The sequence below is a fragment of the Myzus persicae genome, unplaced genomic scaffold (genome assembly GCF_001856785.1).
Source record: "Myzus persicae strain clone G006 unplaced genomic scaffold, MPER_G0061.0, whole genome shotgun sequence".
Taxonomy (NCBI): Eukaryota; Metazoa; Arthropoda; class Insecta; order Hemiptera; family Aphididae; genus Myzus; species Myzus persicae.
The window spans coordinates 309,729-376,046 of record NW_019102192.1 but is presented as its reverse complement, the minus strand read 5'-3'; the positions used below and the strand labels follow the sequence as shown (position 1 = coordinate 376,046).

Here is a 66,318-nt window from a genome sequence, read left to right as displayed (position 1 = left end):
AAAGTAATTCATTATTTAATAAATGTTTAGCAATAAAAATCAGTTAAGTTAAAAATGTTATGTTATTGAAAATTATATTTAAAAAAACTGGTATGTGGAGGTCGCTCTGCTGTACATTAGGTAACAAGTGGATCACTGTAATGGATGGCGTTAAGTTTGATTTTAACGATGAAAAATCATTGTATACGAAAAACGATTCTGAGCGAAGACGGTCTGTCAGTCTATAATATAACTCAATAATTTACTATATTCGATGATATTATTGTGATTAAAGTAATTTATTTTACCAGTAAGTATTAATACTACGCAGTAGATTAAATTCATTAAAAAAAAAGTACATTTGAAAAGTCATTGTGGGTATAAAATATAATACTATATTTTAAAAATTTCAAGTACCCACGAATAATATTTTTGATTTACAACAAAATAACATCAATCATTACTCTTGGTAATTTAATCTTTAATTTAGTTCTTTTTTGGTAATTTTTTTTACATCGAAAAACCAAAATCGATTTGGTCGAAACCGGGTTTCTGTAAAAACTCAGTTTTTTTTATTAATTTTTTGTTTGTTTTTCCTTCCGCTTTTGAAAACTATTGAGAATTTTTTTTATTTGGACCCCTCAAAGTACCGATGTCCGATACTATTCACATTTCTAACAGAAAAGATGCCATTGAAGAAAATCGAAGCACTTTTACTCTCCCAAAATAACGTGAAGACAGGAACAAAAAACTTAAAAAAATAAATTGTAAAATCAATACATTCATCGCTCCGCTCGAAATCTTAAAAAAGTTTAAGAGTTAAAATTGAAATAACTTGATTTTTTTAACTCGTACACACCTAGGTTTGAATAACTACAAAATTTTAGGATATTTGAACGCCTGTGTATATATATTACATAATATTATATAAGGATACATATGCTAGTATAAAAGTATATTATTCATAATCACTCGTACAGGGTAGTGAGTTTACCATTCTGTGAACATTTTTCTTTTTTAGATACAACCATAATATTATGTAATATTAATATATAATAGAATAATGAGTTATATATAACACTAAATTAATAGTGTCCTACAACTGCTAACTTTAAATTTAAAAAAAATTACAAGTTCTAAATTAAAATTGTGTCTTATGAGTAATCACTTTTAACGGGTAATTCTAAATTAAACCATATAATGTATGTCTATTTCAAGTACTTAAAAATAGGTTATAATTATTAAATTACCCTACGATCAGGGAGCAGAAAAACGGCGACGACGAGCGGCGTTTGTATATTATTTGATCTCTTGTATTTTATGCATTTACTTTCAGAAATAAAATATGTGCCTACATAGGGGTAACATATTTTTCATGAAATTAAATTTTTATTTGAAGTATAAAAAGTAAATTTAACCACCAAAAAAATATGAAACCATAATTAATTACCTTAAACATCGACGCTTTCGGCTTCGGCGGAATCCCTGATTATTGTGTGTGCACTGCGGAATAAATCAGATACCTATGACTGGACTTAAGTTTTGCTTTGCTAACTGAAATTTTAGATCGATTACGTCTTGCAACTACTTTGACAATCGCCACGGATTGCATTATAATTTATACTACGTCAATATAATAAAACCATAGATAGATATTATATTACAAATTTTTATATCAAAGAGGTCCATGTTTGAGATTTGATCATTAAGATAATGAAATGAGATATAACAATAACCAAAATAGTTTATAATTTTAAAATTTAAATTACAACAATATGTAAAGTACCTATTATTTTAATTTTTAATTTAATAATTGAGGTAGATGGTGTTTAAATGTTCGAGCATTTTTTACCATGAGTTAGTAAAAAAAAATCTTATTGTAAATAAATGTGATCACTACTTTTTAGATTTAACATAAAGGTATTCAGTGCCTAATACATCACATTTAACGTATATCGAATAACCAACTTTAATTTGTAAAATTCCAAGTTAAATCTTTTCTCTGAATACTTTCGAGCACGAAAATAATAATTAATATTTTATGTATTCATTTTGAGTGCATTGGTTAGGTATATTTTAAGCTATTCGAGAATATTTAAATTTTAAAATTTCCTTATTTAATTTCCGATGGATATTCAATAATCAGCAGAGTGACTTTCCCAGCTTTTTAAAATAATTAGATTTTTGATGTACGACGGCGTCGCTTTAATTCGTGGTTCGACCACAAGCAGATGACATAGTAATATAATATTTCTAAACATTTATATAAACTAAAAATAAAAATTGTTGAATTTTGCGGGACATAAAAACTCCCGTGTTCTGTACTACTGTAATATGATTACTGACTATTATGTACAACACTATTTATATCTATTTAATTTTATAAATATGTTATTATTCTGATACCTCAATACCTGGATATGCCGTCGTCGTTTGTGATAGGTACCGTATTTTTTTGTGTTCGCGCTCGGGAACAAAAAATATGCTCCTACTTTACCCGGGTACCAAATCAAATTTTAATTTTGAGACTAAAAAGTAAAATATTTAAGCCCCAAAAGGATAAGTAATCAAACTTACGTACACAGGGGGTAATATATAGCTGCAAGGCGCCATATCTTGAGTTCTGACGCCATATCGAGTTTAATAACTTCTTTCTTCATCTAAATCCAAATTGAAAAATCGAGATTTTTTAAAAAAATTACTTGAGTAGAATGAAATAATGTGAGTAAATGTTTATTGCTGCCTTACACATTTGTCTTTTGTTCAATGAAATTATTAGAATATTGCGAATCGTCTCCGGTGAGTGACGACGATCGGCTTTTGCCATAGATGATAGGTATTATAATATAGTATGTTGTCATCAATTTCGAGTTTTTGACTTCTTTGGATTACACGATACATTTTTTATTTCAAATTCCGAAACAGAATATTAATGGGAGTGTTTTAATCTATACAATGAAGAACACGGCACTCTAAGTATAGGCCATTTAGATTTTTAGATATACTACTGTCGAGAGTTAATTTTTACGTCCGGCATCCAACAATATTGTTTTTAGTCTTAACGGTTTAACTATAAAACTCTAGAAGTGTCGAGACTTGAAAAAAATTCAAAATTAGGCTTTGAAATTTACAGAAGTAATAAAAAAATGGATACTTTAATCGTGCCTATAATATTCTCTCTGGGCTCGGCATTAATATGTTATTATACAATATTATTCTATAATAGTGTGCAGTCACCGATGTATTTGCTACATAATTGTGTGGTTATATTATAGTACTACACTATAGTGTAATAAATAATATAATATGTATACAGCCGTGAGCCGTGTAGGTACCTAACTAAGGCTCTTACATAAAGGTAAGTGACGGGGGAAAAAAAATGTATCGCTTCCCTCATACCTACTTATTGTTTTAATTTTAAAAACTTACCCTGGAAATTAAGTACTACAAGTATAGTTTATACTTTGCAGAGGTCGCTGTTGATTTTTTTATAAAATAGATAGTATTTAAAAAAAAAATCATGAACATTTTAGGTTTGTTAGTTAGGTACACATGAATTTACTAGACCAATTTGAATTAGTTAGTGCTAAAAAAGTTTTTAAATTAAGTACCTAAATAATAAGTCACATGTGACATGTCACATCGTACCACTGATATAGTAACACATGATCCAAGTGATATGCATTTCCAACAACATTAAGATGTAACAATTAATGCTAAATACGGTTTAATGCTTTTAAATTTTAATTATATGTTCAACAACAATTATTCATAATATTTTTGTCTTAAAGGCAGTTTCCAAAACGTTCATAAATTAATTTCAGTTGTAAATTTTTTCAAACTTATAAGTCATATAACAGTTAAAAATTGCATTTACTTGTTAAAATCTGTATATATTTTATGTTTAATGTAGTAGGTACATTAGTTACACAATATAAACACATAAATAATGGATAAATTATTAAAAAAATGTGATTTTATATCTGTATTAAAAAAAAATTATATAGCTGAAATTGAAAATAGAATTATATATATTTTTTAGTTAAGGTTTCTAGTATTATATTGATGTATGAACTGAAGAATACAATGTTGAGTAGTCAAGATAGGACATGTTTACTTTGATGAACTCATTCAGTGAATCTTTTGGTCATAAGAATCATAAGTCAACTTGTTCATTTGTTTGTGATCCCCTAAAATTTAATTTTGTGGAATCATTAATCAAATTTTCGATGAGTTGTTTCTTATCATAATTATACAAAATTGAATCAAATCACTTAATTCTAGTTCAAACATTAATATAAGTCTTAAGTTAGTAAACTAGGTTTGAATACAAAATAATTATTTATAAGAATGGAAATATCCTTTATCCAAGTAGTCACTATTTCCATTTTTTCGTTTTAATAGATGAAATTTCAATTTAAATAGTGTAAAAAAAATTATTAATTCTATTATTTTAAATACATAATATATTCATATACACTACACATTTTATAGGATAAAAAAAAATATTTTTTTTTGGAAAAAAGTGGGTTGGCCCGGGTCTACCCGCTGGCTACGCCACCAAGTCCTTCGTAAGTAAGATGTTGTACACAAATTACTAAATAGATGTACGTATATCCAAACGTCACAAGTCACAACAGTGTTAAATATGTTTTTATGCACATGTGCAACAAATTTTTCAGCAGATCTCTTCTTACAGCATATGAGAAAGTAAAATCATATGTTCATTAAACAATAATGGAGTCGGATAAATTAAACGAGACATAAATATTACATGAGTTACTTGGTAGTACAAATTATGATGATATAACCGATGATTTCACATCAAAAAAAAGTGTTTGTGGCAAAATATGTTAATAGAATAATACATTACATACTGTACCTATATAGATGTTATATATAATTATAAGTCGTATTATTACCTATATATTTTAATATTTTGTATTGTAAGTTGGATATCTAAAATTTTCATTCATAAATTATTAAAACTTCAAGTTTACAATGAATAATTACATTTTTTTCTGAAGAGGGCGCATATTTGAGTGCCTTGAGCGGCAGCTGCATTAAATCTGGCCTTGTATATTGTGGTAACGGGTTACAAGTTAAAATATTCTAGAACTGTGGTTGGTTGAAGACATTGTACCATGTGGTTGTACAGCGTTTATCCATATTTTTTATTCTTACTATATACCTTACTTATACGGTTATACCGCTTGTACTACCTTATACTTTAATCCTGGATTGTGTGTCCACTTTATATGATTACATTTTACGGTGAGCTGTGAGGACTCTTTTACTGAAACAATAGTTTCCAGATTTTAAATATTTTATCAGTAGGAGTAATTGATAACCATTAAATCATTAAGCCGTCTTTCCAATGTAACACGTTAAAAAGTTGAATGTTTTTCAATTTTACGGTAAGCGGTAACCATAACATGGTATATTATAATTAAAAGTAACACACTGGTGGAGCGGCAGTACACCATGTATAACATCGGTTTAGAAAAAGAAAACTAATTTCCTTATGTCAGCCGAAAATGACCTAAATGTACAAATTTAAAAGTAGTTTTGTTCAATCTAGTATATTATTATATTGGTACAGATTTGACCAAATGCGTAAAATTTGTAATTATTATTCGAAAACAGCATTCGTTTAATAAACGTTTTAAATTACTAACGACACATATCAATCAACATTTAACAAATGCAATAAGAGTTTATAAACATTAAAACTCAATATAGTCAACGTACAACATAAATAATTCATAAGTTGAAAAATCGTCATAATGGACAAAATATTCAGTTCATAATACTCAGTAATCTTTGTTGTCATCGACCTCTTCGACAACTTCTTCATCGTCAAATTCAACTTCTTCGGCTGTCGCTTCCTGCGGACAAAAATATAAAAATAATGATGAATATTTAATGAAAATTGACGTTTTTTATATAGGGGAAAACATGACAATCCTATTGTGATTTCCATACTTTATCTGTACAGTTTTCAGTGTTTACCGATAATACTATTATACATTATGATAATAGGTTAATATTATACATTATATTTATAATTACTACGGAATATTAAAATGGACATTATGCTAATATTATTTATCACAATATGTCGTAAATAGAACTAATAATAAAATGAAAAAAGTACGGACAGACCGGTATAAGTCAAGTCATGTTTTGTATTAAAAAGTCCCTACACCAATCTTAAGGTATCATACACGATCAATTTAATTGTGTCAATAAGTATTCATCAAGAAATAACAAAATAGTTTTGAAATATTCACTAAAAAATAGTAAAATTAAGAAATATGCTCTTAAAACTACATAATTACTAGCCTTCTTAGCAAAATAAATCTAATAGCAAAAGAACATACGAATGTGACAACTTCCGACCCCTACATTTTCATTCTTATCTTTAAATTTGATAATAAGCTATAAGTCACTATTAAATTGAAACTAAAAAGATAAAATGTATTCTTCTGTATGCAAGTTTACTATATGTACGAGGGGGGAAACAAATACGAATGTACTATTTAGTGTCCTCATTAACTATAATAATATACTAATTTGACGATTCATGGTACCTGGTATTGTTGGTATTCGGATACTAAATCATTCATATTGGATTCGGCTTCGGTGAATTCCATTTCATCCATACCTTCGCCCGTATACCAATGCAAGAATGCCTTACGGCGGAACATGGCAGTGAACTGTTCGGAGATGCGTTTGAATATTTCTTGGATGGCGGTAGTATTACCGATGAACGTTGCCGACATCTTGAGGCCTCGAGGTGGTATATCGCATACGGCGACTTTAACGTTGCTAGGTATCCATTCCACGAAATATCTTAACAAATTCATCATTTGTGGTTATTAATACTTAAGTAATCAATACATCATTGCATAAAACCAAGTTACCAGTAATTATAAAGTTATTGGCAAACGTTAGTTTTTTAATTATACATACCCTGAGTTCTTATTCTGAATGTTCAACATTTGTTCATCAACTTCTTTCATGGACATAATTCCTCTGAAAATGGCGGCCACTGTCAGGTAACGCCCATGTCTAGGATCGCAAGCTGTCATCATGTTCTTGGCGTCAAACATCTTTTGCACAAAAATAAACGGTAAGACACATATTTTGACATTTAACATAAGCACTTTACGATGTAAAAATTACACACTTGTTGGGTGAGTTCAGGAACTGAAAGCGCTCTGTAAGACTGACTACCCCTAGCTGTAAGTGGAGCGAATCCTGGCATGAAGAAATGCAACCTTGGGAATGGGACCATGTTGACGGCTAACTTCCTCAAGTCAGCGTTTAACTGACCGGGAAACCGAAGACACGTCGTAACTCCAGACATAGTTACCTAAAACACGATAATGTCCACTGTAACATTTTTATTCAGTGGATGGTGAACATCGACAACATTAAAATATATTTAGTATAAAGACGACTCACCGAGACCAAATGGTTGAGATCACCGTACGTCGGGGACGTCAATTTCAACGTCCTAAAACAAATATCGTACAATGCTTCGTTGTCGATACAAAACGTTTCATCCGTGTTTTCCACCAACTGGTGAACAGACAGTGTGGCGTTATAGGGCTCTACCACGGTATCTGATACCTTCGGAGATGGAACTACACTGAACGTGTTCATTATGCGGTCAGGATATTCCTCTCGGATTTTCGATATCAACAGAGTACCCATACCGGATCCTGTTCCACCTCCCAAAGAGTGAGCCAGCTGGAATCCTTGCAGACAATCGCAGTTTTCGGCCTCACGACGTACTACGTCCATGACAGAGTCCACCAATTCAGCACCCTCCGTGTAATGACCTTTAGCCCAGTTGTTACCTAAAAAGTAAACATTTTTGGATGTTAATATAACTATATTATCATTTTTCGGTATTTTCTAGATTTACAGTACCTGCTCCGCTCTGTCCGAAAACATAATTATCGGGTCTGAAAAGCTGCCCGAACGGTCCGGAACGGACAGAGTCCATGGTGCCAGGTTCCAAATCGACTAGAATTGCTCTAGGTACATATTTTCCATCTGAAAACACAATATTGGTAATAATCAAATTATTCGACTAGGATTAAAAATCTACTTACGGGTGCCGGCTTCGTTGAAGTAAACATTGATTCTCTCCAATTGTAAATCGTTGTCACCATGATACGCACCACATGGATCGATACCATGTTCATCCGAAATGATCTCCCAAAACTATAAAATACATTTTTCATATATTTAAAATTAAGTTACAACAATGTAGCATCATAACTCATAAATATTACAATAAGACACACGAACACTATAAATTATAAACCTTAATGTGATATGATCAGGGTTATTTTAAAAATTATTACATAACATAAGGTTTACTTAAGACTCAAACTGAAGTTCCAGTTTCAGTAACTGAACGTAGTGATTTTAACTGCATAACACATTTATATTTTACTCGTATATTATGATGTGTAAGATGAATGATTAATTTAACCTGAGGCGATTACAAAACTAATTAAATCATTAAGTATTAATAATACATAATATAATTATTATAATCAGTTTTCCAGTTGCGATCAATACAATAGGATAGTAAGCAATATACCCTGCGCCTTCTGTATGTATTTAGAGGAGTAACTTAAGATCTCGATAGTTTTAGCTAACAAGTCTCTAAGTACCAAATTGATTAAGGTAAGACAAATCACGGCATCTTATACACAATCGATTGTTGTTGTGTTTTCATTCATTTTCAATCACAATAACTTAAACTATAATATATAAACAGTATAGTTAAACCACTTGACATACAAATCGTGAAGTGCTGTCAATGGGCGGCTTCTTTAACAAGATAATAATGGCATACAACACTTATATATTATTCACATATTGGAAGTGTTGTATTAACTATTAAGCATTACTATTTTAATTTCAAATTAATAAAGATCGAATTCCAAAGACTATTTGTACAAAGAATATTTATCTTGTAATTTTTTAGATTTTTTTGAAAATAAATTAGATTACCTATTTGTTTCAAAAAAAATATAAAATTAGTAAGTACTTGTGAACACGGTAAATGGATAATTTCCATACATTTTCAGCGTTGTAGGAGTAGTAGAAAATGTACCACGCATATATTTTTTTATGTGGTCATTTTCTCCTCATATTAAAAACATTTTTTTTTAAATTTTATGTTTAATGTCTAGTTTTTTCCTTGATCGAATAAATTTCCAAATAATGCCATAAATATAATAAATTATAGATATATATTTGTTATTACTGTCTAATTGAAACAATAAAAAGTACTTATAAAATAATAAGTTATAATAATCACAATATTTTATAAAAAACCACTGTAATTATAGTATACTAGCATTTAACAAAATGTATAATATATATTTGACTAAGTAAAAAGTATATTCAGAGTGATCTATTTAATGCAAAACACTCAATATTTTAGAAAATACTAACGTTTTTGAAAATATTTTTTTTACGTTTTACTTACATAATTTTAAATCGTTAAAAGAAAATGTATTTTTTTTAAATTTGTTTACTCTTTTGAACGACAACATAAACATTTTAAATTTAATATTTCAATTCTTGAGCAAAATACTATTCAGAGTATTTCGATCTATAAAAATCAAATTTCATTCAAGTAGTTCATTAGTTATAATTTATAAGTATTTAAAGTTTAGATGAGTAGTGATTCAATTTTGAGGGGTACCCCTGGTTCCACTACACTTGGCTAATCTTAACTTTAAATACTTATATCTCATTAACCACTCATCTAAAATTCAATTTTATTATATCGGAGTATTCGGAGTATGTACTACAAAAAATATTCTGCTTCACTGATTTAGAATAAGGGATTAAAAATGCATGTTGTCATTAAAAAAGTACACATCGTGTTTAAAACACAAGTATAACAATAAAATAATATTGTTTTCTAACGACTTAAAATTGTGTGAGAAAAATATTTTTAAAAACGTTAATACTTTTAAATAATAAACGAAATAATGAGTGTCTTCGTTAAATGAATAGGTACATAAAATATAAAAAAACGAAAATATTAATACTTTATTGATTTTTTAACATTCGTTTACGTACAACTACATCACTATTATTTTACTCATTAGTCATTAATAAAGTACTATTTATTATTTAAACATACGTACATCGATAATGAACATTTTAATGGCAGTAATTATTCCATTTCGTCAAAATATTAAAACGTCATTTGGTATGTTGAATAATATGTTAGGTAGATGACATTTCAAAACTTTGAATAGTTAATTAGGTAATAAATAATAATCGTCATGAAGGTTATTTTTAATTATGAATTAGGCTTTCATTATAGTTAACCTGCAGATTTTAGTTGAGTAAATAAAGCATTTAAGAGTAGTAAATCCAAGTAGTGAGGTACGGGCAACATAAAAACAGCCCATTCCAACCAGAAAAATTATCATATGTAATTTGAAAAAATTATACGTAGCCCAAAACTTAATATATAGAGCATTAGATTCAACCCAACCCGTATCTAAATAAGATTATATAAGATACAAACAAACCAGACCCATCATATTATATTTAAGGAAATCCGAACGGACATAACATTTTGTAAACATTTTACCGACTCGTTCCCACATGAGACATATTCTAAACAACCCGACATAAATGTAGCTGGCAAAATCCAGTCAGAAATGATAACATATAATATTAGTATGTACCTATTACCTAACGGATATAAACTGACCTGACACGTGGCCTGAATATTATGGAAAATAATATAACCGAAGAGTAAGTAATATCTGCGTTTTTCGTTTACGTCAAGTAATAAGTGTAATGAAATTCACAATACCGTCCAGTTGTTGCCTCCTAGACCTAATTTGTTTAACTTAATTGTTATTTTGTAGTATAAAAGAATTGATAGTCTATAATCTATACTACAAAATTTGAATATCGTTCCAATACAGAAAATGAAATATACTGAAATCGAATATATTTATTACAACACATTTCAATTTGTTTTATAATTTGTTTATCTTCGACATAAGTAAATACACCGGGACCTCAGATGAAACTAATGAAATTGATAAAAAAAAAATTAAAAAAATCCAAATGTGAGGTCTAGAAATATTTTTCATTTTCTTTTTTTGTAGTATGTAATTTAATCAATGATTTTACTTCAAAATCGATGGATTGATCATCTATGTGTTATAAATGATGATAATCGATAATGATTATACGAGTGAGTAATTATAGTGATAATGATTATGATTTTGTAAAACTGTCGTGTTTATTGAATGTTTGTCTTATACTCAATCGTTAATTAAGTTGTATACAGTTTTAAATTATTGATTATTTATTTTTATTTACACACACAAGCGTAGGTACCAGATTCTTTTTCAAACGCACTGAGCCAACCCAACTAATCAACGATAAATTATCTCCTCCGACCTGCGCCCTATCAGATTTTTGTTTAAAAACGCGCCGATTTTTGTGTTAACGTGTTTCACATGTATATATTTATGTATATTAGTCTATTGCCAAATTTGACATGATTTTGAGAAATATACCTATTACCTATCTTCCAGGTACCTAATAATAAAATATTGTGCCTGAAGGAAAAAAAGTAGCCCCCTCCCCCCATTTTATACTTCAAATGCCACACCTGCCTCATGTCTGATGCTAAATTGGTACATTACTATGATAAAAGTATTAACTAACATAATAGTCAATATCAATGTTTGAAATAGTTGTACATATTTTGATTAAGACATATTATTTCCTGTTACAAATAATAAATAATATGATATAAATAATTATCACACAATAACAGTTAATTCATTTATAATAATTATCAATGAATTAAATTGTGATTCATCATTTACACAGTAGGAGTTTTTTATAATATAGTACATATTAATATGAACTGAAAATATGTATAAATATTTATACTTAATAAAAATACTAGATATAACAATATATTATACATAGGATCAAAAGTTTGAGATTTTAATTTAATCCGTGAGCTTAATACAGGGTCATTGATTAATAATATATAATAATATTAAAATAAAACCGATAACATAAATATACAAAATATAGTACAAAGGATAACCTCTTAACCTAGTTTATGTTATAATATGAAACCGATGTAGTAAAAGTCGTTATTTTATTGAGATTTTCAAAAATATAATATATATATATATATATGCATATGTGCTATTCGGTCTAGTGAACGTAAATTCGATTCATAGTAGCTGCCTTTTTTATATATATAGAATACGACCAAATAAAAACAAAAAATCTTCTCTAAGATTTGAAGTAGGCACCGGTTGCATAATTAAATTATTTTACGAACCCTAACGCAATCGAGTAAATAAGGTTATATTGTCGAAATAACTTCCAATGACGCAACAATCGATAACCGTGGTTGCTTAAAATATATGGGTATAGTTATGTGGGAATATGAAGTCCTACAAAAATTGGACTAGTTTGTCTTTGTATTAAATAGTGTTTAAAACGCCCATCATTGGTGTTGATACACTTTGCATGTTGATGCACGCACATACGTTTTTGTGTACACGTGTTAAAACAACCGATAAGCCTATTAAATATTGTCTGTAGGTAAATATTAAAACAACAATTTTGTGACGATGACTATTAAAAACGTACCTAAGGTACCTAAATAATAATATACTTGTTCTACCTATATCATAGTCCATAGACACACGATGTGACGGTTGCGTAACCATTTATTTATAATGATTTTCATATTGTCCAAACGCCTCGTTCAACAAGAGGCATATTGTAATATTTTTTTGCTGCAGATGTTTTGTGACAGAGGGAATTGAAGAAACTAATAATCTCGGTCAGTATTCCGATGCACCGAGGTGAGTTTTCGAGTTTATCGATCTCGTTCCCACTGTGGCTGGGAGCCAGGACTGCACTTACGGGACGCCGTGAAATGGCAAACGGCTATGCCGGAAATAACAAATGATAATTAAGTGTCGTCGGGTATATATGACCAAAATCAGTATGTCGTGCAAGACGATATATGCGGTGGTGCCTGGACGTCTCTAAAAATATACTAGGGAGCTTTTGGAACGGTACCAACGCGCAATGTATTAGAATAGTTATAACTCATAATGTTAAGTTTATAGAAAAAACACTAACACGTCGGGCAGAGGAGACTAGGCGGGAAAGATGGATGAAAAGACTCGTAGTCACGTACTCACGTGTACACGATGGGGTACTGTAGTACTTGTACATTTTACAGTAAAGTTATTACACAGTAAAAACTGAAATTGAATTCGGCTTTGCAAAGATAGTTTACAATCACATTGTTAGGTAGGTACCTACATGGAGGATAATGAACCTAAAGACAACACGATTGTTATTTGGTTAGCGCCTGATAAAAGTTATAACATTATAGTTACCAAATACCAATTACATAGTATAATTAAATTATGCTTGTTGTTTTTTTTTTTTTTTTGACAGCTGCGGGTGCCGACGCAAGCCAAACGCAAAAACACTATGAATATAATAGCGGCGACAAAGTATACACAAAACACAGTATTACACGATCGAATTAAATATTCGTTATTAAAGGCATTCTTGATCCAATAGGATTGAAAAAATAGCATCAAATATAGCCTTGTTGATTAGATAATTCATTTTCGGTTAAACACATTAATTTTTACAAATAACCACAGCTTCAATTAATTTCAGTAGGTGCCTACGTACATATTACATATTATTATCTTATAAATACACATTTTTTTAAGTTCACGAGCAACACTATCCCCAAATGAGCCAAGTTGTCTAATGAATATCCGTGTAGAAAACAAAATGTGTATCAACGTGTTTCAATCTACATCGATTACAACGACAATTGTGTGACTACGTCGTATTACTAGTATTCGTTGTATTTCGTTTGCACTCGATGAAAACATTGTTTTTCCGGAATTTTCGCGAACCCAGGACAACTACGGAATAATCTAACGATGAAAAAGAAAACCTCGTGGCTAGTTCCGACTGTTCCGAGACACACGGCCGCCGCGTCGCCACGCATCGTATTTTGTAATATTATAATAATATTGTAACACAACTAGTTTTGAAAGACCGCCAAAACGACACGCGGCGAACAATAATATTATATTATTTTGTCTCGGCTCGCTCGGAGTGCACGTCGTATACACCGAAACACGTGTGGCAATATTCCGAGAAGGCGGAAAAAAAACCCGAAATATATAATAATTAACGGGAAACCAGCAAATGCGGCGGCGCTCGAGCGAACAGTGTACGTGACGCGTATCTCAAAGTAGGTACAGCGCGCACGAGCAAAGCTGTATCATATATTATTACTATAACGGGCGTTACCGATGGCGGAAAACTCGAAATACCGACGCCGTTTTCCCACAAGGAACTCTACGTGTGATTTTCATAAACGTCATTGATATAATATACCCGCTCCTTAATATCGTCCGACGATTATTTAATTAAATAATTTAAATATTACATTCGAATCGAAGACATCGTTACAATAATATTAACAATACAGGTTGGTTGTGTGTTTACTTTGGCTCCGATCTGATTTCCGCACTGACCGGCCTGTAAATTCAAAATCTCCCTCATGACGATGCGTCTCGATAATCGGTGGCGGTTGTAATTGAAACGTGATTTGTCGCCGTCGATGTCGTCCGCCCACGGTGTTCGCTTACGGTTAGCAGTTTGCACACTGCGCCACTGCAACCGCCCGGCGCCCGACACCGAGCCGGGACAACGGCCCGGCCCGCGACCCCCCGCTCACCGACGGTGTAGAGCATGCACGCCGCCACAGATTACAGACGAGTTGAACCACAGGCATGGCTGGGGCGGTCAAGGGGGTGGTTGGAGGGGGAAAATCACCACACGCACGCATTGAGACGACGGAGACGCACAGACACTCGCGCACGAGGACCACCGCGTACCTCCCCCAGTCACCCCACCAGACGATCGGGATGTCGGGATTTTAATTTTTTTTTTCACACATTCCCGACGTCGTAACGTATTTTTCGTACCTAGCCGTATGAATTTTCGGGGGGAGCAGGGGAGAGAGATTTGTAAAAAAATATCACACTATGAGTGCTATTTATATTGGTACCTCCTCTGCCTATCGGTAGGTACTATATTATTTTATTCAACTTTCATCTCTTCAAGTATAATATTGCAGCATCCAGCAGCCCAACGACAGGCCGACGAGCCATCCTGCTTCGACGACGTCCGAATATATTATTATCACTAAACCGTTAATTATAATAATATATAAGACACAAGTAATAATACATACATTATACATGGCCATATGGGTAATACCACAGACATAATATAGTCTGTGGTGATATTGTGATAGGTACCTATATTGTACAATGATATATTTTTGTGTGTTTGCACTTTGCATATCGCAATAACTATATTAATTATTATATCGTACCTGAGCTTGCGTCAGTTGTTGACGTGCAGAATTTTATGAGAATAAAAGGATGACGCATCCCGGTCCGGGAGTCCCTCCCCTATTCAGTTCAAACTAGTTTTATCCGTTGATCACTCCGTTACTCTGTCTTCACTTTTTTATAGCCTATAGGTTATTATATTACTGTATACTACAATGGCGTAGTTTAAGATGGTCGTTTAGATACATTGCAGCCTCTGAGCCTCCTATATAGCTGTAGAAGCTGACTTATTCGATTATATATCAAAAACGCTGAAATCAATTTTGTACGACAGTAACTTGCTTTCATGATTAAATCTCCACCAGTCACCACCATAATGTTATTGAAACTGTGATATTAAATACTAATGTATGTATTAAATCTATGATACATCATACATTTATGATATGCTTATATTAAATATATTACATTATTGCAAAAGCAAGGATTTTTATGAATTAAAAATGTAGGAGTCACAATATACATTAAAAACCATGAAAATATACCATACATTTTGCAAAAAAATATTTAAAAATTGCTGATAACTAATAGGTAAATAGGTAATAACAAAAAATTAATCTTAAGCAATTAAATCATTTTTTTGATAATAATTATTATAGTTTATTAGATATAAAAATGAATTTAACAACTTATAATTTAGTAGGTACCTACTTAATAATAAGCAATTTTTTTTTGTGAATTTGCTTAGCAAGATTATGGACTATAGACAATTCACTTTCTGTTAAAAACGATGCAAATATTGAAATATACTACATTATTACAATTCATATTGGATTACTTTACTGAAAATCGATAAGTTCATAGTCAACAAGAATTTTCTTCTTTACGAAATATTATTTACAAAGGTACAAACTCAATTAAATTTTGAAAACTGTATATTATAATTTAATTCTACCTGAATAGTTCAATAAACAACAAATATAATTTTTTCGAAATATGCAATAATCATCATAAATATCGGGCATGTCAGAAACCTACGGGTGCTTATAATTAGAAATTCTGCCGAATAGGCGTCCGAACTAGGCTTTCGGGCCTACTCCCAGACATAGCGCCATACGAAAAAAAAACATAAATATTCTTAAATACGTGTGGAAAAAAATTTTTGCATTAGTTTAAAACTATTACGATAAAGATTAGTTGGGTAACCTTACGTGACAAAATATAAAAATATTAAAAAAAAACTTTAAACAATATACAAATACATATAATTGCATAAAAATCCACGTTTGGTTCGTTTTATATGTTAATTAAAGGGTGTCCGGAAATCGATTCACAATTAACCTTTTTTCAAAAATGAATTCTGTAACTGTGGGCGTTATTCATTAGAATTACGACAACATCTACCACTATATTGACTATTGGAATTACTCATCGTTTTATAAAGATATTCAGGTGGAAGGGTGCGTTTATGTCATCTACTTTACTATAAATTATTACCTACCTATATGTATTTATAAATGTTATAATTTAGTTTAACGAAATTATAAAAATAAAACAAATAAAAAATGCATTTTGAAATTTGTTCAATAAATACAATGTTATGCGTTCAAATGTAAGAGTTCTAAGCTGTCTTAGTTTAAAGAAGTTATTGAGAATTAGTGTTAAAATTAATCTAAAATCTAAAATGGGTAAATATTGTGAGATGAATACGTTCATGCCTTCAGTTCATTATTAAAGGTTTCATAAATACGTAAATTAACAAATAGCTTCGAGGGTATTCGAAAACAAAAAAACTTTATAATTTACTTAGCATATAAAGTATAGATAATATATATTTAGACATTTAGTATACATATATATATATATATATATTAACCTAACCTAACCGAACAATTTTCAATTTATGATTTATAATACCGTTGATTTTTATACACCGCCATTTTTTAACAACACCTCTTTTAAGACAATCCTTATGAAGTGGGAAGGACTTTGTGTTGTTATGGTGTTAAACGAGGGGGGCGTTTGGAAATTGACGTATTTTAGTATTTTCACAACGGGAGCTGTTGCGAGACAAATGGGATATAGGATATAGCCCATAAATCAAGTACGATTTGCGGCCTGGGTTTTATTATTAATGGGACGTATGTATTGCGACCCGCGGGCTTATAACAGGGACGAACGTTTTGCGGCCACATAATAATTACTACTTCATTATAGCCTATAAGGGTTACTCAGGAGAGACCACGTGGAAGTTGACTGAGTCGTCTTCCAAAATGATTTTAATTTTATGATGAATGAGTTTGTCGTATTTTTTTAATTTTAGATTATTGGTTAGGAAAAATCTTAAAACATAATGGCTTAAAGAAATTAAACGTATTACCTATTTCTTTTAGCTTAAGTTTTGTCTAATAAAGTAATAAACGCTTTCTTTTGACCTATTTTCTTCGTTTTGTGTAATAGGTAAGTCTCAGATTGACCCCCCAAATAACACATCACCAAAGTTATAGATGGAGGCGTTAGGCTAGTTTTTAGGGCTAGCTTAGAACGACATATTTAGTTTTGAGTGAAAACTTTCATAAATATTTACTTTTAGTGGGACGGTTTTCGGGTTGTAGCTAGTAGTAAATTGAGCTCAAATATTAGGGGGAATATAGACCCCGGTGAATCATTAGGGCCATAGCCACATCACATCTATGTATAGGTGCTCTACTATCACCCACTGTTCCACTAGCTTTAAATAAATATAAATAATATATTATATATAATCTTATAAACTAGGTATCTACTTGTACAAAATTATACTTTTATAAATCGATATCATATAATAGATTGATAATTTTTGTTTAGGAATGTGAAAATACTGAAATTAATAATTTACCTAACTTGTCAAATTAGTAAAAATCTTATAAAATAATAATAAAAAGAAGAATAGTGTAAAATGTAATTTTTCCCAAAAATATTGTTTTGAAACGGTTTAAAATTATAGCTGCAGTTACTGTCGTTACGGACGAAAACTGGCCAATAAAATGTCGCCCCGTCACAGTTCTCATCCTACTGTAGATGGCTCAAGGACTTCTCCGATTATCCATGGGTGACGCGCTCACGTTACAAACATGGTATTATACCTACATTTATATTATAGCTAGCTCCTACCTATTCAGTTTTCATTAAACACACAAAATTAATTGGTATATAGTTGTTTGGTATCGATGTGATAAACTGAAATGTGAACAAAGTAAATTAGGTACTTCACAAAGATAAATTTTGTTACTTTATGTATATAAGTACATATTATTTTATGTTTAAACGGTTTTTATAATTCTAAATAAAAAAATAAAATATTATAAACATTATAATTAATAAATAAGAAACGGTTTGGACTATCAGAATAAACTAAACTGTTCTCAAATTCAAATATTTAAATATACTTAACCATAATTCTATATAGTATATACATAGGTATAAGTATTTAAGTAAATCTGGTAACTCATAGTGTTGGTATAGAAACAGGTGTAAAGTTTTACACATTATTCAAACCAAGCTGTAAACCACTAGAACAAAAAACTGGAAATTTTTTTGACTTGAAATAAGTTTAAACTTTCAATCAGTATCTTTGCATGAACAATTTATTAATTTAATGGCCCCATACAACTGATTGGACCATCATCTCACTATTGATTTGTTAAATGTTTAGTGATTGTTCATGCAATCCGGCATGAGTATTACAAAAATATACAACTTCTCATACATTTATGACAAATGGGCTGTAATGGCACTAATGTTTTTATGTAGACTGTAAAATAAGTATAATTTTTTTTTAATTGAAATAAGCCTCGGCAACTATGGCCATTGGCAACTAAGAGTTTAAATTGTTTACATGATATATGTTACATATTTAATATTATTAATAAGGTTGGATTTAAAAATAAATGTTATAATGTGTTTTATGTTGTCTGGGTTGGGGGCTTCCGATAGAATGTTTAATAAGTATAATTATTTGATGTACTAACATGTAAGCTTTATTTAATATGTTGATATACTAAAAAACTAAATTACAACATTTTGAATAAAATTAACAACAGTGTTGTAATAAATAAATCAGTACAAAATAAAATATTAAGTACATGGTTTAACTTCGATAAAACAAATAATTTTGATATTAGATGTAAAAAACAATTCAGTTTTTGTACTGTATTTTTTCTTTGTTAAAATTTAGAAGAAAATAGATAGCCATTTGATAAAACCTATGTCTTGTAGCCATTGAAATAAAGGTTATTTGAAACAACATTTAAAAAATAAGTAATGACAAATATTTAATATATATATAAAAAGTTTTTAATTAATCAACCAAAATGCCAAAATAAAAAAAAATGTAATTTTATATTAATTATTTTCCTTTTTTTTTACACTTGCGGTCTTTTACAACTTCTGTTTTTAGAACTGCATGGTTTGCATCTTTTAAATGTTGATGTAATTTGTTTTTTGATGAAAATACTGATGAACATATACCACACGCATGATTAGACTTTTTGATTTTGGGGGCTTCAACTATTTTTTGTTTTTTTTTATTTTTTGTTGACTTTTCTGTTGTTGGTTCTCCTTGAGGTTGAGTCTCCTTTGGTGCTACTTCAGTCTCCACTTCTGGCACTGAATAGTTATCAATGTCATCAGGGATAGGATTATGATCATCATCGTTAGTCTTTTTAGCACTTATCAATACAACATTGTCTTTATGCTTATTAGATGTCTGATGATTGTGTAAAGCTTTTTCGGTTTTAAAACACTGATCACATGTCAAACAGTAGAATACATTAATTTCATCTAAGGTCTGTGAATGTTTCTTTTTCTTTTTATTTGGTTTTCTTTTTATAGTTGTTGTTTCTTCTTCACTACTTAAATCAGCTTCTAATACATCATCTGTATCAATATCATTTTGAACATTTAATGGATTGATATTCTTTATTTTATTTTTACTAAATTCTTTTGCTTCAGTTTCACTACTTAAACTATTGCAAGACTCCTCATTGCTACTAGAACTATCATATTCTGCTTCATCTACAACACTTTCTTCATCAGAATGGCTTTGACTATTGTCATTAGAAGAACTATTATTACTAACAGGTTCTTCGTTATTAAGCAGTTTTTCGTCATTCAACATCTCGACTTTAATAAGGTCAATATTTTCTTTATGCTTTTTAGATTTTTCGTGGTTTTGAAATGCTTTTTCTGTTTTAAATACTTTGTTGCAAGCCACACAGTATAAGCAGTTAGCCATTTCATCATCTGAATCAAATTCATCACTGCTACCATATTCAGCAATAAGGCTTTCTTCAATTACCTTTAATTCCTCTTCTACATTAGAAAACTTTGACCAATCAGATTCTTTATAATTTGCCATTTCTTTTTGCTTATCTTTTATTCTTTTTCGTCTAGCTTCTTCCATTCGCTTACTGTTTTCTGCCGATTTTAATTTAAGAGTCTCAGCATAAGCTTTTAATCGTTTATCACGTTTACGTACAAACTCTATCAATGCTTGTATTTTATCATTACGATCTTTTTTAGCTTTATCACGAATCTTCTTATTTTCTTTTTCCATTAATTTGACTACACGTCTGTTAGGGGCTTGTCGTATGTCATATTCATCTAACCATCCAAATGGTTTATGTGTGTTGAAACCACACCAAAAATTGTAGAATGGTCGCACAATATCAGCGTAGTCACTGTCTGATCGGCCAAATGTTGGAATATCATCAGGATCAACTTCAAAATAAACACTTTCTTCGACCAATAATGTATTGAATACCTCACGGTACACAGAATAAAATCCTTTATCGTCATCACCAAAGCCTTTGTAACAAGATGGTGAAAAATACTTAAAAAGATTAAGTTCACTAACAGGTGTATCACCACTATTAATAATATACTCCCGGTGGTTGTCATACCACTGGCGTTCACGTGGATCACCTAGTACCTCATATGCTTGCTGAATTAATTGAAACTGTTCTTTAGCTTCTTCAACACAGTCTGGATTTTTGTCAGGATGCCACCTCAAAGCTAATTTCTTATAAGATTTTTTCAAATCATCAGTAGAGACATCACGAGACACTTCCAACACTTCATAGAAACACTTCATTGTGTCTTCACTCAAAATATGCCTATAAATAATTATACATAACAATATAAGTGATTAGAGGTCATTTGAAAAATAATAATCATAAGTTTTACATAAGCAAATTTTTAACAATTTACATTTGTAAAAATTTACATTTTCAAATATATAAACATTAATATTTACCTGATATTATATTTTTTGACAATTTAATAGTGTTCTGATTGATCTGTTTTGTGTTCTTAATGAAACGATACATTACATTTTTAGAATGAACATTTAAACTATTGAACAACAAGTCAACAATCCGAGATCGACACCGACTACCGAGTCACCGACTACCGAGATCCGGAGATCCCAAGCACCCAAAGTTTATAGATAATAGATAATATTATCATTTATTATCTATGAATAAACATTGCCGAGAATCTACCAATTACCATCAGTTACCAAAACGAGTTGTGGGCATGCATCCGAAAAGTGGTAATTACAAGTGTTATCACTACACCGATCCGTGCAAAGATAATAAATCTGTATTCCTGTGTGGTTATTTAGTTTTCTATGGATTGAAAACGGAAAAGTGAAGTGAATAGTTATACTTTAATAATCTTGCGACGTACGAATTTAGTCGCTAACTTGCAGTTTATATTAATAGTATATTTTTTCTTTTTTACGTTTAAAGTTTACGCAATAATTCAATATGAGATTAACGGAAGCGCTCTGGTCCAAGCTACCTAGGGGTCATATTTTCAAAGGGTACGTACAATTTTTCTATGAAATTATGTATTTATGTTAATCAATTTCAAATCATATTAAGATATGTCGATGTACAATATTACAATGGATAACTCAATAGTCAATTGTTTAAAATACATAGAAAACATAATATTATGCTACTAATTTTCATGTCTGTGCTAACTTTTGCCATGAATGATAATTTCAAACATTAATTTAAATAAACAATTTACAATAATATGAAAGCTAGAATTTGCTAGTTAAAAACAATTTACCTACTTTATTAATATCAGTATTTAATTATTTATACATTATATTATAATCTGAATGACCAATGAATTTTCAATCTTAACTAATGGGTTCATCTATTGATCACCTGAAATATTCTTCTCAAACACTGTTAACTGTTATTACTTCGCTATGTCTACTTTTATAATTTTAATTAGGTTAATGAAAAAATAATTTTTTTATCAAGGATTGCATTTAATTAGTGATACATTTTATCTACCTACTAAAAAATAAGATTGGCACTTTTAATATGTGTCTGAAAAAATATATTTATTTTAAATACTTACTTTTATCATTGAAGTTAAAAGATTACCTATATTAATTATGAGTTATAACTGTAAGGCTTAGGTTCTATACCATTTGTATTGTATCTATTGTACTAATGTTTATTTTTAAAGTGAAGATGTGCATGTATTAACGTTCCTTATTAAACATTAATAAACGATGGCAGCAGAGGAGTAGTAGTGTTCACACAGATCCTCCTCTGCTGTCGGTTCAAACGAAAAAAAAAAAAAAAGGTTCTATACCATTTGATAATCATTATGAAATACAGATAGTTGAGTAGGATACATCTTACATTTGTATTAGTTATCAAGGATTCCAAGATTTCCTTCAAATTTATTTTATGTTTTTTGTAAACCATAGTTCACGAGGACACTACCCATGCGTTTGGGTCTGTCTTACAAACTTACGACATAGCAAATTTTCATTCTCTAGTTTCACTAGTGTATTGTTAGTTTTGATATTGAAGTGAATAAAGTTGACCTATTATCAAATTATAAGAGAAAAACATTATCTTTGTTTAAGCAACACCGGTTTTTTTTTTGATATTTTAATTTTTAAGTAAGAAATGGGTATGTGAAATAAAGCAAATTAGAAATAGGTTCATCTTGCTTGAAAATTAAATTATGTATAAAAGCCTAGACTTAAGCATAGGTAATGTTCTTACCTAGAAGTTTGATATTGGTCAATTCACTATACTATCAAGACTAGCAGCACACGTCACACTATTTCAACTAGAAAACTAATGAATTTGGTATATCGTACATGTGTAAGACAGAAACAACAAATACATAGGTTGTAACCTCTTAATTAAAATAAGTAAAGGAAAAAAATAGATGATTTTGAATAGTATTTTTTCTGAAGATAAGTTAATTTTAAGATTATTTATTTATTTATTTTATTTTAAACAACCTTAATCAAACATTTAATGTACCTAATAAGTAATAAATAATATATTAAATAGGTACACATTCTTTTTCATTTTATTTTAAGATTTATTAAGTAAAATAAATAAATAACATTTATTATTAAAGTTGATATGCAGTAATTTTTAATGCTATTTAGTCCAAGCCCTGATAAATAAGTAATAAATAATAATCCTTTTTATTTATTTATTTGGGTTGATCAATCCGGATTTGATGCAAATATGAGCACCTACAAAAAAACAAAAATATCCCTTGACTTGCTATGAAACACCAGCACAAATAAGTCACCGTCCAATATTTATTGGATTTTTACTTTTTGGATTTGTAGCGTCCTAACTTGTACTGTCCAGATTTTTACATTACAGGTTTATACGCACTCACACTAGAAGTTCTCAAAAATTAATATTAAAAAAAAATGTTAAATTATGTATGCGGGTTTTAATTAATTAAGTTATAAAGTTAAAATTAATCAGTATTATGTTCATGTGTTATACCTTATTTACTTTTTTTTATTACAGTAAACATCGTCTGGTCAAACCAGTTACTGGATTAGATATACATAAAAAACTTAGAGATTTTCAACGAGAAGAACAAAACATGTTTTACCTCAGGCATTCATATTTGACCAGGGTAAATGCATTGAAATAGATATAAGCACACTTTTCTATCAATGATAAGTTTTCTATTTTTCATCTTTATAGCAATTTATATGATACTACAATATATAAGTATTTATATTGTTTGGGTCAACTGTTCTTTCAAACTTATCATAAAGGTAGTTCAGAATTTAAATCTGTTTGCAATTATAGGAAGAGTCATTTGGTCATTCGAAAGAACAAGGTCGCTTTGAAAAATGGATGAGGAAATGGAAAGTGTTACAAGCAGAAAAATTTGGAAAACACAAGCCAATTGAAAATCACTTAAGTCATCTTAGGTCATCTGATGGATGGGAAAGTTACTAAGAGCTTCAACAGCAAATAATATGTAACAATTAGATTCTTAATAACATAGGTTGTTTGTTTACTTTAACGTCTGTGAATGTATGAAGGATAATAAAATGTAAAATAAATTAATGTGATAATAAACATTTAAATACATAATATGTGACATGTTAAGTTACTAGTTAACAAAATATTGAAAAAAAATTAAGATTATAATTTTGATTCAAAGCACGGTTAATCATAGCCTGGTGCACATAACTGTATCTTCTTCCTCAGTCAACCATTTATTGTCAATTGCTTGATCTTTGTTCAATGTCCTACCACTTCCCAATAATTCAGCAAATTGTGCAGCGATTGGATCACTTCCAACCGTTGCTACTGCCACTACTTCATTTCCTTTGCAATAATATACAACAGCTTTGAAGTTTTCAAGATCACCATTAATTAGAACATCAGTGTAACCTCGGTTGTATCCTTTAAAAATATAAAATAATATAATGTAATAATATTTTACTTCATGTATTAATAAAAATCATCATAATTCTAAGAGAAAAAAAACATACCGGCAAATCTTATGCTAGTTCCAAATAATGCTGTCCAGAAGAAGGGCACAGATTTAATAGGAGTTTTTTTGCCAAGCATTTGTAAGGCAGCAACTTTTCCATGGTAAGTAGCCAACTGCCAATGACCTAAGGACGATTTAGCGTTGGAAGGGTAGACAGGAGCATTGGCAACATCTCCACCAGCAAAGATTCCTTTCACATTAGTTTCCAAATTCTATAAATTGAAAAATATTTTTGTTATGTTATCATAAAATCACTGTCTGGTAACAAAAAAAAATCACACCTTGTCAACTTCAATTGTACCATTAGAAGAGTTAATCACAACGTTAGAACCAGCCAAAAATTCAACATTAGTCTTTGATCCAGTGGCCATGATGCAAACATCTGCCTTTAACTTTTGACCATCAGACAATTCTATTTCAGAGAGTCGATTATTGTAACCAATGTAATTTTTTACACTTGTTTTCATGTGAAACACAACGCCTTTGGATTCAAATAATTCTTGCACTCGTTCGCCTATTTCTTTTCCTAAACTTTCTTTGAAAGGTACATCACTACGGCCAATCACGTGCACAGATTTTACTTTAGAAAAGGTTGCTGCAGCTAATTCCATACCTAACATTTTTTTAATAGTGTTCATTATCATTCACTAAGTGTTAAACATTTTAATTGAAGTTACCAATAAATGATGATCCAACAACGACCAAATGACAATCAGATGACAAACTTTGATGGATTTTATGTGCGTCCTCTATTGTGCGCAATGTAAATACATTGTCATACTTGGAAACTTCTGGTGTAGAACGAGGCCTAAACACATGTAATTATTAAAAACATAAATACTATTATTTTTAGTTTAATAGGTATTTACGTCATTCCACTAGCGATAAACATAGCATCAAATGTTAATTGTTCATTGTTTGATAAATATACAATTTTTGTACTTGTGTCAATTGATTCTACACTAGTCTTAGTTAGAATTTCAATGTCTCCAGACTGAAAAATAGAAAGATTATAAAGCTGTTAAAATATTGCTTACGCAATAAAATGCACAAATAAAATTTTATTGTACTTAGAAAAACTTGGTTAATGTATGGACATTTTAGGACAATACATAGTGACAAATACTTAACTAAAAAAAAAAAGTAAGTGCGTAGTATTGGACTAAAAAAATGTTATTTCATACAAACTATAAAATGTAATAAACCACTTATAAAATTTAATATAATTAACTTACTTCATAAAACTGTTGAGAACGTAACAATATACTATTGACTTCAGAACTCAAGGCTTTGCTCAGTTTTGTTCGGTCGTATGGCAAATAATTGTCTTTAGTGATCAATATCAATCGACCATCATATCCTTCTTGTCTTAATTTTTCTACACATTCTGTACCAGCGGGTCCTAGAGGAATAGTTCAATATTAAATTTCAATTTTAGTTGTTGATAAAATAACTAAATTACCACTTCCAATGATAATGAATGTACGTTTGTTTTCTGGATTACGTTTAGTTAATGGTTTCACAAATTTTGCATTTTCAAGTGCACACTTCTTGGCGGATACTTTTACATTGCCATTGGTTACAGAAACCTTAAAACTCGGAATACTATCTAAGCCAGGGAAATCCTCAATGTCACCTATTTATTAAAAAAAAATAAAGGTTTTAAATGGTCTTTAAATGAACATCATGTTTAATAAGTATTAGTTTTACCAGTTTTCAAGTTGAAACAAGCACCATGCCAAGGACATCTTACTATACCATTTCCTAGAGCCCCTTTAACCAAAGGGGCACCATAATGTGAACATTTCGATCCGACAGCGAAAAATTCATTATTTTGTTTTACAACTAAGACTTTGTTGCCATTGTTTCCAATCTCAAATTCTTGCATTCTATTATTTTTTAATTATAAATATTGATGTAATTTTAAACGTTATGAACAAATATTAAAATTATTGATTTACCCATTATCAGGAATGTCATTTTCATTACACACAATTTGTTCGATGACATCATCATTAGGACCTGTAAATACATAAAATATTTATCAATACATAAAACAAATGATGAGTAAATTTACTATACATAAATAAATATTTTTTTAAAGCATTAGAAAAATGTGCATTTTAATGAAATTAAAAAAAAAAAATACCAAAAAGCAAATGAAAAAAATACAATAAATTTAAACAAACACACACCCGACATTGTTCTGCAAAACACACGCGATTGAGAACGTATACTACTTCTAAATACTAGTCTTCGAATAAATAACATTCAATCCCTGTATGATATACCGGATTAATAGCCTGAAAGCATGCAAACAAAAAAAAAAATGAATCAACTTTTTTTTGTTTATAATTGTGAATGACGAATTGAAAATGATAGAAAATCACTTTAAATAGTTTAATGATAAGTTATTGATGATTTGATAGCATTTTCCTAATCAAATGGTGAATGTTAATATTATTAGTGTCCACAAATAAATATGATGTATGTATATGTATTGTATGTACTTACAAACTATAATAAGTACTTAATTAAATTGAATGTTATTTATGTGAGTATGATTACCCACGGTGAAATGATTTTTATGATAACTTATAATTTCAATGAATTGTAAGTGGTGTCAACCATAGATTTTAATGACATTCACACCAATAGGCACATGAAATAATTATTTTATCATGCAAACATTTTAAGTTTTATTTGATATATTATATAGTAAAGAATATCTTAGAACTAACATTTAAAACTTTAGTCTAAATTGAAAAATAGATAAAATTACCAATTTATACGATAGTAAAATCTATAAAATCTACCTAGATAATATTTTAACAACCTATTAATTATTGTTGTATTTGTATTAAAAAAATAATCGATAAACTCACTCTGCTATATGGTAGGATTTGAGTGTACCTCGTAGTTGAGGTCACTATAACGAAAGTGTTAAATATGAATTTAATGATATATCGAAGAAGATGGGTATATCTGGATATATTTCTGAGGGTAATTTATATTAGTTATATTATTATTATTTATTTATTTGTGAATTTGGCAGGTATAACCAATTTTTCTCAATCACAGCATGTAACCTAAAGTCAATATAGGCATACAGTAAAATTATGTATAACTATGATGTATGTAAAACTGGTAGGGTCAGACTGTGGAACAGCAAGGCATATAGATACTAACTATGTCTCGGACTAGTTTTAACACTAGGCTCTGCGTCCAGACATGATAGGTTAAATATATCTTTACCTAATTGATTTGTCGGTATTTACAACAAATTCAGTGAGTAACACCATTTAATTTTTAGGTTTAACTCCATTTCATCATTAAACAAACTTCATTTTACTCATATATCATATTTAAGACATAAACCTAAATGTGGTCAGGACAAATGAGGAACAAACTAGGACAAATTGTATGAGGGGGGGCTAAAATTTTATCAGTAGAACAGACCCAAATAATTGATATTTTAAATTAAAAAAAGGTTAAAACTGGGGTTGCTACAGACACAACGTTTAGCCCCCCCTAATTATATTTAGGTATCAGGACCAAGAAAAAATATCAGTTTTATTCAGATATTTAGGTAAATTAATAGGTAATTAATGTAAAAACCCCATTTAGTATCAATTAGTACTGTTCCAAACTTCCACAAGTTATATAAAAAATTATAAAAACATGTAAAACCTGGTGTGCACAAATCAATGATCAAAAATCATAATATATAGTATATAATATTTAGTAGGTTTTTGTAACTAATTGCATTATTTGTAGTTTTATCTGCTTTAAAATATAAATAAACTTATTGATAATCGTGTTCATTAAGCCATCATTAAAATCATCTAAATATCTTATTAAATACAGGAACATAAAAATAAAACTATTTTGACATTTGATATTTGAAAATTCTATGTTTATTGCTATTTAATGTCATTACAAACAAGTTAAGTACATTTGAAGTGTTTAGTGAATGCATAATTACAATAATGAAGTTAGATAGGCCAGAACAAATAAAAATGTGGGCTTTTTCAATGTTTGAAAAATAATTAAATACCTATTAGGTATATTCTAATAATTTTAATTTTATATAATGCATAGGAAATACAATGGTTTATATTTCAAATCTTTAAATGGCAATGAAAAAAGCAATATTTGTAGGTTACGAATAGGGATAGCCTATGATAAAATATGTACATACTTATTACTATTTCAACTTTAAATATTAAACAATTATAAATAATTACAGTAGTGTTAATGGGTATATTCAAATATCAGTAGTTATTATTTTTTTATTGAACTACTAGAACAAGTAGGTATAGGTGTATCATTAAATTACTGTAGTAAACTATTACATGCAGATAATATGAAAAAAAGTCAAAGTTCACGATTATTTCTTACACAATATAATTGTATAATTAGGTAGGTAATTGATAATATTTAAAAAATCTTATGATAAACAATTACATAAATATTTTGTAAAAAAAATGCCATATAGATACCTACTCACATAACTCAAACGCATGTTGAATATATTAGGTAAATATAATTTTTACATTTATAGACAACTGCAGTTTGACCTATGTTTTAACAACAAAAGGTATTATTAATTAATTCTACACATTCTAAACTAATATTATGCTCACAATTCCAAGGCTTGATAATTTTAATACGCATGTATAAATGTATGAAATATACTTATTACATGATGTTATTGATATTATATAGACTACAAAAAAAAAAATTTTTTTAGACTAATTTGTTATCTTTTAAATTTTTTAGAATTATATATGAGGTTAGATGTATCCAAAAGAGTTTATTTTTTAATGAGTATTATTATTTCCATACTGAATTCATAATTGGTATTTTTAAATTTTATTATTTACAAACAGGTTTACAATTTTTTGTCTATTTTATACCACTTTGTTTTAATGTTAATAGTTTCATTAGATAATACCTATTAAAAAAAGGTTTGTGAAATTAAAAATCATAACTTTTCAATGTTTGGTATGCAGAATAATATACAGGTTGCAGGTGATGTTTCAGGTAGCAATGTAGCACCAATGTTAATATTGTGAGAAAAATAGTTTGAGTTACCATTAGATGGTTAGGTCTGCATAATTATATGAATAGAACACATAAAGAGATCAATGACTGGCAGTCAGTTATGTGTACTACAACTGTAGATAAGTACTTAAAGTATAACCCTACTTAAAAGCTTTGGAAAGCCTGGGAAAGCTCAAGCTCAACCGGGGAGATGAAAACAAACAGGGTGGAAAACGGTGACGGTGAAGTCTTAAATTATAGGTATTTTATTATCGGCCACAAGTATTTTTAAAAAAAAAACGAAAACTCACCTTCAGTGCTCTTGGACGCTATCGAGCCCATTTGATAGCTCGGAATCGACTGCTGGCGGCGGCGGCGATGTGGAAAACGTTCGGCGGTGGTGGGAAAGTACTATTACTACCCACAGCGATATCGTTTCGATCTGTATATTATTATTATGTATCGCCGTTCACTTTGGGCATAACTACTGCGTACTTATGCCTATAAAGATCTATGGCGTGTGTGGTACGGGTAATAATTATAACGAAACAGGTCGCGTGGAGAGATTTCGTTTTCGTCGTCGCCGAGTGCCGACGGGTGAATGTATGAGAACTGAGTATACCGTCACCGTGACCGTGCGCGCGCGTCTGTGGTCACGAGAAATACAATAATATTATTATGAAAGAAAATAACCAATAATAATAATAATAATAATAATTATAATAATGATAATTACGATCAGGTGGGGCGCAAAGCGCATGCACACGCACACTAGAGAGAGAACTGATAGACCGCTGACCGACACCTCACTAGCTGTCGTGTCCAGCGGAATTATTATAATATTATGATTTATGACGGAACGTCCACGCCGAGACTCCAAGAGACCTTGAAACTCGATCGGTAGGCGAACCAATGCCTCTAATGTCGTCGATTATTATAATATTTAAAAATTATTACGACAGTCAATTACCTATCTATAATAAAAATATAGGTATAAAGTATGTAATCTGACAGTACAATAATGTTGATTTATTATTCACGCAATAGCGCCAGCTGTACAGGGTTTTCGTCCTACCGTTTGTTTTGTTATCGACACGCTTTAACCCCAACGGAATGATATCAGTAAACAAAACGAAGATAACAACAATACAATTCGTTCAAGGGACAAGCACAATTTATATTGACGGACAATTTTAGACTTTAGTTCCAACCACGTTATCTATAATATACTATCTATAATCGTGGTTCCAACAGATTTCAATCCGCCCTGATTATAGCATTGTTCTATGATTATAATGTACAACAAATTGTAATCAGTTTAATATAATGTATGCTCTATGACTCGACCGTCAACCATAGATTATCTAATAACACGGAAATACGGAATAGATGAAATTATTAAATTATTTCATCTATTCAGTATTCTGTATTTCTGTGGTAATCAATAATCATTGAGAGGCCACTGTATGGGCACACAATATGCACAATTCATAGAGCTACAAGTCAAATTATAATATTTATTATCATAATTCGTGACTTGAAGTCACTATACAAGTCACAAGTGTAGCTAACTCATATATATGGAACTAAAATAAAATATGCGAATCGCGATTATGGTTGTCTATGTTTTAAGTTCCCGGACGTGTTTCTGTTTTCCGTTCGGGGATTAATGATTTGATATCGTTACCGTCAACGCATTCATTAGAATAACAATAATAATAACACCTACTGACTACATTTTGTGTTCCTAATAAAATACAACATGTACCGCAAAAGTATTACCAATAAGAATTGGTATTACCTTATAAGTTATAACTGGGGTTGTGAATTTAATGCACTAAAGAACCTTAAAAAATGTCAAAAAAGGCAATAAAATATGCACTTAGAATACAATATAAAATGTCAAAAATTATAGTATAAAATTAATTAAAAAAGGTTTTTAATTTGATATTAATATTAGGTGCAGGATATTACACATTAGTACATTACATCCACAAAAAAGTGTTTATTTAATTAAAAAAAAAAAAATAATAATGTTGATTGAATTTGAATTTTCTATACTTAATGCTATTCACCCGACACATTTTTTAAAAACTTTAGAAATAAATAACTTAGAAATAAGTAATAAATTATGTAGTTATCTAGCAATTGCCTTATTTTATCGACATATATTCAGCCTGTGTACAAAACAATTTTTTTTTTTAAACATTTTTTCCGTCAGTTGACGGAATTTAATTAAAAATACTGGAAAATGAACTAGAGAAGGAAAATATGACCTAAAACAATAAAAAATGTAAAAAAATGCAAAATTAAAGTTGCATAAATGGATTTGTAGTTATACATTCAAATTATATGTGTATAATATATATATTCAAATTATGTACTTACAAAGCTCCATTTCCCAATCACCAAAAAAAATGCAATCACAGATTCTGTCCTACAAATTCACAGCCCTAGTTATAACACTTTAACAGTTAACAGTCACTACAACAATGTCGAATTAAAGCTAAAATCTACCCACTGTAATAATATTGTTTGATAAACGATTTTACAATTTATAAGTACTAATACTTAGTTCTCAGAATTGAAGATCACTCACAACTAAATCTTAAAAATCTTTCGGCTTCTCAAAGCGTTCATTAGGCTTGCTTGTCGATCAAATACTCATATACGTATAGCTAGGGCGTAGGGGAATGCTTAACACATTTAGTACCTAGTTGTTCAAATAAGCAATCTATTTTTTTCTAAAATTAATTCCTAAAAAAGTAGGGTTTAAAACCGATTTTTAAAACCATTAAAAATCTAAATCAATACCTATCAAAACCTTAACAATTCCAAACTAGTTTTCATAATTGAAATCAAAATCAGAAAGCTGGACAAGTGGGTACCTATATCTTAAATAATAAATCATGTTGTCGTGTATGTCATTGTAATGGATGTGTTAATGTGTTATATTTGAATTCAAAGATAAACCATTAAAAATTATACTTTAAATTATACATTATACTTGTGTAAATATTAAATATTCAAATATAATAATTTTAAAATAAATAATAAATATTGAAAATATCTCATGGCTATAAATAGCGTAACTTTTTAGTAAGCTATTTTTTTTTTTGTTAAAGGTAAGAAAATTTGAGGGGGATTTTCTATTAAATTTTTTTATGTTAGCTATGAAAAGAGAAACTTTTATACATTTCTAACTGAAAAATAATTTTTAAAATTAAAAAAATGCTCATGTCTATAAATAGCTCAAAAAAGTCAAAATAGTTTTAACAATTTAATCATGTATTGAAAATGGTCATTTTAACATATTTTGGTGAACATGAACATTTCTAGTGTTTAACCTTTTTTATTTTCACTAAATCGATTAATGGAAATTCGTTAATCTACCGATGAAAATCCAATATGATAATATCGTAAATATTTTAAATTCAAACACTCATAAAAAATTAATGTAACTTTCCAGTAAAGTTTTTTTTGACTAAGGCAGAAAAATGGGTGGGGAATCTTCTATTACAATTTTTAATGTTAACTGTGAAAAGAAAAAAAACATAAATATTAGCTGTAAATTAGTAAGCACAGGTTAGATCGTAAAGCTCCCTCCCCCTTATTTGTGCTTATTGAGGTTTTTTAAGAGTTTTTTTTATCATGAAGTCTTGTGTCTATAGATAATTGATATTACACAAGACTAAATAAATTAGGCATTTGATATTATCTATAAACTTTGTCTATTGTTCTGTGAGTGCTGTAAACCGAGGTAGATTGATACATTTGATACTAATAAATCTAATACAAACCAAGATGGATCAACTTTACAATAAACCCAGGATTTAAGATACCATAGTTGAATAGTTCATACTATATGCAGTATACACCTTGTCAGTTGCCACTTGCCATGAATCATGATAATAAAGAGCTGAAGATATAATTTACAAATCGTGGACCACGAACCAAAGATGTATCGCCTTATCACTCATCAGTCATCTGTGAACATTGAACACTGTGCACGTGAGCCAACTTATCTATGGTCGTATCTTATCTATTATCTAATATCTATGTGACTTCGGTAATAAGGCACTAAAGTTTAAAACATAACTCCTTTTCAAGGTGGCCTTAAAACGTTTAAAGCCACTGAATAGATGAATGAAATAGATTTAATTTATTTTGTAAAATGTGTGGTGACGTGCAGTACTGCAGTAGTTTTATTACTCTAAGTGAAGTAGTCATATTTTATATTGTAGTACCTATTTATAATATAATATTTCTTTTTAACTATTTATCTCAGTATTTTGTATGTAACATATGTACCGAACATGCATAATAAATCATGATTGTTTCAATAATATTTTTTGAGAGTGAATTATGACGTTCAAGAAATGTGAAGCCACACCACTGCTGCTGCTGGTGAAATGAATTTGTCGTCGGCTGATGACGACTTGGATTTGAACATTTTTGACCCATACACACAAGCTGCGTTGATCAGAGGTAAAAATGTTAAATTATGTTATTTTTGAGTAGAAAATGACTAATCATTGTCAGAAGTCCCCCAAAATATTCTAAAATTCAATTGTTTGTACAATGTTTCATTTAATTTATGTATATGTATTTAAACTGAATGAATGGTGATGACTGATAATGAAGTGTTTGTATGTTTTCACATTATAGACCTATACATTTAGTATACAAATATATTTTTTGATATGGACTTTTCCCCTCATATTTTGACTTAACCTAATCTTCATTTATATAATTAGGTATATTATTTTGTTTTGGCTATATTCAAAATAAGAGTACACTAGTTTGTGCATGTACTAAAGTTTTGAATGTTGCCAGACCCTTGTACCTCCAAATTTTGAATTATGGTACATGGTTACTTCCGATTGTACATTGTTATTAATCCTGATGGTTGCTTGCCCAAACTCTACCAATTTTCAACAGCCAACTGGTGTAGTCTCATCTTGAATAGAGTTTGATGTTATTACCTAACATAGTTCATATTATATTATATATATAAATATAATATAAAATTAAACTCTGAAGTTATTGTATATTTTTTTGTTGGTAACTCATCGTTTTCTATGAATTTAGATTTCAACTATTTTTTGCTTTTTAAACAAAAATTAAACAGTACATTTCTACCAATTAGCAAATAACTTTTAAACATAAAAACCACTCTTAAAGGTAAAGGTGTAAAATATTTTCATTGTATTTTTTACTTGATACAGGATTATCCAACATAATTCATGGATGATACTATTCATAAATTAGTTATGGGTGTTAGAAATTAATTTTTTATGTTTTCTACATTGAGGTAACAATTGATAATGGCCATGAATTATCGTTAGGTATATTCACTTTTCAGTTTCCAAGATGCTTTGGAAAGAGGGTTTATAATACAATGCTACAAATAAAATGAATACTTACTTTTTTATGGTTTGATAACATTTGAAGAAAAAACATTTTATAAATAAACAATGTTGTCATTACCATAATATAAGAACCGTCAAAACTATCATGCTTTAAGAATAATATTATGGTACAAAAAAATTGTTTTTTCTGACTACATAAAAATACATAATAGTTTAATGTATAACTTAACCAAGATAAATATGTCCATTAAAGCTATTAACTGATAGTATAATAATGTACTTTAGCAATAGGTTCCAACAATATTTTATGCCAAGCTTAAATTATTGACATAAGTGAATAATTAAATTGATTAATTGTAAAAATAAAGACATAGAAAAATAAAATTATAAAATATTATCACAACAATAATATGTGAGTGTGATTGCTTACAAATAATTACTAGTTTGCATTGTTTAGGAGGTTTTTTATCATCCACAAATATTTTAAAGTATACCGAGGCAGAATTTAGAAAAAAAGCAAATTTGACAGTAGTAGCCACTCGCCGCGTGTTTATTGTAGCAGCCAATATAAGTGCTTCAAATGTCAAGTAAAATTAATTTCTAATAAAGTTTTAAAGCACGTGTATAAATAGTGATTAATACTGTTATAGGTGTCATCAAGAACCAAACAACCAAGTACTTACTACAGGTTGCAAACAGATCGATACACTTTTGGGGGGAGGCCTATTCAAATATGGTATTACAGAGATCTCAGGCGAAAGCGGCTGTGGGAAAACACAATTTTGCCTGCAGATCGCACTCACTGTCCAACTTCCATTACCACTTAAAGGAGCAAAATCTGGTTAGTAATAATGAATTGTTTTGTATAATAGATTTGAAACTTGACCTTTGTTTAAATTAAGGAGCTGCATACATTTGTACTGAAGATCGATTTCCCTCTAGTCGAATACAACAGATGATCTCTAATGTTCGTTTTAAATATCAATGTGACAGCAAAATTGATATGAAGGAATTATGTGAAACAGATTATGGAGACAATATTCTGATTAGTCACATAGCAACTGTGGTAAATTATTGTGTTTTGATTAAAAGATTTTTTCCAACTCCTCTCATGAATTTTAGGAAGATTTAAAAAAATGTATCCATGAAATGCTTCCAAAAGCACTGTTACACAGACCTATAAAACTTATTATCATTGATAGTATAACAGCAGTATTCCGTGGAGAGTATACACTAAGTGAAGTACCTCGTAGATCCAGGGATCTCAGAGATATAGCAGTTTTCTTACATAAGCTATCTGTTGAACATGGACTATGGATCATATGTGTTAATCAAGTAATAAAAATATGAAAGTTAAACTCAAATTTAACATACTATAAATTTCATTCTTATGTTTTCATATACAGGTAACATCATCAATATCAGATATTGGCGGAAATAAATTAGTTCCATCTTTGGGGCTTTCGTGGGCGAATTTAGTGACTACTAGACTTATGATGTCCAAGACACATTCTTCTAAATACATTGAGGTTATGTTCAGCCCACACACAGCTCCAAGAAGTGTTCCTTTCAGAGTTACTGAACAAGGGATTGAATGACTAAACTGAAATGCATTGTTTATTCAACAAAAGTAATTTGTATTTTGAATTATTTTTTTATCATCAGTCATGACGTGTTTTTTCATGATATATATCCACTTTACAAAATATATTTTTATAAAAATAATATGTTTTTTTATTTTAAAAAAAAATTTCACTTTAATATTTAATTAATAATATAAACAATGTTTAAATAAAACTTGATTACCATAATGGTTTACAATCTTATGTAATTAAGTATATAGTTTTTAAATTTAGTGTTAACTTATTTTTTAGAAAAATGTGAATTGAAAAAATTCACTATGAAGTACTGTATTGCTATTCAATTATAAGGGATGCAGACGCATAGCTTACTGACGAATCACCCAGATTGTAGCATTTGCTGGACTGAGCATACTTTAAAAATTTGAGTGACAATTTTTGAGTCCGTAAATGGTTAGCAGCCTATTAAAAAAATTGTAATATAGGCACTGATATTGTTACAGAAAAAAAATGTATTCTAATTTACCTGCAATAGAACGCTGATAGGGTGTCTGCCACATATAGTGTTAGAGAATGTTTTTAAGTACTCAACAAACGCAGCTGGTTTTAGTGTTTCTATAGTATCCATGCCCTTGAAAAAAATGACGTACATAATTATTAAAAAGTTATAATATCATAGCTGCAATTTATGATACTGTATTTTAATTTGAATTAATTTCCATTCAATAAAACATGTAAGTTAATTAAATTATAATCTTTAAATAATGTTCTACCTTATGATCTAGAGTTGTAATTGATTGATGAATTTCACCCCAAGATTTTTCATAAAATGTATAACGAAATCTTTGTCCCCAATGACAAAAATCTGAAGATATAATAAAAAGATTTTTTGGATCGGCTAAATATTGAGCGAATATATGTCCATAGAGAGATTCTTTTTCAGTACTCAACGAACCAACCATTACTGGCACAATAGTGAATTTATCTTTGTAGCTAAAATATAAAAAGAAATTGTACATAAATTATAGTAACTAGAAATGTAAATTTTTCTTAATGATAATTACTCTTGCATCACTTTGGCAATATATGGCAATTGCATTTCTATGCTATGTTCGTCTTCATCTACTTTCATACTCATTCGTTCGAAATGTCCTGTAGACTCGAGCTCTTCATACACTATATATAAATTGAAAACAATGACCTAATTTCACTTCAGCATTATAAATTCTTACCCTCATTGTCTATTTGTAAATCATAAAACGGTGTTCTATACTTGACAGCGGTTGACAGAGCACAACCAGACAGACGGACATTATGTGAGGGTCCAAGTATAAAAATACGTTGCCTAAAAATAACTAGAGTTACTTATGAAACATTTTGTAGTCATTGTAACTTACACGACAAATGGACTAATCTGGCGATAAGCAAATGCTGCACAAGCACCACAGTACTGATATCCTGCATGCCTGTAAGATAGAAATTCATTAGACTTATTGAGGATTAATGAATATAACACATCAATCAAATGTACTATTTGAAAAATACGCACGGAGCTATTATGGCTCTGGCGGGACCATGAGTGAGTTCGGCAGCTCCTAACCAGTTTTCTAATTGGTTGCTGAGCTCCTTAGCTGAAAAACAAATTCTAACGTTTTATTCCGATCTCGATCGTTGACAAAGAAATCACGTACCCGATTCGTTGTACCACGTCCCAGAGTGACTAGCTCTACGTACAGCCATTTTTGTTGAATCAGAGTGAAGATTTATTCCAACGTAAAAAAAGAAATGTTTAAAACTGTCAAATACAAAATCAGACGATCAGTAATTGGACACCATAAAAAATATTGAAGACAATGGTGATATATATTCTATAATGGGGTATGGGCTATTACTAATTAGAGTATTAGACTTACAGTACTACACAATAGTAACATAATATTTCGTATTATACTATACATAAATATAATATAATAATGTAAAAGCGAAAATCGCTGGGTAAATCAATGATAACAGTTTGATATCGAGTGCGGATCCGGTGTGGCCATGTAACAAAATACAATGGCCACGCGTCGAACTCGCCGGTCGTCGGACCACACTGACAACTCATTTGGTTCCACGCTTATCAAAGTATGGTTATCACGTCGACGTTAATACAATATGGTGATTGGTTCCAGTGTTTGACGATTGTCTCATTGAAGATAATATACCAATTAAATATTTTAGAATTAAATAATAATAATAAGTCGGCTATTACATTAAATATATTGTATTAATAATAAAATATCAATATTCAATACCGGTGCGTGGGTTTTGACTGGTGAAAAGTCTATCGAATAATTTGAAAGCTTACGAAAGAAACGGCAGAAACAGGTCTCCTTCATTTTTGGTCTTGAACAGGGCGTAGTAATTACTAACTAGTAGCTTGTCGTGGAGACGGCTCGCGATACGGGAACGTGGAACTAATGAAGTGATTGACTGTGAACTGTAAGCATTCGGTTCACGACAATGTCTGCATCGGCTATTTACATACTGGACGTTAAGGGAAAGGTGTTGATATCCCGTAACTACCGGGGTGACATCGCGCCCAACGTCATTGAAAAGTTCATGCCACTGCTGATGGAAAAAGAAGAAGAGGGATCGTTGACACCTTTATTGCAGACCGAGGAGTGTACATTCACATACATAAAATGCAACAACCTGTATGTTGTGTCCACGACCAAGAAGAATGCCAACATTATGCTGGTGTTTGTTTTCCTACACAAGATTGTACGAGTCATGAATGAATATTTCAAGGAAATCGAAGAGGAGAGTATACGCGACAACTTTGTAGTTATATACGAACTTTTGGATGAACTGCTCGACTTTGGGTATCCACAGACCACTGACAGCAAAATCCTACAAGAATACATCACACAAGATGGCCACAAATTAGAAATACAACCAAGGATCCCTATGGCTGTGACTAATGCCGTATCTTGGCGCTCTGAAGGGCTCAAGTATAGAAAAAACGAAGTATTCTTGGATGTTATCGAATCAGTAAATTTGTTAGCTAGTGCCAATGGAAATGTACTAAGGAGTGAAATAGTTGGTTCAATCAAAATGAGAGTCTACCTGTCTGGAATGCCGGAGTTACGCTTAGGGCTTAATGACAAGGTATTGTTTGAAAGCACTGGACGTGGAAAATCCAAATCTGTGGAACTTGAAGATGTCAAATTTCATCAATGTGTCCGTCTATCACGATTTGAAAATGATAGAACTATATCATTTATTCCTCCAGATGGAGAATTTGATTTGATGACATATAGGTAATGTTGAGTTTTTAAGTAGTTAAATTCATTAGTACAACCATACAGTAATAATACTTTCATTTTCTTATAGGTTAAGTACACACATCAAGCCTCTGATTTGGATTGAAAGTGTCATTGAAAGGCATGCCCACAGTCGTGTCGAATACATAGTAAAAGCAAAATCACAGTTCAAGCGTCGGTCTACTGCTAATAATGTAGAAGTAGTCATTCAAGTCCCAATGGATGCTGATTCTCCTAAATTCAAAACTACCGTCGGCTCTGTCAAGTATATGCCAGAGCAAAATTCTTTAGTGTGGTCAATAAAGTCTTTCCCGGGGGGCAAAGAATATTTGATGAGAGCACATTTTGGTTTGCCAAGTGTTGAAAATGAGGAAACTGAAGGCCGGCCTCCTATACAGGTGAGGTTTGAAATACCATATTTTACAACATCAGGCATTCAGGTCAGGTACTTGAAAATTATTGAGAAGAGTGGTTATCAAGCATTACCTTGGGTACGATACATCACCCAAAATGGAGACTACCAGTTAAGAACCAACTAAAATGCTGAGTTAATATTATTATTATAACTGAGTATAAGATATTTATGGTATTATTATCTATTACTTCAAATGAGATAGCATATAACTTTACTTTTAATTAAACTACAAAAACTTTTTTTTTTTTAATTTGCTGATCCGTCCTGTGCATTGTATTATTAATTTAACCTGTCATTACATTATTATTGCTGTACGAAAAATGACTGGTGTAGGTGTTAACTGTTCGTTGATTTTATTGTGAAAACAATATCCTATATTTTAATTAATTGTAAATATTTCATGAAACAAATCATAACAACATGTTTAGTTATTATTGGCTTAAGCCATTATATTATGTACCAATATTTTATTCCAATTTTTATCATTATTAATAATAATTATTAATACTATTAGTTATTGTTAAGAACATGCATTATTCATCTGAATAAAATATCAAATGAGTATAACCTAATCTACCACTGTTTTTTTTATTTTTTTAAATATGACATGCTAGGTGCTTATTAACTTATTTTATCGTTCACAAATTAAAATTAAGGCCTGTTAGAAATGTTATGTTATTATATAATACAAGCAGTGCTACAACTGCATTACTATTTACTATACTAATGGTGTTGGCTTGGGTTAGGTATGTCCATATGTGTACCTACCAGGATACATAATGTGTAATAAAATTATCTGGAAAGTATTGATGTATAAAGTACTGCTGATCACAGTATGTTCAAGTAAAATCACCTGTGTGTAAAATATGCAATAGAGTAACTAACTAGGTAAAATGCCACCTAATCTGTGCTAATACCATTGATTATTCTGGAAAAGAATCTTTGGTAATATGATGCGTAATTATGAATAACAAATTTACATTGTGTGCAGTTTATTTTAATGAATTTCATTTTAAAATTACAATTTTTCTTGTTAAATAAACTTACAAACTGCAATATTATACCTATTAAAGTTTTATAACTATTAAGCGTACATGCTATGTCATTGTTATGATGTATAAATATATATTATATTATTTCATACCTAAATTAAAAATTTCATAGATCTTCTATGAAATGTAGAATGTTTTAGATAAACCCTTTGCAAAGCAAATTTGTTAAGGCTCTACATAATATTGTATTAAAGTATCATAGATCAAAGCTGATTTTCTGTATTTATCTGTTCTAGAAAATTAATAATCTTTTTAAAGCCACATAAAATAAATTTATTCATTGAACTTGCATAATATAATATTATCAATCTGAAATGAATAAATATATAAATTTGGAGAATCCACTCTGCTTTATAGTAGATATCAAGTGTACCTCATCATTGAGTAGGTCACTATAATGAATGTGTTGAATTTGAATAGAGTGATTAATCATTGCTATGTTGTAGCATATTGATCTATTTATTATGCTACTATACTTTTGATTTATTGTAGATCAAGCTAGAAAAATGGTGAGTTTAAAAACTGAAAATGCATATTTTGAATATTTTGTCAATTTTAAGGAAAAACTGCATATTTCTTGATTTACATATTATGTAGGTACCTATATTGTGCATATTATTTAATATTTAAAAAAAAATCATACTATAAATTATTTTTTCATAACTTGTGTATTTTAATTAATATTTAATACAAAATTTAATATTATTTAACATAAGTAAATATTTATTGTTGTTGCCACAGTCGACTAATAATTTCTTTAGAAAATTTAAAAAAAATATTGGTGGTTGAATGAACAATTCAACAACCAACAGGTATTATACTAACATTATATATTTATTTCATATTTAATTTCGCAAATACCTTTTAACTTACCCAATCTAGTATTAATGGGTTAATATACCTTTTTAACAATTTTTTCAGTTCAATAAAAGGTAAAGATGCCAACCAATTTTCGGCCTTTTTTTAAATATTATAAATTTTTTTTTCCCATATTTTCGATTTGTTTTTGTGCATATTAATAACAACATTAAACTTTTTTGGTAGAATTTAGAATAATTTTTATGTCTTATATTTTGATTATAGGTACTCTAGGAATATATTTTTTGTCTTACCTATACTTTAAACTTTTAAATATCTTAATCCTAAATTCCTAAATGCTTTATATATATTTGTAATTTTAGTTCATAAGACTACTGTTTGTTACTATAGGTACCTAGCTTTATCATATTGTTGGTAAGTGTTGTAACATTTTTATGTACATCGTATAATTTACATACTTAGGTACTGTTAAATACAATATTAATATATTATTATTATTTCGTGTCAAGCAACCTCGTGTATAAGTACGACTAGGAATAAAATAAATTTAAAATTAACAGCATTGAGTCGGTAACATTAAATATATGAATAATAATAAAAATAAATTATAGATATCATCATATGGAATACTGAATAGTATATATGACACGACAAAAAACGTTCAATGCATTTAACTTTAAAATTCAAATATTAATTAAATATAAATATATCATAATAAGTCAATTGTTAAATTACATGAATAAATAATAATAAAAATAAATTATAGATATCATATCGAATAGTATATGACAGGATAAAAAACTTACGGTAAAGACGTTAAGTGCCATTCAACGTGCATGTGTGGTACGTCACAGTACACAGATTGTGTAACTTATCATGGCTAATAGGTTGAAAAATAATTTTGTACAAGTTGTACTGCAATTTAATCATGGATTTATAAATTCAAACTCATAGCTCATATTATTTTACACATAATAGAAGAGGTCACTCCATAAGCTACAAATTTTTGTAATATATAATATATCAATTATATGATATTATATTGTATTATTGTATACAAAGTATGCAAATTATTATATTTTATATTATTCACAACAGTGTATAATTATTAACGAACTACACGTGCGAAGCAATATAAAATATTATATTCCTAGAATACTTATAATACATATTAATATATTATACGCATGGCTTGATTAACCTAAAGGCTGAATAAGCCCTTAATAATAGTAATGCGCCCGAATTATTCTGGCCTCCATTTGTTGCTTTTTATTGTATATTAAAAAATATTTAAGCATTAAGATTGTTATGGAGAAATTCTATGTGGTAGACCGTAGAGATCTACCTAGTCGTATGATAACAGACTGCAATACAGTGGTAATAAGCAACAATTTTCATTTATAAAATACAGTTAAAAAATGTCTTCCATTCTAACTTAAATGAAGAAATCTTACATAATATTATGTACATAGTTCTGACGTTACTTAGAAAACGGACTTCTGCAACAGTATTAAAAGTAAAACTATAAGAATGACAAATCTTTTAAGTCTTTTTAGAAGAGGATTTAATTTATCTACTATTCATATATTATTTTGGTGACACTCGAATTGCCTCTCAAATATAGATGACCTTTTTTTCAATCGAATCGTCTCCGGGTGTTTTCTGAGGCAATTCGAGTTTACCCAAATGGTCTACTCGAATTGCTTCCAATAGCATGGCAAGATTACTAATTAATATATCGATGGTTGTTCATGTACTATCGTTATTAAATCAATTTCCTTACTCCTTAGTGTTTAAAAATATTACTTTGAAAAACAAATGAAGTTTTAAAATTAAAATATTTAAAAGTATTGGAAAATTTATTCAAACCTCGGAAACTAATATGAGATGCAACATAATAATAAGCTTACATTTGTTTACAAACTTAAGTTTTTTACTGTGTAACAGAATTATATTTTACCTAAATTAATTTTATGTATTAATTATTGATTTTTTAAAAAATTTGAAACAATATATTTACTAAAATGTTTATACAATATATATATTATTTATTAATATTTCCTATAATATAAGGTTATAAATCGATTAATTATAGCTATCAGTGGCCATTTCAGTACAATGAGGGCCACTACCTAAAATATAATTCAAGTGATTAATATTTTTGAGTCGGGAGCCAATTCGTGAAACCTTTTAAAAAAAAATTCAAGGAATGCAATTCGTGAGCTCCCATTATTTTAATATTGCAATAGGTATGCAAAAATATTTGCCGCATAAACTAATTCGTATTATTATTCACTATATGTTATAGAACCGTATTGTGTGCTAACTTTGTATACAATGCTATCAACCAGAAAAATATGCAAATCCGTATGAATCCTAGTCCTAATTATTATGATTACAGGTAATCGATTTTACACAATACGTTGTTATACGTATAAATATATGTCTAATATAGTATAGTTTAATATATTCGCAGCGCAATCATGAACACTATAGAGAGCTTCCTGTAATAGGGGTGAATAAACTACTGCATTTTCCCAGGTTAATTACTTAATAATACTTATCTTTAGTGTATAATTATTAATTATAGCTTACAACTATAAGAATGGGGATGTATTTTTAAATTTAAATGGCTCCATGTCTTATCTAATTAATGAGTAATGGATATTATCTTTAGTAGGTACAAACAGTTTAATTGTAATAATTTTTCCAAAAAATCGCGTTTTTAAAAATGTATGGTAAAAATCAAGTTTGTATCAGAAAAATTCTTAAATGGTATAAAAAGTCTAAGTACCAATTTGGAAATACTAAATATGGGTGATTACAAATTATTAATAAAAGCATACAATTGGGGAGGGGGTAAACATTTTTGGTAAATCACTGTATCATACAGTGTAGATTTACACATTAAATAATTAATACACACCACATACCACCGGTATCTATATTCTACGCACCCTCGTATGCTCAGAACATACAAATATATTATTATATTTTATTAAATCTTCTTTGTGCCGTGTATTATTTCTACTAAAATCTCGGGTGCTCGAGTACACGCATATATATAATATTATAATATACATATATTACACATAATATGGTACTATACATAGCGAAAACGCGATGGCTGTTCCGTCATTAAGGAAAGCCTGTAGGTAGGTAGGTATATAATATACGGTTTATGCAGGTATTTTACTGCACCGCAGTCTGAAAAGAAACACGCGAAATGTACATATTATAATAACCATGTATGTATGTTCGGATTCGTTCTCTGCAAACGAGACCCCATTATATTCGGTTATGCTAAAAGAGTAAGTCGTATATATATAACTACACGCATGCACACGCACGAGCGAGTACTACATACACACGGTATTATTATATTATGTATAAAAACAATAACGAAGAAAACAGTTTCTCTCTTATTTCAAGAGAAACAACACGGAAATAATACCCGAAAGATTGGCATGTACCTCGTGATAAATTGGAAAATACGCGACCGAAACGTCAATGTAAATGCACATATAGGTACAATAACAATAAGTACATATAGGGTGATTTACCACGCATGCTCAATTTTTTTCCTTTAATAACAAATTTATTCAAGTTCTGATTTTTGGAATTTATAAATACACTCAAAAACAATTTTTTCGAATTCTTGATTTTTTTGCACTACTTAAGGAGTGTTATGTGACGGTGCAAACTTCTGTTTTTTAAATGTAAAACTCACTTTTTACTATAAATTATTTAGTGAATAATTTTTTTTCAACATTTTGAAGGACCTAGTTAAAAATTTAAAAGAGTAGTTTCTTAGTTAAAACTAGTCCTTAAAAATGGTTTTACAAAAATGTAAAATAGACGTAATATTGTAACTCGCATTTATTATACTTGGGCCATTACTGCAAATTATTAATGTTGATATTTTAATATTAATGACTAATATTTTATAACCATTATAGCCCCCATACCTTATAAAGTTATAAACACAATACCATGAGCGATGTACCTTTTATCCTTGAATTACAAAGTTAAATATCTCAAAAACTACTCGTACGAATTTTGATTTTGATACTTCAAATTTTTAGTTGAAAAGCGGGGTTTTCATTTGGAAAATTGAAGTTTATATCTCCACAGAACGCTTCTTAAGCAGTAAAAAAATCTCAAGAATTTAGAAATATGGTCTTTATAAGAAAACCAAAATTCAAATTTTAAATAACTGCATTATTAAAGAAAAAAAAGAGAGTGAGTATGCTTGGTGAATCACCCTGTATATACATAGGTGCACACACAATGCATATAAACATACAATATACACACATACATACATACATACATACATACATACATACATACATACATACATACATACATACATACATACATACATACATACTTACTGACTTAAGAGTATAAAGGTAGGTAATACAGTGTTCGATATTTGGATGACGAAGGAAAAGAGAGGGTGACGAGAGGACGCTTTACAATACACTGAAAATAACGATTCGTGTATGAAAATATTATATTATTTAGAAATCTGCAGAAGTTCATTCTAATTTAAATATTATTGTAATATTTTTATATAGCATAAAGATTGTTAGTTCCTGGTAAACCTTTGGAGTCTTATGTATGATAATATATAAGTATATAATAAATTATTAATAATATAGGTATAGGTAGTACATAGCCTCTCAGATTGTGTCTGAAATGCTTCTTGAGTGTTTGCGATGGAACACTTTGAATTCAGATCACGAACAATTATGTACTTTTGTTGTAGTAAAAATCTCGTTTTGGGGGGCAGTTTGGAAGATCTAGAAGTTCTATATAATATATACATGTATTATGTACATATATAATATAAAATATACAACCAAGTCGTAAAATAATTTTAATGTTGTAAAAATAAATATTCTGTAAAGACATATACAAATGTTGTATAATAAGTGCATCTATACTCTTGAAGAAATGTATAGAAGATACTAAAACAGTAAAACATAATATAATAGGTATCATATGACATCAACCGATACGTTTATATAATGAAGATGAATACGAATGTCATCTGTTTTAATAAAAGACAAATATTATATAATAAGATATCATAATAGGTATCCTGCAAAATAGTTTACCCAGAATTATTACAGAAGTCACAAGTCATCATTCATATAATTTATATTGTATACGAATATACAAACAATTTATATTTTGTAATATAATATGTCACAAGGTAAGGTTATTTATGATCGTTAAAGTAAAACTACGATTTTGAAATGAAATATTAGTTGCACAGTACCTATTGTAAAATCTAAAAAAAAGTTTTTCTAAAGGGTTATTCACCAAGCTAGAATTTTCATTTTATTTGGTTTAGTTTTTCAGTGGATTTAATGAGTTATATTAATGTAACGCTTACAAATTTTATGTATACACGTACATAAATTGGTCTTTAATATACTTATAGTTATAGCTGTTAGTAAAATAATAAAATATGTATTAACTATTATTCCTTAATAACAGCAAGAAATTTTTTTTTATTGAGTTCATCATCTATGGTTATTAGTTTGAAGGTTATTTAATAGGTTTTTAAGTGTGAGGGAGGATACGGTTGGTTAGAACACGTGTATATGCGGTGAGGATTTGTTACTAAAACCCAGAAAGTCACCCATCCTGGAACTAGTGACACTGACCGATGCTTGACATCATAACACGTTTATGACTGAGGCCAAACACCACGCCATTCCAGACCATAGAAACCAAATTTCTAGTACTAGTTTACTGCAATTTACAATTTACAGTAATTGGTACAATATTATTTCAATAAAACACTACAATTGTAGTGTTGTTTAATATTTATTGTTATTGTAAAAACTGTGAAAAGAGAACAACAATTATTGTTTGTAACAAAAAATAGATCGTAGGCTATTGTTATACTGGGTGTGCCAGATACTTACACTTTATAGTTCATATAGTACAGGTAATGCACAGGAATTTAATTTGTATGGTTTATTTGATAGTTTATTCTTGTACTTTTTTCTTGGCGCTACGTTAAATTAATAAACCATGGCCGTTGAATGAGCCTCTTAAATATGCGAATCCTCAGATGTATAATACTCTTCAGAGTTTTCTGCTGCAGACAATCTCAACTTTGTAAGTAGAAAAATAATAAAATTAAACATTTTACTGTTACGATTCTTAAGTTTTGAAATATTTTTTTAATATAAAATATAAACTATATACAAAGAGGGGCAGAGAGATTTTCTAGAATAATTAAAAAAACAATTAAAGTTGATCTCATTTACAGAAAGGACATGAAAAAGAAAATATGTATAAAATTAAATTAATTCATGTTCCTTTCATTGTAACAGCGAGGAACCCTAAATAACGTCGCGCAGTAAGTATTCATCTTGATATCAAAGGAGTATTTAGAAAAAACTTTGAAGAGGAATGGGAGGATAATTTTTCTTTTGCTTTGCTGTTAGAACAACCTTCTGGTGTACCATTCTATTAATATTACAAATACGAAGACTAAAGTGTACCTAACGATCGTAAGTCTTCATGATTAGAGCATTGACCAATATGTTTGATAAACTAATTGATAGAAAGAGTCCTGATGTGTAATAAGTACATTTTTATAAACAGAATTAATAATTTTAATTAGGTATGTCGTATGTGCGGTATGGGTATTATATACCTATCAACTAAACAAAAAATATCTTTTGCAGTAATCCTCTTTACCAAAAAAGTATTCGTTATTCACGGTAAAACACAACTAAAAAAGATTTTTCTAGATAAATACAATCCTGGCTGTGCTCAGAATTCAAAATAAGATTAAGATATAAGGGTAGATCAAAGAGAAAACATCTCGAGAAAAGCGAGACGTGCGCCTACACACTGTATTTGTTTTCTCTCTAACTGAAAATAATTAAATTTGATTTTTTAATCTCATAAGCATATTTTTTTTGAAAAAAACTAAACTTGTCATGCAATATATTAATTTATTTGAACCTTCAAGTTTTATTTCCTTTATTTTACTTTAAATAATATCTACTAGAAGGATTCTTCACTTTTTACTTCTTGTCATTGTTGTATCTAATATTTGTTTAATTTAATTATTTGTACTCATCAATTATTACCTTATTGTGGTAGGCATGTAACATATAGCTCAAATACAAAATTATATAAAAAATAAAGATTTATTTTCTTACTAAAATCACTTAACTATCGCTAAATACGTGTGTAACAAATATAGATAGTAATATTTACCACTTATCTTATACCCAGTGTTATGCACAAATAACGTTAAAATTATCCAGATAAGATTACAACAGATAATTAAAAAGTTTTTAGATTTATAAAGACTTTATAAATTAAATTAAAATGTATAGGTACACATATTTATAATCTTATAGTTTATATTATTTATTATTTTATACAAAAATACAATATAGATTAGGTTTATAAATTCTTATAAGAAAAAAGTAACGTTTTATTCATATTAATATCATATTGGACATTTTAAATTACCTGGAAACTTAATTAAATTTATTTTTTATGGTACCAACTGCATGGTTATTAGCCGGATCTTACTGTGGGGGAGGTTACGGTTAGTTTGGAACATGTATATGTGTGTGTGGCAAGGATTTGTCACTAAGAACCCGGATGATTCAGAAGAGGTATGTAAGCCAAAAACCGCGCCACACCAAGCCACGCTTACTTAATTTTATTGTTTAATGAAGTAATGAAAATGTATGGTAATAAAAACATAATAATTGATGCAGATAATTAAATCTAAAAAAAAAATTGTCAATTTATTTTGCTTGGTTTTAAACATACTAACATTTCATAATTACGCAGTCCGGATGATACCTCGTGAACTTATTTTATCATTTGGCACGTTGTTTTAAATTTCAAATTCTTAAGATTTTAGAAAAACGGAAAAAATCAATTGAGAAATTTGTACTCGAACAGTATAACTAAAAAAGATAGAAATAAGATTAAATTATAATCGTGTATAAGTTACAAATTTACGAAAACTATAAAAATCTTGTTGTCATGGGCAGTATCAGTGTTTGAAATATATTTAATTCGTATATGTATCCCAGTATTCAGCAGTCAGTGAGTATATCTAAGTACAAGTTATTTTGTTGTAAGTATGTAAAACATTATTCGCCGTAAGCCCTTGAAACTTTTTACCATTATGTAAGTTAATTGTCATTTACAAATTTACAATACACAATGCAATTTTAGTTAATTTTAAGCTATTTATAAGACGAATCTATTTACACAATCCTTTTTATTAAGTATTATATAGTATTTTATATATTAAATTATAAGTTAATAATTGCTATTACGCCACTACATTAAAATTTATAATACTATTATCATCTATATTATATACTCGATTTATGTTTAAAAAACGATATCTAACGATTCTGACAGTCTGTCAGCCAATATTATTAAGTATATAAAATATTATATTTTTATAATATACAAGCAAGTGGCCTGCAGTAACCTAACCGTCCTAACCTACCGGCTACCAAAATACTTTTGTATATTAAGAGATAACATTAATTGTACATGTATGTATGGAGTATTGGCGAGTGCGTGACTGCTAACTGCATTGTGCGCTGTGCATATTGGATATCCTTACCCGTATATTAAGTCATACGAAATAATAATATTTTTACGGTTTACTCATGTAGACTTTTGAAAAATCCATACAAATTTCAATAATTTTAAACATGAATTTGTATTTTGTAACTGTTATTTTGCTTTTAACTAGTAGTTCTCATCTTTTATTTACTGCTTATATTTAAAAAAATATCAAATATAATAATTTTATATCTAGATGATTAAGTTAAGCTGACTCGATTACTCGATTATTTATCTAAGATAGCACATCATATTATAAACATTTTTATATTTACATATTACATGGATAAATATATTAGATAATTCATTATTCATCTAGATAAATGTATCTTATTATGCTCAACACAGCCTACACGCTTAAAATCCAACATATAGCTATTTAAAATAACTTTAAATTGGTCGTAGGTTATAACCAAAAGGGTACACCAAAAGTCCAAACAGTACTTACAACTTGTAAGTTGTAAGTTATGATAAACAAGATATTAATAATTATAGATAGATAAGAAATAAATAAAAATATATGCTTCTTCTATAGATTAGAAATGCACATATAAATGTGGATGTATAGGTGCAAATAATAAACATGTATGTTAGTTTTGACGAATATTTACAACATAATATGTTAAATAATTTTCAATAATTTGCATTAAAATAAAATATAAACGGATCAATGAAACAGCGATTTACAATTCTATGAGAAATAATTAATTACAAATTTGTAATAATTGCAGTAATACAATGAAACACTTAATACCTAGAAAATACTAATTAGTTTTTATAATTAGATAATCAATATAATGTACCTACTGTTAATTAATTATTTAGGGTTGAGTTACTAGTGGCTGTTGCCTGACTATAATACAATTAGTCAATTATCAACAGTAATTTTCAACATAATATACGTATTAAATTTAAGGGTCTTACATTTATCAAGTATCAATCATATAGTAAGCATAATGTAGAATATATATAATATATTATACTAAACTTTTAATTGTTTCTTAATTTAATATTTATATTGCACTTACAAATTTATAAATAAGACGCTAAAAATGACAAAAAATGATCGATCAACCAACTTATATTATATGCAAAAACAACCAAAGTAATGAAAAAAGAAAATTCTGGGAGAGCATCTTAATCTATAATATAATATATGGTAACTGATAAAGCTATATATTTGTTACTAAAATTTAAAAAACGTATGAAAGTAAGGCAGATAAATACATCGAAAAACATGGTGAATGATGATATGAATTAGATATATTAAAAATATACATAAATAACTCGATGAGCGATAGTCGTTAAAGATAAAAAATGCAATTATATGTTTACGTATATAATATAGTATATCACATAAAAATATAAAATCTCAGTCGCAAAGTATGGTTTTAATAAAAAAAAAAAATACATAAATATACAGTAGTAAGGGTATTTCTAAATAATTTTATTCTGCTAGGTAGGTACCCATATTTGTTGGCATTTTATAAAATATTCAGTTTTAATTTTCCAGCTGCTGCTATAATAAAGTAAGTATATCTTATATGTAATAAAAATATGTAGCTGGAATGTTTATCCTAATTCGACTATTTGAAATACTTTATATTAAAATTGTTTACCTATAGTTATATACTCGAATGCAAGATAGAAAATATACATATTAAAACCACCTACTCATTATTTCGGTGTATCTATTATTTATATTAAAATATTTTTTTTATAAGATATTAAATGATAAATATTATTTAAACAAATAAATATATATTGCAGACTCACGTTAAAACCTTAATTCTACATGTTATATTATATTATATTATATTATTATCTACATCCATTTTTATTGTACAATCGGTTGTCTGGTTTATGGTGTTAACACCTACTTAATTGTCCACATTCTTCGAGATACTAAAAAAATGGACTCACGACAGTGCTGTAGCTAAATTGTTTATCTAGAACGCCGTGAAATCGTAATTATATCACTATTTATTCAAAAGTATTAAATAAATATCCATAATATTATATAATTATGAAATCTGGGGGCAAAAAATCAATGATGGTGTCAATGTCAGGACGAAAGAAGAGAAACTTCGTGCCGAGAGAGTGCTAATTGAATACACCATAGATCTTGGTTGGTTGTAATCTAATTGATATCACTTTATTGTATAAGAAATACATATATTATAAATAATAATCAACATTGTATAATTAGGTGTATGTGTCTAAACTTGCATTGTGTAATGTATTTATATTATGTAATATTATTTTAATATTTTAGACAGCTGTTCTAAACTACTAACATTTGATTTCAAGTTACGGTTATGTTATGCACTTATACATAGAATATTTTATATACATAATATATATCCGATGCATGTTAAAGTGGATGACAATAGCGTGATTACAATTTATTTGTTTTTCTTTATTTTCTATAAATTTAACGAAATTATTATAACAATCATACATCTTATACATGATATTGTATGGTGTCGAGAAATTAATTCTTCATGTCAGAAAATCTATTTTTATGAAACAATATGACCTTTAGCAAATACTAATAAATTAATATGGTAATATCTTATTATTTTAAAAGAAACAGAAATACTGAACCGTATAAATTTATCTAATGTAAATAATTTAACGCAAACTAAAAATCTTGTAGTTGAAGCTCAGAACAGTCAGAACATAAAATAAAATGACCTTAGATTTACATACATCAACTAAAAAGGTTATGATATCTAATAACACGTTAAAACAGTCACATTTAATATTTATTAGTTATTACATATTTTAATATGAATGTCGTTTATATTGATGACTGATGGCTATTATTTTTTTGTTAGTGTATTTCAAATAAAGAAAAATGTTTATAAATATATATAAAGAATTTCTTCAATTTAAAATATTAAAACCAAATGATGCATGGGACTTTAGTGTATAGGTACTCTATAGAGTATTAGTACATTGAGACGTAAAAAATAAAAATAATATTATTACTTTTAAAAAAATCACGTTGTTTTCAAGCATAAACCTTTAAAAGAATACAAAAAATAAAAGAATGTATTTTTAAATGGTAATCTTTTTGTTTTAGTTACTGAAAGTCAAGGTAAGTAAACAAAATGTATTTAATATAAAAAGAATAATAGGGTGTGTGATATCCATAAGGACTAATATAATTGATATTAGAAGTGACAAATCGTTTGGATGAGAGATACCAAGCAATACGCTTGAGAATAGTGTTTACATGGTTTATTTGAACTTCTGAGATAAATAAAGTTAATGAAATGAAACTAAGATTATTAGAAAAAATGTATTAGTTACGTGTATCAACATTTTTCAATTATCCTTATGTGTACTTCTGTAGCAGACAGAGAAGATTATTTATAGAATTAGAGGAGTTTATACTTTATTACGTACCAATAGGTAATAAGTAGTGAACGGTATAAATAATGGATAAATATATAATTTTGAAGTTTTTAATTTCCTACTTCATTATTATCCGTAACATTAATTTATTTTATTATAAAACTGAAACGATTTTTCAAAACTTGTTTCAACATTAATTAGTAATTTTTGTTTAAGTTGTATATTGTTGTTGGTCTTGTAAAGAAGTGGCGTATAAATAAATTATGGATATTCTAGTTTCTATTTTACATACATACTTTGAAAATTGCATGTGGTCTAATATTTGGATATTGAAGTATTTAACATATTTTTGACATCGTTGATATTTTTAATTATATAATCATTTATTCAGAAAATAATAACCTGTGGGATTTGTAATTACTATTCATTATTTACAATATAAAAATATTTATATTATTTATAGGTGTGATACAATTATTGATTTTACTATACGTAAGACATATGTTGTTGGATGTCATTTTTTAATAAAAGGGCAACTGTAATATTTTTATTCTGCCTTTAATTATACAATTTAAAAAATATTAGTCTAATTATATCTAAAATAATTGTTGTTCATTTTATAACTTTTAGGTATGAACAATTAAATAATTTTAGGAACTTATAAATTTATTCTTAACATTTATATTCTCAACGTTGGTATTTTTTATTTATTGTTTAATTTTTAATACATTGAAGTGCGTAATATATTTAGAAAACATTTTTAATGTTTTTTTTTATATTTTACCATTATTATGTTGTTTGTAACTTACGATAAATATTTTAGTTACATTTGAAAAGTATTCAAGGAATATATTCAAATATAAATAAAATATATTGGTAAAATACTCAAATGTTTATGAAGTCTAAAATTATAAAATAAATCTAAACCAAATGTTAAAATGTGTATACTTGGATACTAAAGCTTTGCTACCACATGAAATGTATTGATGATTGATTGAAGTACACGGTATACATTTGAATTTCTAAACGTATTGAAAATGAAATATATTACATAAACGTGATTTAAATTTTTTTCGTAAAAACGACGCTTGTCTCGTTATACCTTATATGTTTAGAATATAAAATAGCGGTGTGTAAATTGTAATTTGAAGAAATAAAATATTTGCATAACAACATTTTTGGATTCAAACAATGTATCACGTTCTTTGGTAATTCAAATTTAATTCTTTTATTTATACGAACGAATTGCTTTAGAAATTTTACAATACATCTAAATGCCATAAAGTGCATAAAATAGCATAACGAGCTACAATTGATCAAAAAGCTTTAAATCACAGTAATTTGACAGCATAATATGTTAGAAAATATTTTTGTTGAAGAGAAAAATGTAAATAATAATTTTAATAATGGTCTTAAAAGAAAGATAAAAGTTTGCTTAAATTTTTTTTTAAATTAGTATGTTGCGAAAGTACAATAATTGTATACTCGTACATCAATTGATTAAATATAATACAATAAATAAAATAAGTATTTAATTACACAGATATTTATTACACAAGTTTGTGTACTAAATTTTGTCACATGCATATAAGTAAAGTCAGAGTTAAATTAAAATTAAAAATGGCATAGTAATTCTATAATACAATTAGGTATACAATATGCAACAGTTTATCCAAAAAAAGGTTTAATTTCTTTAATATAATACTGTAATATAAAAAAAAATATTAATTTTATTTTTTAAAATTAAAATTGATAGTTAATTATATTTCCAAAGATCAAAATATGTAAGAAACTACGCTCTATTTGTATACTTGTATACGCATTATTTATTTCTTATTTAAAACATACTTAAAACAATTTAATCAGTCGGGAGCTATATATAAATTTGCATTTTCTTCACATGACACGACTTCATAGTAAAATTGAATACATAGTTTTATATCCTTCATTTTTTTGTTCCATTTGTGCCGAGAATCTTTGCTAAAATATTTTCAATTTAAAAGCGGCGAACCACTTGCACTATTCAGCAAAACAAAATTTTATTAATGAACCATTTCCTATAGCTATGCATCTTATGATGGTTAATATATTATTAATTTAGTACAATAGTTGAATAATACAATATCCATACTAAACAAGTGTAACCATATAAACTCTGCAAGATACAGTATATTTCTTCTTTAGCAGACACCCTTGTTTTGCATTTTTTTTTAAATCTTAAGTAGTTAAGTATACTGAAAACTATGGTGAAGTCGGACTTAATTTCGAAGTTCTCTCTGAAACACTTTTGTGTGTTATGTTAAATAACATGAGTTAGGTCTCCCGTTAAGTTTGCTTAGGTTTACACTTATCCAACTCTCCCCCCTTAGACCTCGAAGGGGTCTCTTCCTAATTCTACCATCTCAAGAAATGGTAGGCGTAAGGGAGTGAATACTTGTTATACCTACTTTAAACTTATTAAAACTACAAATAGCTATAACTTTGAAACTAAGTTCGACCGACAGTTGATTTAACCAACATTTCGGTCCCCCCAAAATATGGCTAAAAAAAGGGTTGTTTGTTAATTTAGGAAAGTTCTCTTATTGTATATTTTTAAAAACATCGATGAACACAAACATATATGGATGTGTACAGTAGAACCGTTGAACTATTTTGGACGAAAATCCTCTCAGCTATTAGTGGTCACTGTTGTTACTATGGGTGACGATAATAATATTATTTAGGTATTTTAGATACGCATCTTAAAATGACAAATATTAATCAGGCTCCAACTCGGAAATAACATACAAAAATCTGGACGCATTTCGGATTAGGCCTTTTTTTCGTAGTTATTTTTGAGACGCATCTAGTTCCTAATATACAACTATTTATGGAATGATATAAAAATATTTTTCATCAGCTTAATAGTGGTTTCATGACAGTTATTATTCACTGAACCACAGATTATATGTTTGTATCGAATTCATTACGTAGTAATAGGGCTTTTATGCTATAAAATTAGGTAAGTAAAATATTTTGTTCATTTTTAAGCACATAAAACACACAAAATCGTAAAAAATATCAATATTAAAATACTCAATAGGTATAGAATACAAAATAATAGTGTATAATTCAGCTATAGGTAGGTACCTATATTTGATCATATTTCATTTATCTTGTATGAAAAAAAAGTTACATATGAATTATAATAATTACATCTGGTCATTACTCAGAAGTTATGAGTAAACATGAACGGTCATAGTCAACAAATACATTAAGCATTGTAGTCTTACAGTTGTCGAATGAATGACCCTTGCGCGGTGCATGATGGCAGTATGCGAATATGTATACATTATTTAATAGAGTTATCGTATAATGGTTACACCCTCACGTCTATATAAAGTGTATACAGCTGTATGGCGCTGACCTCATACCTATTACTTATTCCATTATATTTTAATTAAAATTACATAGATACCTACTCTAGTTGGTAGTCTCGTTACTTATTAACTTTTGTGTTAGTGCTTAGTATTTACACCATGTCTTCTATCTTATAAATTTATACTGTTTACACTCGGTACGATTGTACCTTACAAGATCATATTATATTATGTATGATAAAACTTTTCAGTGAATCGGCTATAGGCCTATAGCCATCATCAGGTCGGCCCAGTATAATTCGTCATGCCATGTCTAATGGATATTAGAAATCTGCTGACTTGAATCAATATAGTTTTAATAAACCTATCTTCGGAGTTCAGACTAATAACTGGAAAAAAAAAATGAAAATTGCGCTTTATTAGGTATTTCGTTATAATAATTGTGTAATATATTAAGTCATGTAGTATGTGTTGAATGATTATACCTACATGTTGTAAAAAATGTGGGTATATTGTGGTCAAGTCTTTAAACCTCTGAAACACTCCTAATTCTTGGCTTTTGTATTTGGAAATATAGCCTATATTGGCTATATTATATGTGTGGATCGGCCTGAAACCGTGTAACGCCACGTTGTCACGATCGGCTCCTCGCGCCGTATACAACTCATCCACGGTGTCTGCCTGTACAATATAACCAATTGATATAAATATATAATAATATAGCAATGTATATACAACAAACATAAAAATCGTTAGTTGTTTCTAACTCCAAAAGTAGTTAATCTAGTTACTATGTCAAATACATATTTTGAACTTCGACTTTGACTTGGGGCTTAATAAATAAGTCGTATTGATTTTTTTCAATTATTATTCAATTTTATTAAAATGATTAAAAAAATATTGTTAAGACAAATACAGTATAATGCTATTTTAAGATATTATAATTTATAAGATTAACTTTTATAATGTTGAGTTTTTAAATTGAGACTTTGCTGTAGTTACAATAACCACATACGGAAAAATTGTGATTATGAAGAAAAAAAATAAAAAAACCGTGAACAGTAAGGAACCAACCAGTAACTGCTTGATAAATCTCATATTAGTAAGCAAATGCCTTAATCTACCTGACTAAATTCTATTGTGTACAAATTGGTAAAAATGCACTAATTATAGGTAAAGGAATAATATATTGTATTATTGTAATTTGTAAGTGAATGTACCTACACTTTGTGTTTGTGGAAAAAATATAAAAATCAATGCTATTGGTAGATACTCGTATAATGTATATTGTATACAGTAGGTTGAATTAATTTTTTAAAATAATATTGTATTTAAAAATGTCATTTTGTGTCTAAAATATATTTTAAAATTTTTTTTTAATTGATCTTAAGCCCGGCAACTATGGCTGGCCATTAGCCGTTTGTTGGTTTTATTGGTTTGTAGGATGGAGGAACGGTAGGTTATGTGTTTGTGTTTGGCAGAATTTTGATTGGGCAACTGTAGGTTTCTGCCAGGCCTAGTTGGGGGATGCCGGCTTCTCTCTCCAGACAGGTGTCTGCTCGGAAGAAGGTGCCGCCCGTGACCGAAGTTCGAACGGGTGCAAGTAGCAACTAACGCCTTAGGCCATTCCGCCGGTAGATAGCCGGTACCGACCAGTCGGTACCGAACATTGGTGATTTTACCATCAAATCTAACGGCAATGGAATGGTCAATGTAAGTACTGGCTCATAAACTGCAATGCTAAAAGCAAGGGGAAACTACTGCATTATTGCGGTCCTGGAGATAATGATATGAAGGACACTGGATACTCCATCGAAGTCATTGACCAATCTAAGGATTGAAAAAAAAACAAGAAATACTATGCAAACCAGAAGTTACTAAATGTCCATCTTGGACGAACATTTTTCAGATATAAAATTAATTTTTTAAATAATTGTTTTTGTAGTCGAATTGAATGAGGTTTTGTTAGTTTTAATTTTAATTTTTGATTTTTCTTTGGGTAAATAAACATTATATTAAGTTTTATTACACTCCGAAAATTTCATGAATTCATGAAGTGGTGGCCCTCTAAAATCATTAAATAGTTATGTACATTAATAATTAATGGTTGCTTAACCTTATATAATAATAGGCAGGAACTGTATATAAAGGCAAAACCTTAAATTAAACGTTTATATATACGTACCTAGTATTACGACTTGATAAGATTGACCGAAGTATGACCCTGTAGTGTGCCGATCATCTTGGCGGCGAAGCGTGCATACAATTATTTACAATTATTCTACCTATCGTTCTTAAGGTATTAAACGACGTGTAGGTACTAATTTTTTAATACATCGATTATTGTCATTAGAGTACCTTTTCTATATTTTTTTAAAGTCAAGGACTGTAATGCCATAACTCATAAGTATGCTATAACTAGCAATAACAATAAACGTACCTAGTATTATCGGAAATATTTTAAATAATGTGTATTCATTGAATAATATTGTTTAATAAAATATATGTAAATATAAACATAATACTCTCAATTTGTGTACGATTTTGGAATAATTATACAACATTTAAAACTAATATTCAAGAACATATTAATATTATGTAAATTGATGGCTAATACCCATACTATTAATTATTATGTATATAAATTATAAGTACTATGTATAGATGTACAGTGTACTAAACTATTTATACAATATATATACCAATACATAAATCATGCGATTATACCTATAAATATTTTTTTCATAATTTATTCTATATAGGCAGATACATATAATATTATACTGTAGGTACATAATATGATATATGGAAATGGAATATGTTCCATTATTCCAGTAAAAATATCAATATCACTCTGTAATCATCATATAAAATGTATACACTGTACAAGTGGTGTACTGCGTTATGTACTTATATGAAAATGTGATTATTTTTTAGGTAAGCACTGATTTTTTCGTCTTAAGTTGTTTAGTGTTGTGAAAAAAAAAATTATATTTATATGTATTTTTACATTGTTTGAAATTATATACTCATATAAGATATAACGTAACAAGCATTTGGTTACGTATTCCAAATGAGTATATATGTTACTAAGAATTTCAATATACACACAATGGGAAAGTAGGAAACCTCTATACTGTACAGTTGTAGGTGTTGAGTGAACCTAATCATAAGCGTTTCTGTAAAGCATGTTTTAAATTTGAATTCAGTGGATAATGTCAGCCCATATTAGTAATTTTATTTTATGATTCATTTCTACTGCCATCATAGCAATTTATTTTACTACGAGTACCTGTAATATGGTAAGTTGAATAAACTTTTGTCAAAAACATTGCATATTTGGATTTGTTTTATTATTAATATTTAATTATTATAATAATATATTATATTTATGTCATATATTATTGCGTATATCAACTTTTATGTCATCGATACCAACATACAATAGAACAGTGTACAAATAGGATCGTGGTATAAAATTTAAATAAACAATGGGCAATAGCATTAAATTAATCTAAATGACTAAATGTTTTGAAAATGTAATTTTGTATAATATGAAATATAATAATAAAGGTACTCAAAAGCTTCAAGTCTCCAGGAAAAATACTTTTGAATTACAACATAATAACTAAAATCGTTTTTCTTCTTTTAAATATCTAATTTTTTTTAAATATGTACTTTAAATGTCTAAAAAAATTGTGTTTAACTATAGTTGTAGTATAAACTAGGAACTAATGAAGAACCTTGTGTTCATTTTTAAAAAAAACGTTTTATACATTATTACTCCAAAATAATTTGAAAATTTAATGTTTGTGATTTTGACCTCAAATTCTTATAAAAAAATTCGTGTCCGTGTATCTTTTGAATAGCTATAATAACAGCTTATTGGGCCTTGTGTGGCGACGTGGTTGGCCGCAGTTACTAGAGTCACTAATGCGTGTTTTCTTGTCAAGCATCATCCGATGTTCCTGGCTTGGATTGATGACCACCAAAGTTCTTGGTGATGAAGCCTTAACCAACATAAGAAACCATACCAACCATATCTCCCCCCTCCATACACACACTCAATGGGCAATGTTTCCGAAGGTGAAAAAATACGACTGCTTATGAGGAACCTTGTTTTACATTTTCAAGCTTTTTGACTAAGCAAACATTTTTTTATCAATATTTGTAAAATTAAAAAAAATGTGTGAAATGCTTAAACGACAATCAAAAAAGGAAAAATCTTTTGACAAAAACTGGCTTAAAAATGTCCATTATTTTCCCTATTTTTAGTGAATAATTTTTGTGTTTTTAGTGTATTACATTCTCAGCAGTAGTTGCACTTAGCACTGAGAATGTAATACAGTGTAATAACACTTAACTCTTTAAGTTATTACTTAAATTTTAAATGGTTATAATGAAACTAATAAATCAAATTATTAAAACATAAATATATATAGCTAGCTGTTCTTGACGAAATCAGTAATACTTATATGAAACCTTTGTATAAAAAGTTTTAGCTTTTTAAAATATATGCTTTTATTAAAAAAAGTGAAAATTTAAAATTAAGACAATAGGTACAAAATATTAAATTTTAATGTTTTTCAACAATTTTGTTTTGTAATTATTTCAAATTATGTTTACTATTTCGAAAAAACGTTTAAGCTATTCGAGAAAATTAGTATTTCTGTTAATAGAATCACCATGTTTATATCTTATTTAGTTATATCACTTATAAGTATACTCGCTGTAATGGTAATAATATATATTACGGTATTGATAATTCCTGTCCTTACTTATCCCCCTCCACAATTTTCCTCACAGTAATGAACCAATGTAAAACAATTTACTCTCTACCCTTGCAGTGCCACTCAAACGCCATTCATATAAACTTTGAATACTTATGATTAGGTAAGTCAAAAAAAAATTATTTTTATACATAGGCTACGGCTGATTCTTACAATGTCCGGTTAAGAGTCCGTCAACTGTAACTGGACATTGTAAGAACGGCTCTTAGAAAATATCCTGTTTCATATTATTGGTACCAATATCATATTATACTATAGGCCAGTTTTTGGGCTATACTGCATTTGAGGATAAAATATATAAATCCTCTTTCTTATTTTCTAAAAATGTATAGTTTATTAAAACGATACTTAAAAATATAAACGGCTGAGCTTTTTGTAGAGTTTGGGGGGGGGGGGGGGGGTTACTGATTACTATAAAAAAACGACTCAACACATTTGCAGGGCGTAGTGTTTTTTATTATGATATATATTTATGTTTTTTTGGTCTTTGCGCGCATGTGGTTCATTTACTCAAAATGGAAAACATTAAAAAAAAAACTGTGTTAATTATAACCCACATATTTTTCTCTTTGATACCATGCTGTTTTTATTGTAAAAAAATAAATATTGTACCCAATTTCTCCGAAGAAAAATAGTGAGTGTAGTTTTCATACAGGCCATAATATTTTCGAGATTTTTTGTCACCCTGAAAATGTTAGTAAAATAAATTGCTCAAAATCACAAAATTGTTGTAAATCTGTCGTCAATGCACCATCTAAAATTTTTCGAAAACTACTAGAATTAAACTTTATAAATTGTTGATTTCTGTGATTCTATTATGATGGTCAACACTTTAAAAACTATTTCGATCAATATATCACTACTGTAGTATATAAACTAGTATTAATGAACGAAGAACTATACCATGCGTCCATATTATTATACTATTATTTGTTTCCTTTCTCATTTATTTTTGTGATTCTATTATGATAGTCAATATTTTAAAAATTATTTAGGAATATCAATTAATTAATTAATTAATTTTATAATAATGTAGTGTTAATGAAAAACGAAGGACTATACAATATTATTAAATAATGTAAGTACAATCCTGAGTATTACTAAATGTAAACAGAATGTATCTATATGTCGCATCCACATAGTGAATCTACTCATTTCGTGAACTGGATATCCAGATAGCGAAATTCGTCCAGATAGTGAATTTTGACGAAAATACATTATATGGACATCCATTTCATGAAATGGACAATACCTATATCGTGTACTTTGTGTAATTATTATTTTATTATATAATGGTTCATAAACTATCATTATATACATTTATACGTATATTATATTTAATTTTTCGCGATTGATTAATATATAGGTAATTTTCTATATTGTTCTATACACAAAAATATAGCAATTATAGTCAATAAATTGTATCATATTACATTATATTTTTATTTTATTTTTCATAAACCATACGTATATTATATTTTATAAACAACAGTGTTACCTATGTCCTATATTAAGTGTTATAAAATATTCATGAAATTAACTATAATTATAACCTAACCTATAGATCCCCCAAACATAATTTGCGTGATCACGGAACAAAAAAAAAAGGATTACATAAATTTGGAACAAATTAACAAAATATGGTTTACTCAAAGGATGGTTCAGTAGTGAATGTTTGAAAAAATCAACAACTCAATTTCTCACTACTGATCAAGTTGATAAAAATGTTGATATTTAGGTGAGAGAAATGATTAAAAAAATTTCAGGAGGGCAAGGATTTTTTGTCTTGTTTGTGTAAGGCAAAAAATCTTTGCCAATCAATTAGGTGTACTTGTTTTAAAAATAATATGCAATGTAACAGTCGATGTCATAATCAATTGTTGTGTAAAAATAAATAATAATTAAAAAATGTATGTAAAGTTTAAGCCGTTTAAGGTATGTTTAAGTTAATCAATTAATTATTTTGTTAGGTAATAAAACAAGAGAGAAATATAGTTAGTTAAATATTATAATTATAGTTATAATTTCATGAATATTTTATAGCACTTAATATAGGTCATAGGTAACATTGTTGTTTATAAAATATAATATACGTATGGTTTATGAAAAATAAAATAAAAATATAATGTAATATGATATAATTTATTAACTATAATTGCTATATTTTTGTGTATAGAACAATATAGAAAATTACCTATATATTAATCAATCGTGAAAAATTAAATATAATGTGCGTATAAATGTGTAATGATAGTTTATGAACCATTATATAATAAAATAATAATTACACAAAGTACACGATATAGATATTGTCCATTTCATGAAATGGATGTCCGTTTCATGAAATGGATGTCCATATAATGTATTTTCGTCAAAATTCATTATCTGGACGAATTTCACTATCTGAATATCCAGTTCATGAAATGAGTGGATGATTCACTATGTGATTCATATAGTGATTCACTATGTGGATGCGACATATACACGGATTGCATAAAGAAATAATAATATTAATGATTGTACGCCAAATATATTAAGTTTCTATGTATCATATACTTATAATATAGCAAAAGAGGCTGGGTCTCATTTAAAAATAGAAGTTTGCGTCACCACAAGACACTTCTTAAATTACATAAAATTATAAGTACCTATTTGAAAATACGGTATTGCTGGTACCTATATTACATTTTAAATAAATAATTAAGTGAGTTAATTCCGGATATCCGGAAGTGGCTGAATCAGTCAAGGCTCAGAAGTATGACATTTCATATGGCTCAAGCACTGTCAGGGCATGGATGCTTCCAGCTTTACCTGTGGGAGAGGAGCGGGGCAGCTGACCTAACCACTGCGAGGAGCCGGAGGACTCAGTGGAACATACCCTGTTCCATTGTCCGTACTGGGCGGAGGGTAGGTATGAGATGGAACAGTGCATTGGTCTGCGACTACGGCCTGAGGATGTTCCTGATATTCTGGGGCTGGAGCAGGAGCTCTTTCCAGATGATATGTCGAGGAGAAGGCAGATTTATCAGCGGATAAGCAGAGGATGGCTTTTGCCAGGACGGTGGAGACGATACTCGGAAAAAAGGAGGCAGCAGAGTGCATCAGTTAGGCTGAAGGTGGACGGTAAATGGTAAATGATGGGTAAATGTGCTTATTTTGTGTACCGATGGACAGCTTTTTCAGGGTGGTTAGAGTCCCCCTAATTTGTATAATTAATTATAATTTAAGTGTATTTGGTGAATAAGACGTTCCCACCCATTTCCGGTTTTTGAATGGAAAAAGGTGAGTTTA

At 28.9% G+C, this 66,318-nt stretch overlaps 7 protein-coding genes across 9 annotated transcripts; 3 read left to right on the top strand and 4 right to left on the bottom strand.

The window, feature by feature from the left end:
* Nucleotides 1-5,608: 5,608 nt before the first annotated feature.
* Nucleotides 5,609-14,758, bottom strand: LOC111031501 (tubulin beta chain-like). Its single transcript, XM_022311475.1, has 8 exons — nt 14,578-14,758; nt 8,106-8,217; nt 7,921-8,046; nt 7,450-7,847; nt 7,172-7,357; nt 6,955-7,094; nt 6,573-6,834; nt 5,609-5,867 (listed from the first exon to the last, which is right to left on the bottom strand). Exons 1-8 carry the CDS (start codon nt 14,632-14,634, stop codon nt 5,793-5,795), a joined length of 1,356 nt encoding a protein of 451 aa, XP_022167167.1. The 5' UTR covers nt 14,635-14,758; the 3' UTR covers nt 5,609-5,792.
* A 5,034-nt stretch (nt 14,759-19,792) lies between these two features.
* LOC111031515 (dnaJ homolog subfamily C member 21) lies at nt 19,793-21,934 on the bottom strand. Its single transcript, XM_022311500.1, has 2 exons — nt 21,727-21,934; nt 19,793-21,586 (listed from the first exon to the last, which is right to left on the bottom strand). Exon 2 carries the CDS (start codon nt 21,562-21,564, stop codon nt 19,819-19,821), a length of 1,746 nt encoding a protein of 581 aa, XP_022167192.1. The 5' UTR covers nt 21,565-21,586; nt 21,727-21,934; the 3' UTR covers nt 19,793-19,818.
* A 145-nt stretch (nt 21,935-22,079) lies between these two features.
* Nucleotides 22,080-24,873, top strand: LOC111031519 (ribosomal protein 63, mitochondrial). The gene is made up of 3 exons (XM_022311506.1): nt 22,080-22,296; nt 24,290-24,401; nt 24,581-24,873. The coding sequence occupies exons 1-3, from the start codon at nt 22,241-22,243 to the stop codon at nt 24,731-24,733; spliced, it is 321 nt and encodes a 106-aa protein (XP_022167198.1). The 5' UTR covers nt 22,080-22,240; the 3' UTR covers nt 24,734-24,873.
* On the bottom strand, nt 24,763-31,296 carry LOC111031516 (apoptosis-inducing factor 3-like). Of its 3 annotated transcripts, XM_022311501.1 has the most exons (12): nt 31,060-31,296; nt 30,635-30,970; nt 27,473-27,580; nt 27,239-27,299; nt 26,988-27,166; nt 26,740-26,913; nt 26,513-26,679; nt 26,147-26,271; nt 25,955-26,085; nt 25,559-25,890; nt 25,276-25,489; nt 24,763-25,186 (listed from the first exon to the last, which is right to left on the bottom strand). In XM_022311501.1, the coding sequence occupies exons 3-12, from the start codon at nt 27,546-27,548 to the stop codon at nt 24,951-24,953; spliced, it is 1,695 nt and encodes a 564-aa protein (XP_022167193.1). In that variant the 5' UTR covers nt 27,549-27,580; nt 30,635-30,970; nt 31,060-31,296; the 3' UTR covers nt 24,763-24,950. The 3 variants fall into 3 exon arrangements, with proteins under 3 accessions (XP_022167193.1, XP_022167194.1, XP_022167195.1); XM_022311502.1 differs by having other exon boundaries at nt 30,635-31,296; XM_022311503.1 differs by lacking the exon at nt 27,473-27,580 and having other exon boundaries at nt 31,060-31,295.
* A 2,496-nt stretch (nt 31,297-33,792) lies between these two features.
* On the top strand, nt 33,793-37,420 carry LOC111031517 (DNA repair protein XRCC3). The gene is made up of 6 exons (XM_022311504.1): nt 33,793-34,811; nt 36,153-36,282; nt 36,346-36,536; nt 36,598-36,761; nt 36,818-37,030; nt 37,102-37,420. Exons 1-6 carry the CDS (start codon nt 34,736-34,738, stop codon nt 37,291-37,293), a joined length of 966 nt encoding a protein of 321 aa, XP_022167196.1. The 5' UTR covers nt 33,793-34,735; the 3' UTR covers nt 37,294-37,420.
* Nucleotides 37,404-39,225, bottom strand: LOC111031518 (protein MEMO1). Its single transcript, XM_022311505.1, has 8 exons — nt 38,967-39,225; nt 38,825-38,906; nt 38,673-38,741; nt 38,508-38,620; nt 38,340-38,451; nt 38,049-38,268; nt 37,802-37,906; nt 37,404-37,737 (listed from the first exon to the last, which is right to left on the bottom strand). The coding sequence occupies exons 1-8, from the start codon at nt 39,013-39,015 to the stop codon at nt 37,612-37,614; spliced, it is 876 nt and encodes a 291-aa protein (XP_022167197.1). The 5' UTR covers nt 39,016-39,225; the 3' UTR covers nt 37,404-37,611.
* Nucleotides 39,226-39,434: 209 nt separating this feature from the next.
* On the top strand, nt 39,435-41,570 carry LOC111031514 (AP-1 complex subunit mu-1). The gene is made up of 2 exons (XM_022311499.1): nt 39,435-40,580; nt 40,654-41,570. Exons 1-2 carry the CDS (start codon nt 39,781-39,783, stop codon nt 41,120-41,122), a joined length of 1,269 nt encoding a protein of 422 aa, XP_022167191.1. The 5' UTR covers nt 39,435-39,780; the 3' UTR covers nt 41,123-41,570.
* Nucleotides 41,571-66,318: the final 24,748 nt, after the last annotated feature.

Excerpts from the sequence above, each read along its gene's own strand:
- LOC111031519 (XM_022311506.1), top strand. The coding sequence starts at position 22,241 with ATGAGATTAACGGAAGCGCTCTGGTCCAAGCTACCTAGGGGTCATATT. Across the intron at positions 22,297-24,289 it reads AGGGGTCATATTTTCAAAGG|TAAACATCGTCTGGTCAAAC; the intron begins GTACGTACAATT and ends TTTTTATTACAG. Across the intron at positions 24,402-24,580 it reads GGCATTCATATTTGACCAGG|GAAGAGTCATTTGGTCATTC; the intron begins GTAAATGCATTG and ends TTGCAATTATAG.
- LOC111031515 (XM_022311500.1), bottom strand. The coding sequence starts at position 21,564 with ATGAAGTGTTTCTATGAAGTGTTGGAAGTGTCTCGTGATGTCTCTACT.
- LOC111031517 (XM_022311504.1), top strand. The coding sequence starts at position 34,736 with ATGAATTTGTCGTCGGCTGATGACGACTTGGATTTGAACATTTTTGAC. Across the intron at positions 36,283-36,345 it reads ATAAGTGCTTCAAATGTCAA|GTGTCATCAAGAACCAAACA; the intron begins GTAAAATTAATT and ends ATACTGTTATAG. Across the intron at positions 36,537-36,597 it reads ACTTAAAGGAGCAAAATCTG|GAGCTGCATACATTTGTACT; the intron begins GTTAGTAATAAT and ends GTTTAAATTAAG.
- LOC111031518 (XM_022311505.1), bottom strand. The coding sequence starts at position 39,015 with ATGGCTGTACGTAGAGCTAGTCACTCTGGGACGTGGTACAACGAATCG. Across the intron at positions 38,907-38,966 it reads GACGTGGTACAACGAATCGG|CTAAGGAGCTCAGCAACCAA; the intron begins GTACGTGATTTC and ends TTTGTTTTTCAG. Across the intron at positions 38,269-38,339 it reads ATTGCCAAAGTGATGCAAGA|CTACAAAGATAAATTCACTA; the intron begins GTAATTATCATT and ends TTTATATTTTAG.
- LOC111031516 (XM_022311502.1), bottom strand. The coding sequence starts at position 27,548 with ATGTTATTTATTCGAAGACTAGTATTTAGAAGTAGTATACGTTCTCAA. Across the intron at positions 26,680-26,739 it reads ATTCATTATCATTGGAAGTG|GACCCGCTGGTACAGAATGT; the intron begins GTAATTTAGTTA and ends CTATTCCTCTAG. Across the intron at positions 26,272-26,512 it reads GTTCTCAACAGTTTTATGAA|TCTGGAGACATTGAAATTCT; the intron begins GTAAGTTAATTA and ends TCTATTTTTCAG.
- LOC111031501 (XM_022311475.1), bottom strand. The coding sequence starts at position 14,634 with ATGAGGGAGATTTTGAATTTACAGGCCGGTCAGTGCGGAAATCAGATC. Across the intron at positions 7,848-7,920 it reads TTTCGGACAGAGCGGAGCAG|GTAACAACTGGGCTAAAGGT; the intron begins GTACTGTAAATC and ends TTTACTTTTTAG. Across the intron at positions 5,868-6,572 it reads CCGAATACCAACAATACCAG|GAAGCGACAGCCGAAGAAGT; the intron begins GTACCATGAATC and ends TTTTGTCCGCAG.
- LOC111031514 (XM_022311499.1), top strand. The coding sequence starts at position 39,781 with ATGTCTGCATCGGCTATTTACATACTGGACGTTAAGGGAAAGGTGTTG. Across the intron at positions 40,581-40,653 it reads TTTGATTTGATGACATATAG|GTTAAGTACACACATCAAGC; the intron begins GTAATGTTGAGT and ends ATTTTCTTATAG.